The 72,089-nt window shown below is 44.0% G+C and overlaps 1 protein-coding gene and 2 pseudogenes across 1 annotated transcript; 1 reads left to right on the forward strand and 2 right to left on the reverse strand.

Moving 5' to 3' along the window:
• Positions 1 to 9,457: 9,457 nt before the first annotated feature.
• LOC148341853 (general transcription factor II-I repeat domain-containing protein 2B-like) lies at positions 9,458 to 10,591 on the reverse strand (annotated as a pseudogene).
• A 12,326-nt stretch (positions 10,592 to 22,917) lies between these two features.
• LOC148341854 (uncharacterized) lies at positions 22,918 to 25,183 on the forward strand (annotated as a pseudogene).
• LOC148341855 (uncharacterized) lies at positions 25,138 to 27,579 on the reverse strand. The gene is made up of 2 exons (XM_088288950.1): positions 26,929 to 27,579; positions 25,138 to 26,340 (listed from the first exon to the last, which is right to left on the reverse strand). Exons 1-2 carry the CDS (start codon positions 27,526 to 27,528, stop codon positions 26,008 to 26,010), a joined length of 933 nt encoding a protein of 310 aa, XP_088145076.1. The 5' UTR covers positions 27,529 to 27,579; the 3' UTR covers positions 25,138 to 26,007.
• Between the last annotated feature and the right edge of the window lie 44,510 nt (positions 27,580 to 72,089).

Consider the following 72,089-nt stretch of genomic DNA (forward strand, 5'->3'; position numbering starts at 1 on the left):
CATTTCACAAAATTTCGTCCTACGATGTAAACCTCCCTTTAGCACAGACATGTCCAAAGTCCAAATGCGGCCCGGGGTCAAACTTCATCTGGCCCGCAGCCTCTGTAATAAAATTAATAAATTCTGGCCCGCACATATACAGTGCTTAGTTCGCTCTCTTCTTAATTGCTGTTCCTAATTTACCCACTCTGCGACATCACCCCGGGTGACCTTTACCCCCAAGTTCTAAAATGGCGACAATAAACAAAAAAAGGAAAGTTGACTGAGAGCAATATCAGTGCGCAAACAAAGTACGCATTAGATATGAAGTCTTTGGCTGAAGAGTTCACACGACGCTTTCGGGATTTTGCAGCTATTGAGGAGGATATCTCTCTTTTTTCATCACCTTTCTCCGTGGACACAGACAATGTTCCAGCCCAGCTGGAGCTCATTGAGCTGCAGTGTGACGCCGAGAGCCGCAGTCGGCACCGGCAACTTTCTCTCGGCAACTTTTACCGACAGATGGATAAAGGCAGGTTTCAAGACATTCGAGAGTTTGCTAGGAAAATGCTGAGCTTGTTTGGGTCGACGTATTTGTGTGAAAAGACATTCTCAGTTATGAACTTAAATCAGAGTCGCGTGAGGACACGGCTCACAGACTCTCACCTCGCGCATCAATACCACTGCCTTTGAGCCAGACCTGGCCTTTGTGCTGCAGTCCAGATCTCAGTATCACCCGTCACATTAATGCAGGCAAGTCATTTGTCATTTAAATAACTGACTTAATTTTGTTTTGTTCAGTCACAAATTTAGACAAGTTGTCGGTTTTCATTCCAGAATATAATGTTCATTCAACATTTATATTTGATGATATGTCATGTATATCAAATTAGTCCTTGCACTTGTGGATAATCATTTCTGTAATTCAAAAATTCTGTGAACATTGAACTCCCATGATGATATAATTCATGTTCAAATATTATTTGCACTCAAGACTATAATTACTTCTGTTTAAGAAAAAAAGTTAAGCAAATATTCAATTGCATGTGATGTTCATGTTTCAAATGAACCAAAATACATGTTTGATGGTTTAAATGAAAATAAAAAAGCAAATGTGAAACACAGAATCACTTGCTAAAATGTGTTTGAATATATTGTTCTTTATGTAGTTAATGTCAGCCGAGGTCAGCCCTCCCACATTTTACAACATCAAATCCGGCCCCCTTTGCAAAAAGTTTGGACATCCCTGCTTTAGCAGCACAACTGTGATAAACGAGCAATGAAAAAGGAAGCACGCTGCGGCTGATGCCCGATTTCATTCCGGACATAGTCACAGACGTTTCTGGAAGCGAGCTGAAGTTAGCACACACAGGCTATTGTGTGCGTCTGATGGAACACCTGTTGTGGGACCCTAACATATTGATGGGGGCCACTGGGGGCCATCGCAACATAATGACATCGATAAAATAGGAATCCTTCAAGCGAAATATGTTTACAAGTATTTCATTTTGCATTTATGGATAGTTTCATCGTGGGTACTTTTTGCTTTCATGATAATCTGGATACCTAAAAAAATTAAAGGGGCCCTGGCATCAGAGTCGCTATTTATTGTATGATTTACGTTTGGGTTTTTTTTTTACCCAAAATGACATTTATCCTGCGAGTAAGTTCCGACATTACCCTTTTTATTTTTATAAAATTTCTGTTTTGAAATAAATTTTAAAACAAAATTACGTTTGAAGAGTAAAAGTTCTTACACATAAGCATTAAGCAACAACACTTTCACTCTGACTTTCATGTTGACATATTTGAATAATGACTGTATATATTAAAGTTATCCAATACATATTCAAATTAGACTAAGATACACCATAATATTATAAGAGTTCCCTGAATTATTTTGTAACTGCAATGATGCTTAACAGCCACAGGGTGTCAGTAATGAGTAACAAAGTAACACAAGACCTCCCACTGTTCTGTCATCATTGTCTTTTGCATACATTATCAAGAACTATGAGTTGCAGACGAGATGCAAACCACCTGGGCCACAGGAACTTTATTACCAGGAACTAAATATTCCTGGACTTGTTGATGGAAAAGGGGGTTGTGACGGTCCCCCTTTTTAAGCCCATAGTAAGCCAAAGATGCAGATGCATCCCTTGCAGCATGCGCTTGTTCACTGATGAGATCCGTGCAACCCTGGATGGATGCATTCAATGTATTTTAAATGTTTGGATGGGGTGAAACGATGCACACGTGCACAAAACAGTGCAGAGCCACCGGAGGTTCATTGACTCTCACCCGACGAAGCCAGTACAAAGTTAATAAATAAAAAAATAAAACCAATACGTACTTGATTTAAAAAAAAAAAGTTAATATTTTGTGTTTTATCCACTAAAATTGATCAACCGCCATTAATGTTTTTGCCGCAGTGTGCACATATTTTAGATTCAAGCAGAATTCATTCCGTAAGGAATTGGTTGAACAAGATATAAAAAACAGAAAATGTAAAATGTTAAATAATCAGTTAAAATTTTATACTGGGAAAAAAAATGGAGTTCACCCCCCACTATTGGTTATTCTTTGGCATTTATTTTCTGCACTGATTTCATTTGGCAAAAATAAATGTTCAGCAGACCTGCAAGTAAAAGGCAATATTTAAAAATAAAGCGGAAATAACCTTGGACGCATTTCCCCAAACAACTTAATGTTGTGATGCATATTTCTAACGATAGAAAGTCGTTCTTTACAAAGCAAATGAGAGTAAAACGGGTACTAACCTGCTTTGAGTGGCACAACACGAGGCTGCTTGCAACCTTCGCCCAGCAGTAGAAGATGTTGCTCGTTGTCTTCTTTTATTCCACAAAGTTCCTCTTTGTACTTGGATGTTGTTCTTTCACACATTTTCAAATGATAATTCCAAAAAATCCGCACTTGATCTCTGCTTGGCGATGAGTCATGTGCCTCTTTTCGTTAGCGGCTAGCTAGCTAACAAGCTAAGCTAACTACGCCGAAAAGCATCAACGCGCGAAGATGAGGTTATCGGGACACAAAGACTTAATGAATTATGTCGTAGTCCTTTAGAATATCAACGGACATCCTGTGAGAAAATTACAGTCAGTTCCACACTAAACCAGAAGAATTTAGCGGTGGACTGTTTTTGTTCCGATGTGGACGGGTCGGTGGATGTGGATGTCTTGCGGAAGCTGCGCGCTTGCTAATGACGTCATGCTTTAAGCGCGTATTTTTCAAATATATTTCTTTGCTTCTGTGTTTGTTTTTACACCTGGCTGTTCTATTTTGATAAATATATTTTTTACATAATATTTTATTTCGGTTGATTAAAAAAATTAACAAAATAACTAAATTCACGCCACATTGGTGAGTCATCTCTCGCGTCACTTCCGCCTATGCCCCGAGAAGCCTTTGCTGCTCCAGCAGTGGGACGTTTACGATTCTCTGACCGATGCTGCGGTTCACTCGGGCTGCAAGATTGTTTGAATATAATGTCTGCATATACTAGCAGTGCTTCTCAATTATTTCACGCCGGCCCCTACCAAGAAGAAAAAGATTCGCTCCCCCCCACCACCAATTTTTTTTCCCGTCTTTGTATCGTGATGTTTGATTGTCAATAAAATATCCCTTAACTAAGCTAAATTGATAAGAAATATAATTTTGAGAATTATTATTGTGAGGATCTCGAAACTCAGTACTCTGTTGTGCAAATATTGATGAGATGATAAATATTTACTCATACGTTTTTTGTAAAATCTTTATTCACAAAAGCAAACCAAACACATTTATGAATACCAAAATCCATGCGATGCATCTAATTTGAAGTACTTAGCACCTGCCATGTCACTCAGGATTTTTTCACGCTTGGGAATCTGATAATGTTCTCTTATATGAAACAAATCAGTGCCTACCTTCTGCCAGGGAGTTGTGGGAAGGTCAGCTACCAGTATTGGCTCTTTGACTTGTTTGTGTTGATGTTTTTGGCAAACTTGGCATTTTTGAATCATTTCTTCTATGTCTTTGTTAATGCCCGGCCAGGAGATGGCTTCTCGTGCTCTTCTCTTACATTTCTCCACTCCCAGGTGTCCTTTGTGAAGACGCTGAAGCATGTCCTTGTGCATAGCTTGTGGAACTACAATCCTGTCCGTCCTCAGCAGGAGGCCGTCCGCCATGCACAACTCCGCCCTCATAGGGTAAAACTGAGGGCAGTTCCCTTTTGACCATCCATTGTTCATACATTGTGACACTTTGTTCAAGACTGCGTCCATTGCCGTCTCTGCAACAATTTGTTGCAGCATAGCGTCAGTAGCAGGAAGTGCGGCTGTGACCATGTTGATGTGAGCCTCAGCCTCCTCCGCCGTAACGCAGTCCTTGATGTCACTGTTAGGGTGCGGCGCTCGGGATAACGCATCAGCAAGCACGATGTATTTTCCAGGCGTGTATATTAGCTCAAAATCATAGCGCTGCAATGTCATCATCATGCGTTGAATTCTGGGCGTCATGTCATTGAGATTTTTATTCCTAGTTTAAATCAGTGGCTTATGATCAGTCTCTGCTATGAACGTGGGCAGTCCATAAACATACGTGTGAAATTTGCCAAATCCAAACACTAGACCCAGTGACTCCTTTTCGATCTGAGCATAGCGTTTTTCAGTCTCTGACATTGACCTGGATGCATCGGCTACAAGTTGCCATGTGTCTCTCGCCTTTTGCAGCCGTATGGCACCTAGCACGTCTTTCGACGCATCCGTGGAAATTTTGGTTGGTTTTGACGGATCAAAGTAGGCAAGGACTGGCTCAGCTGTCACAGTTCTCTTTAGATCTTGCCATTCTTCGTCATGTTTTGTCGTCCACTCAAAGACTACGTTGTGATGCAGCAGCTCTCTAAGGGACTTTGTCCTCGACGAGAGGTTTGGAATGAACTTGCCCCGGAAGTTTATCATCCCCATTGCTCGCAGAAGTCCTTTTTTTTTCGGTTGGAGCTGGCATGTCCAGTATTGCTTGCACTTTGGTTCTGTCTGGCACCACTCCATCTGCTGTGAGCTTGTCTCCCAAGAATGTCAATTCTGTAACTCCAAACAGACATTTCTCTCGTTTTAGTTTAAGTCCATTCATTTTAACTCTTTGTAGCAGTTCCTCAAATCTCTCATTGTGTTCTTGTTCCGTGTTTCCCCAAACAACCAAATCATCAATGTACACACGGGTTCCTTCCAGACCTTCTATGATTGACTCCATAGCTCTGTGAAAGATCTCAGGCGCAGACTTTATGCCAAATGGCAGTCTGAGAAAACAGAAACGCCCAAATGGTGTGTTGAAGGTGGTGTACCTGCTGCTTTCGGTGTCCAGCTTCAGCTGCCAAAATCCATGCGATGCATCTAATTTGCTGAAGAATTTAGCACCTGCCATGTCACTCAGGATTTCTTCACGCTTGGGAATCTGATAATGTTCTCTTTTAATGTTTTCATTCAGATCTTTAGGGTCGAGGCAAACACGTAACTCTGGAGAGTTTCTCTTTTTAACACACGTGATGGAATTTACCCAGTCGGTGGGTTCTTCCACTTTCTCTATGACTCCTATTGGTGTCATTCTGTTCAGTTCCTTTTTTAATCCATCTTTGAGAGGGGCTGGAACTCTTCTCGGGGCATGTACTACAGGTTTAGCATCTTCCTTGAGATGTATTTTATAAGTGTAAGGTAGCGTCCCTTGTCCTTTGAAGACAGAAAAGTATTTGTTCACAATACTCTTACTACCTTCACTCTTCAACATTTTGTTGTTCTTATTGACATCCTTGCTGTTGATTTGGTAAATTCCTTTTACCAGTCCAAGCTCTTCAGATGTCTTGTCTCCAAGGATTGACTCCAGTCCACTTGGCACAATTGTGAACGTTAATTTGTGTTGTCTTCCCTTTGCTGTCACTTTTAGCCTACAACATCCCTTTGTTTTTATTGGCTGATTGTCGTAGGTTTTCAATTTCACGGGCTTGTCTGTGACTCTTTCCGGTTTCTCTTCAAGTGATTTCAAGTCTTTTTCGTTTATTATGTTTGCTTTTGCTCCTGTGTCAATTTTAAAAGTAACTAGTGTCCCATTGACAAGCAGTGGTGCAATCCATTTATCTTCTTTTACTGCATTAACAGCATGCTCTGGGTCTCCTATAGTTTGTTGTTGCACATCGCTTTCGTCATATGACACGATTTTTGTGATGTCCTGTGCTTTTAATGTTTGGTGGAGTCTATGACTTGTCTTGCAGGGCTTGGGCAACTTCCTGGTTCTACGCCCAGGCACGCCCCTGCAATTTCTGGCGCCGGCCCCTGTGCACCTGCAGCTCATCAGCAACAGCATAAAAGATCAGCGCAGCCAGGAGTCAGGTGCCGGATTATCCCGTTATACCCGTGGTACTTTGGCCGCAGTTGCACGACACAGATTGGCATTGTTGGCGCTGTCCTTGGTGCTCGTAATAACTCCGTTCTCTTATGTGCTTCCTCAAGCCTTCTTCCTGCCCGCCCAAGCCCGTGACACCACCGCCTTCCCGAGAAGACCAGACTGCGTCTCTCACCTCATCGCCCGACCTGCGCCCTCCGGACCCGCTGCCTGCGCTTGCTTCCCGCCGCGTCTACCGCCCCCTCGCCTGCCCTGCAGAACTCCGGACCCGCTTCCGCACAAATAAAATCCCATCTCATATCCAGGTTGCTCTTGGGTTCCTTTTCTCTCTCCATTACGGTTCCTCAACCCGTGACAGAATAATCCGGCCAATACAATGGACCCAGCGACCCCGGATCCCCTCAAAGAAGCCCTATCTATCCAAGGTAGGCAGCTCGGCCGCCACGAAAAAATGTTTCACGAGCTTATGGAATCGGTCCAAAATCTACACCATAAGATCACGCACCTCTCCACCCAGGTCCTATCTCTCTCTCCCTCCACCCATCCTCCCGTAAACACTCCCCCGGTCCCTTCTGCTTCCGCAATGCCCGCTCTTGGCAGCAAGGAACCTTTTGTTCCTACTCCCGAGCCGTTTACCGGGGATCTAGGATCATGTAGTCAGTTTCTCCTGAATTCTTCGTTAGTTTTTGACTTACAACCGCTAAGCTACCCCTCTGATCGATCCAAAATAGCCTTTATGGTTAACCTGTTACGCGGAAGAGCCGCAAAATGGGCTACGGCGCTGTGGGAGGCGTCTTCGCCAGTGATGTCCTCTTATGCAGATTTTTGCCAGGAACTAAGGAGGGTTTTCGATCACCCAGTCAAAGGACGCGAAGCGACCCGCAGATTGCTAGCCCTTCGGCAGGGAACACAATCCGTAGCGGATTACTCCATCGAGTTTCGAATCCTGGCGAACGAGTGTGGATGGAACGAGCCCGCTCTGAGAGGTATTTTTGTGAATGGTTTGACCGAACGATTAAAGGATGAGCTGGCGGTCCGTGACGAGCCCACCTCCCTCGAGGAGTTGGTCTCACTATCCATAAAAATTGACAATCGGCTGAGAGTGAGAAGCGCAGAAAAATCGCGGAGGGGGGACGGAAAAGCCGTTCCGCCTGTCTATCATTCTGAGCCGTCATCACCCGGCCAATTTCTGCCCTCTGCTCGCCAGGAGGAGCCTATGCAACTGGGAAGGACTGGTCTGGACGCTCAGGAACGCCATAGACGTTTGACTAATCGCTTGTGTATTTATTGTGGAAACCCCGGACATTATCTTGCTGCCTGTCCATCTAGGCCAAAAGACGGGGCTTGCCAATGAAGGAGAGCACATTGGTGAGCCAAATTGCATCTCTTCCCCTCGCATGTCTGTTCCCTCCAGTATCTTATGGCAAAGCAAATCCTTCTCAATCCCTGTTTTAATCGACTCCGGAGCAGATGGCAACTTCATAGATCAAGCCCTGGCTAAACAGTTGGGGGTTTCTTGGGAACCCCTTACTTCCCCTCGAAGAGTGGTGGCCCTGGATGGACATCTCATTTCCTTGGTCTCCCAGCAAACTATACCATTTACACTCATCATCTCAGGTAACCACAGAGAAACCATTCAGCTGTACCTCATCAATTCACCCCATGTTCCCCTAGTGCTGGGGTTCCCCTGGCTCCAAAAACACAACCCCTCCATCGACTGGAGAAACTGCTCCATTACCAGCTGGAGTGTTTTTTGCCTGTTGTCCGCTGACCCGGCTCCCCGATCTTCCCCTCCGGCTACGACTCCTCCGGATCTTTGCTCGGTGCCCTCCAACTATCATGACCTCTCCCGGGTGTTCAGTAAGGACCTCGCTCTCACCTTGCTTCCTCACCGCCCTTACGACTGCGCCATTGACCTTCTCCCTGGAGCTTCCCTCCCCACCAGCCGACTGTACAACATCTCCCGTCCAGAGAGGGATGCCATGGAGACGTACATTCGAGATTCCCTCGCCTCCGGTCTCATTCGGCCCTCTTCCTCACCCCTCGGGGCAGGATTTTTCTTCGTTAAGAAGAAAGATTCCTCACTCCGCCCCTGTATAGACTTCAAGGGCGTAAATGATATCACAGTTAAAAATAAGTCCTCGTTTCCACTCATCGATCCGTCATTTGAACCTCTCTGCGAGGCCCAGGTCTTCTCCAAACTGGATCTCAGAAACGCCTATCATTTGGTCCGGATTAAAGAGGGTGATGAGTGGAAAACGGCATTCAACACTCCCTTGGGTCATTTTGGCCTTTTGGCCTCACAAACGCCCCTGCGGTGTTCCAAGCCCTCATGAATGACATCCTGAGAGACATGTTGAACCGGTTTGTTTTTGTCTACCTAGATCAGGGGTGGGCAATTATTTTTTCCATGGGGCCACATAAGAAACATAAAATATTGTGGAGGGCCGGGCCAAAAGGCTGAACTCAATTCTGAATAATATTAATTGTATTTCTTTTTTAAAAAGCAGTAAATAGCACTGTTTTGACAAGCTGGCAAGAGTATATATTAAAGTTAAGCAATGAAACTAAATACCAAATAAACTGAAAAAATGAGGTTGCCTTACAAAAATTTATTCATTCAAATTTCTCAACACAATGGAAGACAAAATATTAACATTTTTTACTATTTGTGACTCATATTAGTAAACATATTCTGTCACATTCACTTCAAAACACATTTTGAGTTCCATATACTGTTGGATAGTTGTGTAAAGGTTCTGAGCATTTTAAAGAAATCACAATATTGTCTTTTTGCACCAAACATTTAGCAAGATACAACATATTGACTGTCACTGAACTGTGATTTTGAGAAAAAGTGTCCCAGTTCATTGTTATCTGGTGCCTTACAGTAACATGCCTACATTTGTGGTCTAACTGCCTCATTTCGTGTTTCAATGTTCATTTTTCTTGTTCAGTGAGAGAAATCTAATCTCTGCTGGGCTTTAACAAGTGCATCAAAGTCAGGCTGAATGTCTGAAGTGGAGATGCGAAGCACAGCTGACAGATGATCATCAGTGAGAGAGGATCTGTCCCTGGATTTTGTAAACTTCATAATTGAAAATGTTTGTTCACAAATGTCGGTAGAGCCAAAGAGAACAAACATCTTCTGAGCATGTCTCCTAATGTTTGGAAAGTTCTCCTCCTTGAGAGAAGAGTAGAAATCCAGCAGAGATCCTGACTTAAAGTACTCCATCAGACTGCAGGTCAATGAGTTCCATCTGAACATCACTGGGTGCATCATCCACACTGAAGGTAAAGGGAGAAGAAATCATGTGGATTTCATCCTCCATTGTTCTTAGATCCTCAAATCACCTTGCAAACTCACCATGCAATGCTCCTAACATGGATGAGTACCTGCAGAGGTTATCAGCTGATGGTGTGACTTCTTTCAGGGTTTGCATGTGAGTGAGAGTGTTGCTCTCCAGTTGTCTTGAAAGAAACTGTATCTTTCTCATGAAAGCCTTCACCAAGGTGTGCATTTCATGTACAAAAAGGCCCTTGCCTTGCAGCTTGGTGTTCAGTTCATTCATCAGTGCAGTCACATCAACAGCAAATGCGAAATCTGCCATCCAGACCTCATCTGCAAACTCTGGGATGGCCTTGCCTTTTGTCTCACAAAACTCCTGGATTTCTGCTTTCAGATCCCAGACTCCTTTTAACACTTTGCCCAAGCTGAGCCATCTCACAGAAGTGTGGTAGCCAATGTCACTGTGCTCACTCTCATGCTCCTCCAGAAGTGTGACAAACTGTCTGTGATTCAGTGCCCGCGCCCTGATGAAGTTAACTATTTTTGTAACAACATCGATAACATGGTTAATTTTTAGCACTGATTTGCACAACACATGTTGGTGTAAAATACAATGTAAAAATACTCATTTCTGATCAGGGTCCATTTCAGTCACTTTATCCTGCATGCGTTTTAAAAGTCCGACATTTTTCCCGGTAAGATTTGGACAACCGTCCGTGGTGACACCTGCCAGTCTGTCCCATTTCAGTCCCAACGTGTCCATACAAGCATTTACCTCAGTGAAGAGATCGCTCCCTGTCGTCGTCCCTTTTAACGACCGCATTGCTGCCAGCTCCTCCGTAATCCTGAAGTCCGGCGTTATCCCGCGGACAAATACGAGTAGCTGGGCTGTGTCGCGGACATCACAACTCTCGTCCAGAGCCAAGGAGAAAAAAATCAAAACTTGGCACTTCACGTTGCAGCTGTAGCTCCAGATTCCCCGCAATGTCCTCGACCCTTCTCGTCACGGTTCGCCTGGACAGCGGGACTTGCTCAAATGCCGCTTTTTTTTCAGGGCATATTAGTGCTGCCGAGTCTACCAAGCACTCTTTCACGAACTCCCCCTCTGAGAATGGCTTGCTGTTTTTGGCTATTTTGTGGGATATCACAAAGCTGGTCTTGGTTGCTGCATCCCTGGATGCATGAAGCCCAGTAAAAAAGCCTTGCTGCGTTTGTAGCTTAGCTAGCAAAGCTTCCGATGTCTGCGCTCTTTCAGCATCAGTTAGGTTTTTATATTTCTCTGCATGTTTCGTCTGGTAATGCTGACTCAAATTGTAGTCCTTCAACACGGCGATCTGCTCCCCGCAAACGAAACACACAGCTTTACCTCTAACTTCAGTAAATAAATACTTCGCTGTCCAATTTTTGTTGAAAATTCTACATTCGGCATCTACCTTTCTTTTTTTAGCCTGAGCGGACATTTTTGAGGGCGAACGTCGTCTTGTTGTGATTCAATCGCGCGCATGTCTTGATAGACGCATTACGTCATTATGTGCGACGCACATTGTGCGGGAATTAAGAAAAAACAATTTCAGAATAAAAGCAGTGCAGCTTTAGCCCATGAATGAGGTGAAATTAAAAAGTATGTTTATTTTGAAATTTCCAATTAACCTTACACTCGCGGTCAGAGTCAACCAAAGGTATGTGGCCCGGCCCATACAATGCCCAGGTCTGTCATACGGGCCAGTCAGTGCCACCCGGCGGGCCGGATGTGGCCCGCGGGCCGTGCAATGCCCAGGTCTGCTAAAGTTTAGATTAACAGACGTTCATTGTATTTTAATTTCTTGTCTCCTGGTGATTCTTGAGTCAAGCTAACAAAAGCAGAGCAGAGCAGGGAGGAGGAGAGAGGAAGGAGTCACGCGGAGCTGCCTGCTCGCTTCCGCTTTGTCCCACTCTTTCCCCCGCCGGCCGGTGAAAATGAACGCCATGTCTGGTTCCTCCTGGCCTCTCAACCATCTTTTTATTTCGGCTGTTACCTTTAGTATTGTTGTATTGCACAGGAGAGGGGAGCCCTCTAATCTCGTTGCACACTTGAGTACAATGACAATAAAGGGATTTCTAATTATAATTATAATTCTAATTCAGGGCATTTAAACCTGACAAAAAGACAACTGAAAAGCATAATGTTCACAAATGTTGTCCCAGGCAAAGGCAATTTTATTTATAATGTTTGATGTAAACACAAAAAAACTCATCATCACTCAGACACAATGGTTCTTTTGGCACTGATCACATTGGCTTAGTGTCAATAAAAGAGCTTAGCAAAATGAAATTTATATTTTATTCAAAATCACATTTACATCTTACCACAAAGAGTCAGTTCCTTCAGTTTTTTGTTTTATTTTTTTAAGCTTCAAGGATCGCTGCTATTCTCACCAGCACAATTGTGTCTCTCAGCATTCTGTTTAGTGGAGAATTTTTTAGCACAAACGCTGCAACTAAATGGCTTGTCTCCACTGTGTGTTCTTGTGTGGCTTCGTAAATGCGACTTTTGAGAGAAACTCTTGGCACAAACTGAGCAGGAAAAAGGTTTTTCTCCATTGTGTGTTCTTGTGTGGCTTGTTAAACTTGCCTTTATAGAAAAGCCTTCACCACAAACTGAGCAGGAAAAAGGTTTTTCACCAGTGTGTGCTCTTGTGTGCCTGACTAAATAAGACTTTCGAGAGAAGCATTTTCCACAAACTGAGCAAGAAAAAGGGTTTTCTCCACTGTGTATTCTTGTGTGACTTGTTAAATTTAACTTAAAAGAGAAGCTTTTGCCACAAACTGAGCAGGAAAAAGGTTTTTCACCACTGTGTGTTCTTGCATGACTTGTTAAATTTGACTTAAAAAAGAAGCTTTTGCCACAAACCGAGCAAGCAAAAGGTTTTTCACCACTGTGTGTTCTGGAGTGGTTTACTAAAGTAGACTTTCGAGAGAAACTTGTTCCGCAAACTGAGCAGGAAAAGGGTTTTTCTCCAGTGTGTGTTCTTGTGTGTTCTGTTAAACGCGCCTTATGAGAGAGACTCTTGCCACAAACTGAGCAGGAAAAAGGGTTTTCTCCAGTGTGTGTTCTTGTGTGCCTTTTTAAATTTGACTTTTTAACGAAACTCATGCCACAAACTGAGCAGGAAAAAGGGTTTTCTCCAGTGTGTGTTCTTGTGTGCCTTGTTAAACTTGACTTTACAGAAAAGCTTTTGCCACAAACTGAGCAGGAAAAAAGTTTTTCACCACTGTGTGTTCTGGAGTGGTTTACTAAAGTAGACTTTCTAGAGAAACTTGTTCCGCAAACTGAGCAGGAAAAGGGTTTTTCTCCAGTGTGTATTCTTGTGTGTTCTGTTAAATTTGACTTTTTAACGAAGCTCATGCCACAAACTGAGCAGGAAAAAGGTTTTTCTCCAAGATGTGTTCTTACGTGCAGTTTTAAAGAGAATTTTGAAGTTAATGATTTCCCACAGTGAGAACATACCCAACTGTCAGTGTGACATGCCCTTTCACCTTTGGCTTGCCCATCATCATCATCAGGAGAGCGTGATAATGTGTCCTCATTTTGTACTTGTGATGGCCCCCAGTGGTCTTCATCACCTTCTGTTGTCACGTGATGACTTGAACTGCTGCTTGTAGGCTCCGCCCCTCTGTTGTCCTCACTCTCATCCTTGTTTTCATCTTCAGTCTTTATAGGGACAACGTTCACTGGTGACTTGTTGATCTCCTCCTCCTCCTCCTCCTCCTTTTTGATGTGAGTCAAGTCTGGCTCCTCTTTCACAGAACAGAGATCATTTTGTCTGACGTCTGCAGGACACAAAAAGACAAACACCCATTTGGTTTGGTCAAGTCAAAGCTCAGGCGGCGACTTTGTCTTATTTTCTACAGTGCTACCTTTACTTGAGCCTGCTGCACACGGAGCAACGCGTGCGACCCCAAATTGGACCGGACCATGAGGGCATTTCACAAAATTCCATCCTACGATGTAAACCTCCCTTTTGATGCCCGATTTCATTTCTGACATAGTCACAGACATTTCTAGAAGCGAGCTGAAGTTAGTACACACAGGCTATTGTGTGCGTCTGATGGAACACCTGTTGTGGGACCCGAACATATTGATGGGGGCCACTGGGGGCCATCGCAACATAATGTCATTGATAGAATAGGAATCCTTCAAGTGAAATATGTTTACAAGTATGTCTTTTTGCATTTATGGATAGTTACATCGTGGGTATTTTTGCTTTCATGATAATCTGGATCCCTAAAAGAATTAAAGGGGCCCTGGAATCAGAGTCGTGGTTTATTGCATGATTTATGTTTGTTTTTTGTTTTGTTTTTTTTTTCCCAAAATGACATTTAGCCTGCTAGTACGTTCCAACATTCCCCTTTTTAATTTTTTTTTTGTAAAATTTCTGTTTCTAAATAAATTTTTAAACAAAATTACGTGTGAAGAATCAAAATCCCTACACATAAATTAAGCAACAACATTTCACTCTGACTTTCATGTTGACATATTTGAATAATGTATATTTAAAAGTTATCCAATATGAATTAAAATTAGACTAAGATACACCATAATATTATTAGAGTTCACTGAATTATTTTGTAACTGCAATGATGCTGAACAGCCATAGGGTGTCAATAATGAGTAACAAAGTAACACAAGACCTCGCACTGATACATCATCATTGTCATTTGCATAAATTATCAAGAACTATGAGTTGTGGGGGAGATGCAAACCACCTGGGCCACAGGAACTTTATTACCAGGAACTAAATGTTCCTGGCCTTGTTGGTAGAAAAGGGGGTTGTGACGTTCTCCCTTTTAAGCCCATAGTAAGCCAAAGATGCAGATGCATTCCTTGCAGCATGCGCTTGTTCACTGATGAGATCCGTGCAACCCTGGATGGATGCATTCAATGTATTTTAAATGTTTGGATGGGGTGAAACTACGCACCCGAGGTCCATTGACTGTCACCCGACCAATCCAGTAAAAAGTTAATAAATAAATAAGACCAATACGTACTTGTTTTTTTAAACGTAATATTTTGCGTTTTATCCACGAAAATTGATCAACCGCCATTGATGTTTTCGCCGCAGTGTGCACATTTTTTAGAGTCAGGCAGAATTCCTTCCCTAAGTCATTGCTTGAACAAGATATAAAAACCAGAAAATGTAAAATCTTAAAAAATCAGTTCGAATTTTAAACTGAGAAAAAAAACATGGAGTTCACCCCCCACTATTGGTTATTCTTTGGCATTTATTTTCTGCACTGATTTAATTTGGCATAAACAAATATTTAGCAAGCCGACAAGCAATATTTAAAAATAAAACGGCAATAACCTTGAACGCATATCCCCAAACAACTTAATGTTGTGATGCATGCAATGTCGTTCTTTACAAAGCAAATGAGAGTAAAACGTGTACAAACCTGCTTTGAGTGGCACAACACGAAGCTGGTTGCAACCTTCGTCCAGCAGTTGAAGATGTTGCTCGTTCTCTTCTTCTTTTATTCCACAAAGTTCCTCTTTGTACTTGGGCGTCGTTCTTGCACACATTTTCAAATGATAATTCCAAAAAATCCGCACTTGATCTCTGCTTGGCGATGAGTCGTGTGCCTCTTTTCGTTAGCGGCTAGCTAGCTAACAAGCTAAGCTAACTACACCGAAAAGCATCAACGCGCAAAGATGAGGTTATCGGGACACAAAGACTTAATGAATTATGTCGACGTCCTTTAGAGTAGCACTGGACATCATTTGAGAAAATTACAGTCAGTTCCACACTAAATCAGAAGAATTTAGCAGTGGGTGTTTTTGTTCCGGTGTGGACGGGTCGGTGGATGGGGTCGAGGTCCTTCGGAAGCTGCGCGCTTGCTAATGACGTCATGCTTTAAGCACGAATTTTTCAAATATATTTCTTTGCCTCTGCGTTTGTTTTTGACCCTGGCTGTTCTATTTTAATATATATTTTATATAATATTTTAATTCGGTTGATAAAAAAAAAACAAAATTAACGCCACATTTGCGCGTCAGCTCTTACGTCACTTCCGCCTATGCCCCGAGTAGCCGCTGCTGGAACAACAGTGGGACGTTTACGTTTCTCCTACCGAACTTGCAACAATGCTGTGGTTCACTCGGGCTGCAAGATTGTATGAATATAATGTCTGCATATACTAGTAGTGCTTCTCAATTATTTCACGCCCGCCCCTACCAAGAAGTAAAAGATTCGCGCCTCCCCACCACCAATTTGTTTTCTGTCTTTGTAGATTGATGTTAGATTGTCAATAAAATATCCATAACTAAGCTAAATTGACAAGAAATATAATTTTGAGAACTATTATCGTAAGGATCTCAAAACTCAGTACTCTATGGTGCAAATATTGATGAGATGATAAATATTTACTCATACGTTTTTTGTAAAAAAAAAAAAAAAAACTTTATTAACATTAACAACCAAACACAGTTATGAATTCATACATAATATAGAAAAGACAAAAAGAAGAGCCAGGGGGATTTTAAACAAAAAATCTTTGTAAATAACATAAAGCAACAGCTTTAGTATGTTTACGATACGTTTAAAAAAAAAAAAAATTATGGTGACTATCCGTTTTTTTAATGGTTACTGTAAAGTTTTGTCTTCTATCTTAAGAAGTCACGCAGGTCCAGTGATGCTGCAAGCTTGTGTCTCTTTAGTTATTGACTTGCATTCTCGTCTATGTGTGTACACACGAGTTCGTCTGGTAACCAAACACACGTCAGGCAATACTGCCAACTAGTGACGAATGATATAACTGCAATCATTACATCTCCCTTTCAAACGTTAAACAATGCCTATGACTTTTTTTATTAATTTTTTTTTAATTTTATTATTATTATAATAATTTTGTTTTGTTATCAATTATTTTCACTTCTGATCAATATCTACCCATTTTTTATGACAACAAGCAGCTCTACAACCATTTTAGCAACAATAACACAACATTAAACATTTTCAATCAGCCTGTCCGGTTGTCGTCTAACTCTTGTTGATCTTCAAAGAGGTTCAGTAATCCCAGAAATTGCTGGTGGTTGAGGTCTGTGCTCCTTCGATGTATCCGCCTGCTTTGCAGCCTCAGCCGCATCAGAAGATTTCTTGCAGACCTCGGTAGTGATGGGTAGTTGAGGCATCCTGTATCGTTTTGACACAGTGACACACTGTATTGACACTGTGTTGACACTGTGTTGCTGAATACTGACACCTGGTGGACTTGCAGGAAAATTTTGACAGGGTCATCAGACGCTGATCTGTCAAACTAATTTTATCCAATTCCATTGATTAGGCATTTCCATTCACATTATTTTTACATATACATACTTTCATAAAAAAAATCTTTGATATTCGAGACGCAGTTGATAAATTAAGTGAAAATCTGTCTAAATGCCGAAGTAAAAGTGTTGTGAATGACAATGGACTCATTGGAATTAAAGATTTTTATTAAAAAAAATTAGTTTCTCCAGCGTTTTGTTATTCAGTCTATTTATAACTTTTTTTTTAAGGCAATTTCCCCCGCCTTTGAGCAGATCCTCCCACAAGGCACTGAAGAGGCCGGTGTGCACAACGCCTGTGTGGCTACTATAAATAGGTGAGGGAACGTTGCCTTCATGGACTTCCAGTATAAGAGCGGGTCTTCCGTACGTGCAACGTGTCCTGCTGACATATAGCGCTGCACCTCTGAGTGCGCATCAACAGTGACGTCTTCCATCTTGCGGATATTTAACGCAGAGTAACGCGCCAATAACTCGATGCTTGTTTTGAGCGTCCATCCTGTTGACAGATGCGCTTCCTTATAAACACAGTTTGGTGCGCGACCGCCGTGTCGACACGATTCCGGTAGTGGTCACGTGACTTTCTTAAAGCGGTACGCGCACCGACACGGGGTTTGCCCTGGAAGCTCGGCGCGCGCATCGACGCCTCAGTGTCGCTGGAACCATCACTAGTCCCCGGGAACCTTCAAAAGACTCCTCCTGTTCCTCCTCACTCTTTGTCCATCCTTTGTTTCCACAATGTAAGATCTCGGTCCGGCTTCGATAAGGACAGTCACTTTTCTGTCCCAACAATTAGGTCCCTCGATCCTTACAGTGTCTTTCTCAGAAAGACGTTCCAGATGTTTTGTAGCTCTGTCATATGCAATTTTCTGTTTGAGTTTGAGCATTCTCTTCTTTTCAGTCCAAATGTTGTTGTCATGTCCTTGTGGTATTTGTGGAAGCGTGGTGCGAAGCTTACGGCACATGAGTAGGTCAGCAGGCGAAGAAGCTCCCCACTCCAGAGGTGCAGCTCTGTAACTCAATAGGGCAAGGTAAGGATCAGATGCATCATCCTTGGCCTTCCTTCGCAGTCTCTTGATGATTTGCACTCCCTTCTCAGCCTGGCCATTTGCCTGTCGGAAAAAGGGCTTGAAGTGAATCCATATTGCTTTGCAAACTGTTGAAATTCTCCACAGTCAAATTGCGGACCGTTGTCACTCACAACACACTGCGGAATTCCGTGTCTTGCAAAGAACCCTTTCATGTGAACAATAATGGACTGTGCAGTGGTGCTGGTGAGTTGGGCAATCTCAGGATAGTTAGAGTAATAGTCAATGTTATTAACACAAACTTGTACGTACCCACGATGCTACCAAAGGCAAAAGATGTATGCAGATTGTGCTCGATTGGACTTCATTATCATCACATTTCTCTCTTATTGGTGATCTATTATTATACTTCCTGCTTCCGCGAAATCCGATTTGATGACGTCATTTCCGGGTACGAACTACGCTGCTTCATAACAAAACTAAAGTTGCGTTGTACAAAAAACATTGAGAAAAATATTTAACGTTACACTTCACAGTAATTTGAATGCAATAACAGGATTTAAATGAACTACAAATTGAAAACAGAAAAGCAATACTTTTCTAGCCACTCAAAAGGTAAACAATTTGCACGCTAGTATTATGCAAAAACATTAACAGTAGGGACCCATATTGCTATTATTAAGGTTATTTCGTTAGAGCAGGGGTGTCAAACTCATTTTTGTGGATGGGCCACATCGTAGTTGTGGTTTCCCTCAGAGGGCCGGTATGACTGTGAACCCATATAAATTGAATGGAAAGCCAGTTTTGAAATCAGAAGCTCGTAAGTAATTGTTCAACAATTTTTCCATTTATTTTAAAAGGGGAGGACTGCTAACAAATAAATGGCAATATCTCATATCTCAGTGTTGTTAAAAGTGAAGAAAATATGCCAGAAACAGGAAGTTGATGCAGATGATTTTCCCTTTGCGGGCCACATAAAATGAGGTTGCGGGCCAGATCTGGCCCCCGGGCCTTGAGTTTGACAGATGCGTTCGAGTGAATTGTATGTACCTTGTTGCTTTTCATGTGCAGAAATTCACCGTGAGGGACATCTCTTGACCGCAAGAAACGTTCCAAGTCACCCTCTAAGATTATTGCCGCATCTGACGTACTGTCGTCTCTCGAACATCCGCGCAACAGAGGCTAGGCGAGCCAAACTGACCCGGAAAGTGCATAAACACGTATTAAAAAAATAAATAAACGAACATTCACTCAAAAAAAACAACTTTGCGTTTGCGAGGGAATGCAATCTTTGCAAGCGAAAGCAACGATTTTGCGAGGGAATGCAAAGTTGTTTTTTTTTCTTCCATGTCCCCTAATGGGCTCCGGAATTTCCGAACGCCGTCAGAGGAAAAGGAGAAATAAAAAAGGAAAATCTGGATATCAGTCTGAATCGTGGCCTTTTTGCTGGACCGGTGTGGCTCCACTCCTGCCATTCCAAAAACTTTGAGAGAAACTGAGATCATTCGCGTTTCTCTTTCTGGTTCTTTTTTTAGTTCAACTTTGAGATCTGTTTTTCACCTTTTCACACAGCGTAATGAAGGCCAGTTGAGCAAGTGGAACAAGTGATTTTATTGATGATTGTGGAAGGCAACAATTTCATAAGCACAGTTTCTTCTCACACCTTTTCCATTAAATACGATTAAAAAGACAACTGAAAAGCAAAATGTTCACAAATATTTGTTCCAGGCACAGGCAATTAATTTTATTTACATGTTTGATGTAAACACACGAAAAAATCATCATCACTCAGACACAATGGTTCTTCTGGCACTGATCACATTGGCTTAATGTCAATAAAAAAGCTTTGCAAAATTCAATTTATCATATTTTATTCAAAATCAAAATGTACATCTTACCACAAAGAGTCAGTTCCTTCAGTTTTTTGTTTTCTTTTTTTTAAGCTTCAAGGATTGCTGCTATTCTCACCAGCACAATTGTGACTCTCCGCATATTGTTTAGTGGAGAATTTTTTAGCACAAACGCTGCAACTGAATGGCTTGTCTCCACTGTGTGTTCTTGTATGGCTTGTTAAATGCGACATTTGAGAGAAACTCTTGTCACAAACTAAGCAGGAAAAAGGTTTTTCTCCACTGTGTGTTCTTCTGTTTTGTTAAAGTTGATTTTAGAGAGAATCCTTTGGCACAAACTGAGCAGGCGAAGGTTTTTTCTCCACAGTGCGGTCTTATATGTTCTGTTAAACTTGACTTTTGAGAGAAACTCTTGCCACAAACTGAGCATGAAAAATGTTTTTCTCCAGTGTGTATTTTTATGTGACTTGTTAAATTTGACTTTCCAGAAAAGCTTTTGCCACAAACTGAGCAGGAAAAAGGTTTTTCGCCACTGTGTGTTCTTGTGTGTGCTATTAAACTTGTCTTTTGAGAGAAGCATTTTCCACAAACTGAGCATGAAAAAGGTTTTTCTCCAGTGTGTAATCGTGTATGTGTTTTTAAATTTGACTTTAAAAATGAGCTCGCGTTCACGCCCATGCCATGACGTCAAACGTTTGTGGGTGTTGCTTGATAGAGCAGTACCCACAATTCAGCAAATGAGCTCCCGTTCCGTCGTATACGCGGTCGTATATCTCTCAAGGTAAATTCTATTAGATGTTATATTGATAGTACGAGAGTATAGTGTGTTCTGCGATCGCTTAAAGACTTGTAATTCCGTGATTTATGTTCACGCCCATGCCATTCCGTGAAATGTAAGTAAGGTGTACATCGCTCTAGTTCGTGACTGTTGCTTGATAGAGCAGTATTAGCAGCGAACGGCTACATTTAGCCTCCGTGTTTTCTATTCGTGCGTCACGTTTTAAACATTTTTCGCGCATTATTTCGCTCGCCACAAGTCACCCAATCATGACAACCGTCACCCTAGCCACGGTTTGATTTTATTGTCGTCTTTTTGGCGTATCAGCAGGCATCAGTGGTTTTAGTCGAGCCCTCGTCGGAGAAGTGTACAAACACTCACTAATCACCACAAGAGGAGACAAGTACGTCTCTGACATTCACTGTAAGTACATTGTCTAAAGTTACTTTTATTTCACGACAACAATTTGTTGTGTTTACTGCCGTGCTTGTCGTAAATTGCTTAATAACTCGCTTCTGGGCTATGTTGGGTTGCTAAATATGGCTGTATAATGAAACTGTGAAACGATGGAAACAATCATGCATTCTTATCTATTCATTTTGTCAGGGTGACATGACATTTTTGTAAACGTGCAGAATCATATTTTCAAAGTACAATACTGTAGTTTTACTTTGCATCTTGTCTCTTTAATTGCCTTGAGACGATGTGTAATGCAGCAGTAGTGCCATTTTACTCCTCTGTTTCAGAAGATGGACTCGAATTTTCTAAAATTTCTCCAAGACCAGCGAAAGTTAGATGATAAAGTCATTGCCACCTTTATCGAGGAGAAGGTATGTACAACAGGCAATAACATGTCATTTAACCAATGTGGGTGTTTAAGGAAAACTGCTTCGGGCATATTATATGTTGTGAGACATGGTTGATCATAAAAAGAAAATTGTAATGATTCAAATTTTTCTATTCTTAATATCAATCTCAATAATCAAGTTTAATCCACCCAAATGGATTTGCATTTCTTTGGGGCAGGTTGTAATTCTAGTATAGAAGCATTTAAGTGTAAATGAAGTACACACACATTGACAAAAGTGTTGTCTGTTCATGGAAAGAGGGAAACGACATATATAACAATCATAATACATAAAAATAAAAAGGAAAAATAACCATTCATAATCGGACATTTATTTTTTTTATTGTGGTTCATTGGAATTGTTAAAAAAAATCAAAAATTTTGAAACAGGCCTTGACAAAAATTATGGTAGAAAACACATTTTGTTGCAGAACCTTTTGAGGAAATCACGACAATCAGATTATTTATGTAATGAAATTTCAATGAGATGTGGGCAGCTCTCATTTTGTCCCTGTCTCCATATGCAAACCACGCCAGTTGTTTTACGTTTGAAGGGTCCTGTCAAATATATATATATATATATATATATATATATATATATATATATATATATATACAGTTCGAAATGGAGTAGGAAGAAGTATAAACTGTGTTCCTACCCCTTTACACCATTTCTAATTCATATTTATGAATGATGTTTAGCGTAGTTAGTACACTATTGGAGGTTCAGCCAATCATTTTTCTACGTTGCTGTTCAAAATGCGTCTTACTTTCCATGTTTTAAAATGATTGCTGGTCATGTACTTTGTGTATTTTTAAAACTTGTTTCATTACCAATGTTCTATTTTTCCTCAGATTGATTGCTATGCTGTCAATGCGATGACAGACCAGCAGCTCACAGAATATGTTCCCAAAGCTGGAGACCGAATTGCAATACGCCAATACTGCAGAAGAGAAGTAGCTGCGCTTGAAGGAACCAACACAACAATATCCAAAGCAACTGAGTCTTTGATTTAAAAAATTCAACAAAGGCGGGGTTTTGACAATGGCCGCACAGATGAGCGGGTGAAAAAAATGTCTGGCAACACTAATGCTATGAAAGAACACCGCAACTACCAAATGGGCCTATTTGAAGAGACTCAGGACCGAATTGTGCAAGTTAGAGAGAGAAGAGGAGGAGGCACAAGACATTTAAAGGCCCTGAAGAATGCAACAATGTCAGAATTAATGGAAACAGGCAAAGCACTCTTTTTTCCAAATGGAAAATCAAAACTAGGGAGGGAAAGCGATTTTGAATTTCTAATACGGGACTTCACTGAAGAGATCATTTCACCACAAACAACATTAAATGAGCAGTATGAAAAGAGAAAGGTGAAAACATTACGGCTTTATTTGTCATGCAAAAGAGTTGGTGCTGATGCCCCTGCAAAAGTGCTTGATGAGCCACATGACACCGCTTCTGTGCATTTTACTGCATTGGAGGAAACAGCCAAGGTGCCTCCATTGGACAGTGAAATGGTGGGAGCAGTAGGTGGACTGTTAGAAAATGTTATTGCTGATGAAGAAATAGTCTTCAGACATTCATTTGCTGATTATGCCACTTATGATGTCGATGACACCCTCGACGACACCATCCCCATGGAGCTGTTGGTTGAAAATCCATCCCCAGGGCAAGAATCTCATCCACTTAAAGCAAGAAAACTTAAACTGCACAGGGGAAATGTTTTCCATGAATTAAATGCAGCCTTTCAAAACGGCGCTGTAACTACTGATGAGCTGCTGGTGGAGATCGAGATGTTCCAACCCAATGGAGCAATGGAAAAGGGAGAAGATAATGGTGGTGTGTTACGTGATGCCTTAAGTGAATACTGGGAAACATTCTTCAGTAAATGCACTCATGGAAGCACAATGAAGATACCAATGACACGACACGACATGAAAGACGAATGGGTTAACATTGCCAAAGTTATGGTCCTTGGATACAACATTGTGCAATATTTTCCCATAGCATTAGCCAAGCCCTTTATTTTGTATTGTCTCGGCGTTGACCTGATGGAGAATGACCTGCTTTCGGCATTTTTAGACACAATTCCCTCTGAAGAAAAACAAGTGGCTGAACAAGCGATGATTGATTTTTTGTCTATCGCTGGATCTGAGGAGTGGATGGATTTCCTCGACACTCACGAGGTTAAAGTTATTGTCAATAAGGGGAACGTGAAGAAGACTTTAATTGAGGTGGCACATAAGGAACTGGTTCAAGATCCCGCCTATATTGCTGAGTGCTGGTCCAGTATATTGAAGGAACTGAAATTACCACTGGGAGGCCTGGATGAAGTATATGGTAGCCTTACCCCAACACCAAGAAGAGTAATCGCCATGTTACAGCATGAGGGCCTCAACATGAGAGAAATGCAGAGTTTTGAATTTCTGAAAAAATTCATCAGGAGTTGCAACGAACGTCGGCTCAAGAAATTTCTTCGATTTTGTACTGGTAATCTTTCACATCTTTACGATTAATCCTAATTCTGTCATTTGTTTTCACTTGTCAAATTTGATATATATATATATATATATGTATATGTATACATATGGATATATATATGTATATGTGTGTGTGTGTATATATGCCAAAAGAAATGTGCCCTCAGCTGACTTTGAAACACGGGGGGCAAAATTTTTGATTTGTGGGCCACAATGGGTTCTCTTGACAGAGGGGCCGGACCAGCAACACTTGGATGGAGTGTTTTGGTAACCTCACTTTATCTGAGAAAGAAAATACATATCGTATATGGAGAAAATATATGCTCTAATTTTAAATGAAAATGAATGAAAACATTGCAACAAAATATCTGTCTTAGGGTGTGTCTCCTAGTGGGGACACTTATCAGAATTACGGGGAAAATAAAACATGAACAAGGTTTATTTATTTAATTTTTTCAACTTCGGCAGGCCTGATGTAAACGTTTAATAAATACACAGCTATTGAAGGCAATGATTAGAGAGCCTTCATTTGAGGTGACAGACACGAGTGTTCTAGTATAGAGTTGGTGGTGGTATGTGGTTCTAAACTAATATTTTATTTTTGTTTTCCAAAGGTGCAGATCTTTTAGTGGCTGAGAAGATCCATGTGCGATTCTTTGAGGCTGAGAACCTATTTACACGAAGACCAATGTCCCATACATGTGGCTGTGTTCTGGAGGTGGCCAACAACTATGGGTCGTACCCTGAGTTGTCTGAGGAATTTGGGAATGTACTTGATGCCAACATGTGGGTGATGGACATAATTTAGTGTCTGTTCTGCAAAATCTATTCCCATATACTCTTAGAGGGTTTGGCGGCTGTTTTGTCTGGAATTTGTTCATAATGGTATTTTATAATGTAGTTGCATGGTCTGATTCATGGGGGCCAGATTTACTGTTTTATGCCGGTATTTCATACTCTTGGACTGCAAGTCGAGTTGTTTATATTTACTGACTATTGAGTGAGTCATTGTTTGCATAGTTGATTCTTTGCAAAATTAGGAAGCAATTTTGTTGTGGTAAGACACAATTTTGTTGACTATGGTTGTTATGCAACAGCTTTAAGACGTGTGGTTTTTTTTTTTGGTTTTTATAAAATTGCTCCACTGCTTGTATTGCAAGCAGATAGTTGTGTCGCTGGGGTCGACTACGATGTCTTGTTTTACACAAATTTTATAAAAATTAAATGTGCAACTGCTCCTATCTGAATTTTTTTCTCAGTTAAGACAGTGACATTCACTCAGCTCTCAGACAGACTGTATGTAGGAGACATTATTTGCTGAATTGAGTACCCAAATCTCAAGTCTACAGTTATCAAGTTGTCACCTTGTTGCTGTCTGATTTGACAGTGTGCATTTGTGTGAATTTGACCACTTCGCTTCACATAAATAGTTTCCACAAATACATTTAAGGATTGAATAGCAGTTTCAACTCAAGATACTTTGGCGACCTGAAAATGTAGAAGACAATCAATTTTACTTTTAGAATTTATTTGAATCACACACATGTATTTTAGCGAGCTTGAATGTGGCTTTTTAAATACCAATCAAAGATCTTTACATGTTGGCTCAATGCATGTCAATATGCGGAGGAGTTTGCAGCAATTTATTTATTTTACAAAACCATAAATCAGCAACAGTTAATTTGGGTAGAACCATCAAGCAAATTACAAAATATATGTACAGTATATATCAAATGAATTTCAACAATTCTCTGTACATTTCCCATGTATGTACAAGAATGGGTGCACACACAGTCACAATAAGTGTACAAAAAAAAATTCTAAGTAAAATTACACATGTTGTAAAACACTTGATAAAATCCATAATGAGCAGAATGCTTCAAACTTAAAACAATTTGTCATTTAGTTATGTGAGGGCTCCATATAAACAGCAGTTGAGGTGTGGCGAGGGGGCACACACACCATTAGGGGGTAAGACAGGGCACATTGATTAATGGTGTGATACGTTATGGATTGTAAAAGGACTTTGAAGCCTTTTACACCTGGACTGCATCCATTAAAGACCTAAGAGTGTTATTAGCTCCTCTCTCAAGTTGAGGTAGTTGGCCGTGGCGATATATCCATCCACTGGGACTTGGAGGTTGTTCTGTGACATTATGTGTGTACACAGAGTGAACACATCAGCATCACAAGCAACATCATTGCGGTGGATGCAGTCACCTTCACACCTCAAAAAATCCTCCTCAGTCACTTGGCACAAAAAGTCCTCTGTGCCATACAGCTCCGGGACCAAGAACATGACATCAGGCCGACCATGAGGGACACGCTCATTCTTGGATGGACGAATCAGATGGCTGTTCCACACCTCCTTGACTGCATCCAACTCATCCTGCAGGTGATACAAAAACAATTTACATAAATGTTTTAAGAAACATGTTAACTGGAAATATAAACTTTTTCGAAGACTAATCTCAGCTCATTGTGCAAACACAGATGCATTCACGTGGAAGTCACCAAAATATGAAAGTGGCATGGTGAAAGTGAAGGAAAATACTGGCATTAAGTAGTTCAAATATTATCTGATCATCCATCCATTCACTGAGGTCAAATTTATCTGTAGCGTACTTCTGTGTCTGTGTCTATATGGAGGTAGAATTAAAACAAAGTATGGTAACCATAACTGAAAAAATGCATGTTACAGTAAGGTTTGGTATGTTTGCAGTTACCACTGACCATTGGGTCCTCAACTTTTTACCAAGGTAGGCAAAACGAATGCACTGCAGTGTGAAAGCAAGGTGGACATAAATCATCTACAATGTCACGGGAAATGTCTGGATTTTTTTTTTTTTTGTAAGGTTCTGAAAACTTTAAAAGCAAAGTTGTATTCATGAGAAGAAAATATAAAAATGCATTTATAACTTGACCATGATATGGCAAAAATTATTCAATAAAGTGCTTATGAAGTGTTACTACTTGCCTGTATTAAACCAAGAAAGCAAAATAACATGAGGTTCTTGTCCAAGAAGTCACCATCAAAATGTCCTTCATCTTTAAGTCTGTGGAAGAGGTCCAGCCAGAATTCCACACACTCTCGACGGAGAAAGCCCCACCAACTCTCTATTCTTTGATTTGATGTGCTTCTTCCAACAACAAAGCTTTTGCCACCAGCATGCACATCAGTGTGGGTCCGACGAAGTAATTGCTGCATATCACGGATGGAACTGTTTTCTGTCCCCATGTCTGTTCTCACGATGCGCGCACATCCACCTAATTCATTAATAGTTTCAAGAAAGTAGCCACTGATGACTTTTGGATTACTGCTTGTGTGGTAAGCATTCAGCCACAGAATTCGCCTTGAAAATCCATCGATGGCTCCATTGATGCAAATGCCAAATGGCTTTAATTTGTCGTATGAGTCGACATGCCATACAAAATTTGGACCCTTGGCAAAGTATGCTCGCCTGTGCAGTCTTCTTCTCCTTCTAAATGTCGTGCCCTCTGGGTCCATTGCGGAAAGGAGCAGCCGTACATCTTCCTTTCGTACATGCAGTCCTCTGTCTTTACATTTGGTGTACATCCACCGGTAGCCATGCAACGCTCCAGAGCCCTGTAGCTCCTCTCTGATGAATTCCACAACTGTCTCTGGGTGATCATAATGGATTCGGCGGAACAATCCATGCTTCTTAAGAATTCGTTTGAGGGACCTCAAACTCAGAACAATCCTGTGTTTGGAGCCCAGCACACATAGTATGTGTTTGTAGCTCAGGCCCAAATGAAAATAGAACTCTATGAGCTGAAGTTGGTCCATGATCTCACGCGTGCATTCTGTAGGTGGAGCAAAATAGAATTATGTTTTGATTTCTGATTACATCGTGAAATAGATAGAATATGTGATCAAATTATTAATTAAAATATTAATTACATTTAAATATGTTTACATACGTTAAAAACAATAGTTGTAATATCATATTAACATAAACCTCTTGGCTTGGCAGCTATTAAAGCAATACTTTTAGCTAGGAAAAACACGGGAGAAAACGGCAGTAACCACAAACTATTATCATTACACAAAAATAACCGCAGAAAAGGTACTTACAGTGTTTGAAACCCTAAAGACGTAATTGTATCCTCTTGTAATGCGACCGAGTGAGTGTCTCCTTCTCCAGCGAGGACTGGATGATCACTTGCGCCGGGCGATTGCTTAAAAACGCAGCGAATGGTCAAAACATGACGCACGAAAAATGAAAAGAAACGCGCTGGCTAATTGTAGCCGTTCGCTGCTAAAACTGCTATATGAACTAGGAACTAGAGCAATATTACCATCATATAATATGAGGGAACGAAAGTGAAAGTAAATCACACCATGCCGATTCGACAGAACACTACACTACACTCTAATTGTGGTGGGTCGGGTTTAGGGGGGCTCGGGTGAGATGTTTGTTTACAGTTCTCTGCCAGTTCCAGCCAGGCACGCCTCCGGCTTGAGAGGGCGTCGGCTCCTGCGCACCTGCTGCTCATCAGCAGTAATCAACACCAGGATAAGACCCAGCCGCGCCAGGAGCCAGACGCCGGATTATCCCGTTTCCTACGTGGTATTGGCTCATGTCCCTGCACGCTGCAAGTTCGCCCGATCGTCTCGTCGCTCGTTCCCGTCTGACTTCTGTGTCGTCTTGTTCTCCCTCCAGCCGTCCAGTGCCCGTCCGAACCCGAGCTGCCCGTGCCCATCTCCGCGTTCCTGATCAGCGTTCGCCTCGCCTGCTCTCCCCCCACCACGCCACTCGCCTGCCTCTTCCGCGCCGCTCCCGCTGCTTCTCCGCCAGCCCGCCTCCCGCTTCCAGCGCTCGCCGTCTCCCCGCCTGCCAGCCAATCGCCGTTCCCGCGGTCGCTCCCGACCCGCCGCGTCGCTCCACTCCCAGCTCTCCGGTGCCGGCTCCCGATCGTGCTGCTCCCTCACATCCTCATTCAATAAATCCTATTCACATCACCCCGATCGCTCTTGGGTCCTTTTTCCCCAGCTCACGGTTCCCCGAACCGCAACAGAATAATCCGGCCACTCCAATGGACCCAGCGACCCCGGATCCCCTCAAGGAGGTGCTCGCCCGCCAAGAGGAACAGCTTGGGCGCCATGAGAGGATGTTCCAGGAGTTTACGGACTCTTTACAGGCACTCCACCGCCAATTTACGCACCTCTTCACCCAGGTGGGTTCACTCGCTCCCTCCTCCTGCCCCCCCGGGGCTTCGTCCCCGGCTCCCCCCGCTTTCGTGACGTCACTCCCGGTCAGCAGGGAACCTCATGTTCCCCCGCCAGAACCCTACTCCGGGGATTTAGGCTCTTGCAGCCAATTCCTGCTTAGCACCTCGCTTGTCTTCGACCTGCAGCCCCTTAGTTATTCCTCCGACCGGGCTAAGATCGCCTACATGGTCAACCTGCTCCGCGGTCGCGCCGCCAAATGGGCTACGGCATTGTGGGAGGCTTCATCGCCGGCAATGTCATCTTACCCCGAATTCTGCCAAGAGCTGCGGCGCGTGTTTGACCACCCCGTAAAAGGACGCGAAGCGTCCCGGAGGTTGCTTCTTCTCCGACAAGGCTCCCGTTCGGCAGCCGAGTTCTCCGTCGATTTTCGCATTCTGGCTCACGAAAGTGGGTGGAACGAGCCCGCTCTCCGTGAGGTCTTCCTTAACGGGCTGACCGACTCCCTCAGGGACGAACTGGCTGTCCGCGACGAGACCTCCTCCATGGAGGAACTAATCGTCCTAGCCATTCACGTCGACAACCGTTTACGGGACCGGCAGGCCGACCGGTCGCGGCGCCCGACCAGGCCAGTCGCACGTCCTGCCGCGCCCTGCGCCGAGGCCAGCCCTCCCGGTCCGGTCCAGCCCCCCGCGGGCCCGGTGGAACCCATGCAGTTGGGGAGGACCCTTCTGGACCCACAGGAGCGTCAGCGCCGCCTGGCCCAGCAGCTGTGCCTTTACTGTGGCAACTCCGGACACTTCCTCGCCACTTGCCCCGCCAAGCCAAAAGATCAGGCTCGTCGTTGACCGAGAGCCCAACGGCGAGCCTTCTCGCATCAGCTACGGGCTCTTCCCCCCGGATGTCGGTTCCTGCACGAATCCTTTGGCGACACCAATCCTTCCCTGTCCCGGTTCTGGTCGACTCGGGAGCCGATGGGAGTTTCCTGGATCTTGCCTTGGCGCGGCAATTAGGAGTCTCCATCGAACCTCTCGCTTCCTCCCGGCGGGTGGTGGCGCTGGATGGGCACCTGATCGCCCAGGTCTCCCAGCAGACCACCCCCCTGACCCTCATCGTGTCCGGCAACCACCGAGAGTCCATCCAGCTCTTCATCATTAACTCACCCCAGGTCCCCTTGGTGCTGGGGTTCCCGTGGCTCCAAACACACAACCCGGCCATAGACTGGAGGAGGTGTTCCATCACCGGATGGAGCGAATTCTGCCACTCTCATTGCTTGCGTTCCGCGGACCCGGCTCCTTCATCTCCGTCTCCCGCTCCTACCCCTCCCGACGTCTCTTCCGTGCCCTCCGACTACCACGACCTCGCCCAGGTTTTCAGCAAGGACCTCGCCCGTACCCTTCCTCCCCATCGGCCCTACGACTGCGCCATCGACCTTCTCCCTGGGGCCCCTCTTCCCAACAGCCGCCTGTACAATATCTCCAGACCGGAGAAGGAGGCTATGGAGACCTATATCCGTGACTCGCTGGCCGCCGGGCTTATTCGGCCCTCCTCATCCCCCCTGGGAGCTGGGTTCTTCTTCGTAAAGAAGAAGGACTCCTCGCTTCGCCCCTGCATAGACTTCAAGCCCCTCAACCAAATAACCATAAAAAATAAGACCTCGCTTCCCCTCATCGACCCCTCGTTCGAGCCCCTATGCGAGGCCCAGATCTTTTCCAAGCTGGACCTCCGCAACGCCTACCACCTGGTACGTATCCGAGAGGGCGATGAGTGGAAGACGGCGTTCAACACTCCCCTGGGGCACTTTGAGTACCTTGTTATGCCTTTCGGGCTCACCAACGCACCAGCAGTTTTCCAAGCCCTGATGACAGATGTGTTTCGCGACATGCTGAATCGTTTTGTGTTCATTTACCTGGATGACATCCTAATTTTTTCCCGCTCTCTCCCAGATCACCACCGACACGTCCGTCTAGTTCTCCAGCGCCTCCTAGAGAACCGCCTGTTTGTAAAACCCGAGAAGTGTGAGTTCCATGTTCCTTCGGTGCACTTCCTGGGGTACATCATCGCCCAGGGACAACTCCAGCCTGACCCCGCCAAGATCCAAGCGGTGGTAGATTGGCCCACGCCCGCCACCCGCAAGGAGCTGCAGCGTTTTCTGGGGTTTGCCAATTTTTACCGCCGCTTTATCCGTAATTACAGCAAAGTGGCCAGTCCTCTAACCGCGCTCACCTCCACGTCCACCCCGTTCCAATGGACTCCGGCGGCGTCTCACGCTTTCGCCCTTCTCAAGGAGGCCTTCACCAGTGCTCCGGTGCTCAAACACCCCGATCCCTCCCAGCAGTTCATCATCGAGGTGGACGCTTCCGACACCGGAGCAGGAGCCGTCCTCTCCCAACGGGATCCCGTTTCCCAGAAGGTTCACCCCTGTGCCTTCTTTTCCAGGCGCCTGTCTCCTGCCGAGAGAAACTACGACGTCGGGAATCGCGAACTGCTGGCGGTGGTGTGGGCTCTCCAAGAGTGGCGACACTGGTTAGAGGGCACCACGATCCCCTTCCTTGTGTGGACAGATCACAAGAACCTGGCCTACCTGCAGTCCGCCAAAAGGTTGAACCCTCGCCAGGCTCGTTGGTCCCTTTTTCTAAGCCGTTTCAATTTCACCCTCTCGTTCCGACCCGGTTCCAACAACGGCAAGGCCGATGCTCTCTCCCGCCTGTTCGCGCCTCCCGCCAGCCCTGAGACGCCCGAACCCATCCTGCCCGCCTCCTGCCTCCTGGGTGCGGCCGCCTGGGAGATAGAGCAGACCGTGAGGGACGCCCAGCAGCAGCAACCCGACCCTCGGCCTGACCCCTCCGACCGCCTGTACGTACCCGACGCCGTGCGGTCTCAGGTTCTCCAATGGGGGCACTCGTCCTCACTCACCTGCCATCCGGGCGTTACCCGCACCCTCCGGTTCCTACAACAGCATTTCTGGTGGCCCAGCATGGCCAAAGACACCCGCGAATTCGTGTTGGCTTGCTCGGTCTGTGCCCGAGGTAAGGCCTCTCACTCGGCTCCGGCCGGCCTCCTCCGTCCCCTGCCCATCCCAAGCCGTCCATGGTCCCACATCGCTGTGGACTTTGTCACCGGGCTTCCCCCCTCCAACGGGCACACCCTCATCCTAACCATCATCGACCGTTTCTCCAAGTGCGTACACTACCTTCCCCTTCCCAAATTGCCCTCAGCCTTGGAGACGGCCAAACTTCTTACCCAGCACGTTTTTCGACTCCATGGTATCCCGGTAGACATCGTCTCCGACCGTGGTCCCCAGTTCTCGTCACAAGTCTGGCGAGAGTTCTGCAAGGCGGTGGGTGCCACGGCTAGCCTCTCCTCCGGCTACCACCCACAGACAAACGGGCAGACCGAGCGAGCCAACCAAGACCTGGAGGCGGCGTTGCGGTGCGTGGTGGCCCGTAACCCCGGGTCATGGAGCGAGGCCTTGCCCTGGATTGAGTACGCCCACAACTCCCTCTCCTGCGCCGCTACAGGTATGTCCCCATTCATGGCCTGTCTTGGTTACCAACCCCCTCTGTTCAGAGAACAGGAGCACGCCGTGGCTGTCCCCTCCGTCGAGGAACATCTCCGTCGGGTCAGAGGAGTCTGGGCCGAGGTAAAAGCTTCGCTCACTCGTGCGGCGCAGAGGAACAAGCGCCTGGCCGACCGCCATCGGTCCCCGGCCCCAGACTACAGCCCCGGCCAGATGGTTTGGCTCTCGTCCCGCGACCTTCCGCTGCAGACCGAATCACGTAAGCTGTCGCCTCGGTTCATCGGTCCCTTCCCCATCGATAAGATTATCAACCCGTGCTCCGTCAGGCTCAAGCTTCCCGACTCCCTGAAAATCCATCCCACTTTTCACGTCTCCCTGCTCAAACCTGTCTCTTCCAGCCCTCTAAGCCCTCCGACCATCTCCCCTCCACCCCCCCTGATTATCGACGATCACCCGGCATTTACGGTCTCCAAGGTGCTGGATGTGAGGCGCCGAGGGAGGGGGTTCCAGTATTTGGTGGACTGGGAGGGTTATGGCCCAGAAGAGCGCTCCTGGATCCCTCGCAAGCTCTTCTTGAGTGATTCCCCGATCCGGGACTTCTATGCCTTACACCCGGATAGACCGGGTAGGACGCCAGGAGGCGTCCGTTGAGGGGGGGGTACTGTGGTGGGTCGGGTTTAGGGGGGCTCGGGTGAGATGTTTGTTTACAGTTCTCTGCCAGTTCCAGCCAGGCACGCCTCCGGCTTGAGAGGGCGTCGGCTCCTGCGCACCTGCTGCTCATCAGCAGTAATCAACACCAGGATAAGACCCAGCCGCGCCAGGAGCCAGACGCCGGATTATCCCGTTTCCTACGTGGTATTGGCTCATGTCCCTGCACGCTGCAAGTTCGCCCGATCGTCTCGTCGCTCGTTCCCGTCTGACTTCTGTGTCGTCTTGTTCTCCCTCCAGCCGTCCAGTGCCCGTCCGAACCCGAGCTGCCCGTGCCCATCTCCGCGTTCCTGATCAGCGTTCGCCTCGCCTGCTCTCCCCCCACCACGCCACTCGCCTGCCTCTTCCGCGCCGCTCCCGCTGCTTCTCCGCCAGCCCGCCTCCCGCTTCCAGCGCTCACCGTCTCCCCGCCTGCCAGCCAATCGCCGTTCCCGCGGTCGCTCCCGACCCGCCGCGTCGCTCCACTCCCAGCTCTCCGGTGCCGGCTCCCGATCGTGCTGCTCCCTCACATCCTCATTCAATAAATCCTATTCACATCACCCCGATCGCTCTTGGGTCCTTTTTCCCCAGCTCACGGTTCCCCGAACCGCAACACTAATACTATCAATAAAAAAAAAAATTGAATTTACCTCGACGTGTATACGACGGAACGTGAGCTCATTTGCTGAATTGTGGGTACTGCTCTATCAAGCAACACCCACAAACGTTTGACGTCATGGCATGGGCGTGAACGCTAGCTCATTAGCTAAACTGTGGGTACAGATTAGCTAAACTGTGGGTACAGATTAGCTAAACTGTGGGTACAGTTTCGTAAACTGTGGGTACAGTTTCGTAAACTGTGGGTACAGTTTCGTAAACTGTGGGTACAGTTTCGTAAACTGTGGGTACAGATTACTAAACTGTGGGTACAGATTACTAAACTGTGGGTACAGATTAGTAGATTGTGGGTACAGATTAGTAGACTGTGGGTACAGATTACTAAACTGTGGGTACAGATTAGCAAAAAATATTTTTTCTCATACTGTGGCACCTGAGGGGCTCCGTAGTGGAGCAAAGTATATGGGGGCGTAACGTAAATGTTGCGCCAAGCGGCCTTGGCTCCATGGAAACGAAGACCAATTCCAAGGCTGGATTCGAAGGTCGCACGTGACAGCCGTGAATTTAGACACCACGCGCGGTCGTGTCGCGCCGAAAGTGACGTCATGCGGCCGAAAAAGCAGCCTTCGGAGGTCGCAGCCTGTTAATTTGGACACGGCCTCAGAGTGTCATTGAGTGGGTGGGCTGGGTTGTTCAGCATTGATGACAGTTTCGCCGTTATCCTCCTGCCCCCCACTGAGTCCACAGAGTCCAGGGAGCAGCCCAGGACAGAGCTGGCCCTCCTCACTAGTTTGTCCAGTCTCTTTTTGTCCCGGCCCGAGATGCCTCCTGCCCAGGAGACCACTCCATAGAAGATGACTGATGAAACCACAGAGTCATAGAAGTTCCTGAGGAGTGTTCCCCGAACGTCAAAGGACCTCAGCCTCCTGAGTAGGAAGAGTCTGCTCTGACCCTTCCTAAAGAGAGCGTCTGTGTTGTCGCTCCAGTCCAGTTTATTGTTCAGATGAACACCCAGGTACTTGTAAGTTGAGACCCTCTCAACGTCTGTTCCCTGGATATTCACTGGTGCAGGTGGAGAGTGCCAACGCTTGCGGAAATCCACCACCAGCTCTTTGGATTTCCCAGCGTTGATTTGGAGGCGGTTCTGCTGACACCAGTCCACGAACCCCTGCGTAACCCCTCTGTACTCCCGATCGTCATTGTCAGTGATGAGGCCGACAATCGCAGAGTCATCAGAGAACTTCTGCAGGTGACAGGTTGTGGAATTGTATTTGTAGTCCGAGGTGTAGAGGGTGAACAGGAAGGGAGCCAGCACAGTTCCCTGCGGCGCTCCCGTGCTGCAGAGGAGCACGTCAGACACACAGTCCTGTGTTCTCACGTACTGTGGCCGGTTTGTGAGGTAGTCGTGAATCCATGTGATGAGGTGGTGGGCCACTCCCGCCTGCTCCAGCTTGTCTCCCAATAAGGCGGGCTGGATGGTGTTGAAAGCACTTGAGAAATCAAAGAACATGATCCTCACCGTGCCCCCCTGCCTTCTCCAGGTGGAAGAGTGAAGTGTGGAGCAGGTAGATGATGGCATCATCCACACTGATGCCAGGCTGGTATGCAAACTGGAGTGGGTCCATTGAGGAGCTGACCAGGGGGCGCAGATGGACGAGGACCAGTCTCTCCAGGGTCTTCATCAGATGAGACGTCAGCGCCACTGGTCTGAAGTTGTTGAGCTCCTTCGGATGGGGTGTCTTTGGAACCGGAACCAGGCAGGATGTTTTCCACAGCTGGGGGACTCTGCCCAGCTTCAGGCTCAGGTTGAACATGTGCTGGACGATTCCACACAGCTGGTCTGCGCAGGATTTGAGGAGCTGGGAGCTAATCCCATCTGGGCCTGCTGCCTTCCTCGCCTTCATCTTCCTCATCTGGTTCTTCACCTGAGATGTTGTGAGGAACAAGGCTGAGCAGGAGGAAGTGGTGGTTGTCTGATGAGGCTGGGAACTGGAGCCTGTGGAGAGAGAGAGGGGCGAGAGAGGAGGAGAGAGAGTCTTGTTCGCAGTGGCAGGAGGGGTTGGTGGGGGCTGCATCAGGGAAGCCTGAGCGGGGTCAGGCATTTGATCAAACCTATTGAAAAATAGGTTCAACTCATTTGCCCACTGAAGCCCCCCCGCCCTTCTGGGTCTTACCTGGTTGTCCGTGGCCTGAGATGGTCTTCAGGCCCCTCCAGACATCCCTGGCATTGTTCCGCTGTAGTTGTTCTTCCATCCGCATCCTGTAGGACTTTTTCCCCTCTCAGATCCTCCTTCTCAGCTGACGCTGCACTCTCTTCAGCGCGTCCTTGTCGCCTGACGCAAAAGCCCTCTTTTTGTCCTTCAGGAGAGCTTTAATGTCCGGTGTGATCCAGGGTTTGTTGTTGGAGAAACATCTTACAGTCCTGGTGAGAATGGTGTTCTCCATGCAGAAGTTAATGTAGTCTGTCTTAACTGTTATTTCGGTATTTATTTAAGTACTTTAATATTTCATTATTCGTTTCAGTATTCATTAAACTACAATAATTCACTATTAATTTCAAGATTCATTTAACTGTTTTAGGAATAATTTAGTATTCTATGTTTAATTGTTACAGAATTTACTTTTTAAATTTTATTTTAACTATTTTGTTCAATCTTAATCTTATGGAAAATTATTTAGCAAGCACCAACACAAGGTTTTTAAAGATAAAGATAAAGATGTCCTTCAATCGTCCCACAATGGGGAAATTTGCAGTGTTACGACGGCAAAGATATGGATCACACCGAGGCGGCGGTGCAATGTGGCCGTTAATGTATAACATTAGCAGCAGACATTCAGAAAAAGCAAACCTATGCGAATATACACAGTATATACGTAAACACACAAATCCCCATGTGTATATACACACTTACATCCCACAACATATACAAGTGTAAGGAAACTCTCCGAATGTCTGTATATGGTACAGAGGGAAAATTAATAAAATGCTGCAATGATAGAAAATACTGCTGTCATAACCCGTGTCGGTCATGTCAGTGTTTTTGTTATTATTTTCTTCACCTTCCTGCCATGTGCTCATTCTGTTTATTTAGTCAGCTGAGTGGGGCGTTCCCTCCAGCCCTCGTTCCCCACCAGCCACGCACCTGTTCCCCGTTACCCTCACACACCTGATGCCCATCTGCTCCCCTAATTACTGGACTATTTGAACACCTCACTCCGACAACTCATTGGCGGTGCATTCCTCCGTTACGGACTGTCACGACGGCTCTCTGCTCTTGTCCGCGCCCCCGCTCTCGCCCCCGCTCTCGCCCCCGCTCTCGCCCCCGCTCTCGCCCCCGCTCTCGCCCCCGCTCTCGCCCCCTAGCATTTGTCCCTGTCCTTGCTCCTTAGCCACGTTAAGTTCGCCTTTCTTATTTTGCACCCTGCCCCGTTGTCTGTCATTATTTTGGTCCCCTAATAAATTGCTTAAGTTACACCTTCTCCAGCTTCCTCGCATTCTGGGTCCATCTCCTCCTCGCCGACCGGCGACCCTGACAACTGCAATGATAAGACGACTGCAATAAATGAAGGATTGTATTATGATTGCTGGCATTATTCTAAACACTTACAGGACAGAAGGTCAATTATTTAATTTAGCAGGTTCATATTTACGGAATATGTTAAACATTGATGAAACAAAAAGCATTTATCAAATGGAACTAGAAGCACGGGTCACAAGAATAACTGGGATTGTAGTCCTGATGTTTTCTGATTTATTATATTTTTCTCATATGCTAAATGTATAGTACTTAGTTTAAATGTGTGAAATTTATTGAAATTTTGGGTAGTGAGAACAAATTTGCACACATAGCATTTCCATGACCTGCACTCACACTGACAGCACTTCATGGACAAAGACGACGCTCATTTTCCACATTGGCTGGAGAGATGCAAACATACCAAATTTGGCACTAGAACTGTAACATAGACACTATCGCAAAAAATACATTCCGAAAGACATAACAATTGGAGATCGGAGCACATGCACATACGCATGCATACACACAGACACGGACTTACACTTGCACAAACACGTGCACATACACACGCACACGTGCACACCGACAAGATTACAGAAGAATGCCAGCGGAGAGAAACGGAGGGACGGCCCGCCGGAGAAGGCCAGCCTTGGCGTGCCAGTCTTGGGGACCAGACGGGAATCAACTATCCAGACGATGACTAACCTGGGGAGGACCTTCCCTTGGACGTGGACCCGTGCCGTGGGAGGGAGCGGGGACGACCGCTTCAACCGATTCAACCTACATTCCCCTTGACATAAAAAAAACTCCTCTAAAAACTTAAGCTGGGCTGAAAGATGGCGCGCATTTTTCGACTGTGCTCGCCCGAGTGCAGTTTTCTCGTGAGATTAAGAAAAAGCTGCCCAGATATCTGTCTTTGTACTATTTCCTGAACTCCAGAAATGAAAGAAACTAAATATCGGAACTCTAATCAGTTGTTGAGTCTTTATTTGACCCTTTTCTTCTTGAGTACAAAAACCGAACACGCATTGGCGTAAATTTGGCTTTTAAAAGTTGATTTACTAAATACTTCTCATTTCCACGGTGACTCTACTCCAACAATACTAAAGCTGTTGCTTTGTTATTCATATAGAATTTTTGTTTAAAATCCCCCTAGCTCTTCTTTTTGTCTTTTCTATATTATGTACGTATTAATAACTGTTAAGGTTAATAAAGTTTTTGACAAAAAACGTATTCGTAAATATTTATCATGTCACTGATGGTGGAGTGGTACACTCGCCTGAGTTGTGTGCAGGCAACGTGGGTTCAGTTCCCACTCAGTGACGGTGTCTATGTCTGCCCTGTGACTGGCTGGCGACCAGTTCAGGGTGTTGTGCGCCTTTCGCCCGAAGTCAGCTGGAATTGGCTCCAGCACTCTCCCGCGACCCTGTTCAGGATAAGCCGTGTGGATAATGACATGACATGACAAATATTTGTCATCTCATCAATATTTGCACAACAGAGTACTGAGTTTCGAGATCCTCACTATAATAGTTCTCAAAATTATATTTCTTATCAATTTAGGTTAGTTAAGGGATATTTTATTGACAATCTAATATAAATCTACAAAGACAGAAAAACAATTGGTGGTGGGGGGGCGCGAATCTTTTTCTTCTTGGTAGGGGCGGGCGTGAAATAATTGAGAGGCACTGCGAGTATATGCCGACATTATATTCATACAATCTTGCAGCCCGAGTGAACCACAGCATTGTTGCAAGTTCGGTCGGAGAAACTTAAACGTCCCACTGCTGTTCCAGCAGCGGCTTCTCGGGGCATAGGCGGAAGTGACGCGAGAGATGACTCGCCAATGTTGCGTTAATTTAGTTATTTTGTTAATTTTTTTTATCAACCGAATTAAAATATTATATAAAATAAATATTAAAATAGAACAGCCAGGTGTAAAAAAACCCACTGAGGCAAATAAATATATTTGGAAAATACGCGCTTAAAGCATGACGTCATAAGCAAGCGCGCAGCTTCCGAAGGACCTCGACCACATCCACCGACCCGTCCACACCGGAACAAAAGCAGTCCACCGCTAAATTCTTCTAATTTAGTGTGGAACTGACTGTAATTTTCTCAAAGGATGTCCAGTGCTACTCTAAAGGACTACGACATAATTCATTAAGTCTTTGTGTCCCGATAACCTCATATTCGCGCGTTGATGCTTTTCGGCGTAGTTAGCTTAGCTTGCTAGCTAGCTAGCCGCTAACGAAAAGAGGCACATGACTCATCGCCAAGCAGAGATCAAGTGCGGATTTTTTGGAATTATCATTTGAATATGTGTGAAAGAACGACACACAGGTACAAAGAGGAACTTTGTGGAATAAAAGAAGAGAACGAGCAACATCATCAACTGCTGGACGAAGTTTGCAACCAGCCTCGTGTTGTGCCACTCAAAGCAGGTTTGTACACTCTCATTTGCTTTGTATAGAACGACTTTCTTTCATTAGAAATATGCATCACAACATTAAGTTGTTTGGGGAAATCGTTCAAGGTTATTGCCGTTTTATTTTTAAATATTGCCTTTTACTTGCATTTCTGCTGAGCAATTGTTTATGTCAAATGTAATCAGTGCAGAAAATATATGCCAAAGAATAACCAATAGTGGGGGGTGAACTCCATGTTTTTCCCAGTATAAAATTTACATTTAAAATAACAAAATAACATTTCCTGGTTTTTATATTTTGTTCAAGCAATTCCTTACGGAAGGAATTCCGCCTGACTCTAAAAATGTGCACACTGCCGCGAAAACGTCAATGGCGGTTGATCAATTTTAGTGAATAAAACACAAAATATATATATATATTTTTTTAAATCAAGTACGGATTGGTCTTATTTATTTATGAACTTTTTACTGGCTTGGTCGGGTGAGAGTCAATGAACCTCGGGTGGCCCTGCACTGTTTTGTGCACGTGTGCATCGTTTCACCCCATCCAAACATTTAAAATACATTGAATGCATCCACCCAGGGTTGCACGGATCTCATCAGTGAACAAGCGCATGCTGCAAGGAATGCATCTTCATCTTTGGCTTACTATGGGCTTAAAAAGGGAGTACGCCACAACCCCCTTTTCTACCAACAAGGCCAGGAACATTAAGTTCCTGGTAATAAAGTTCCTGTGGCCCAGGTGGTTTGCATCACCCCCACAACTCATAGTTCCTGGTATTTTATCCAAATGACAATGATGATGTATCAGTGGGAGGTCTTGTGTTACTTTGTTACTCATTACTGACACCCTATGGCTGTTAAGCATCATTGCAGTTCCAAAATAATTCAGTGAACTCTTAAAATATTATGGTGTATCTTAGTTGAATTCGAATACATATTCCAGAAACGTCTGTGACTATGTCAGGAATGAAATCGTGCATCAGCCGCAACGTGCTTCCTTTTTAAATGCTCGTTTATCACAGTTGTGCTGCTAAAGGGAGGTTTACATCGTAGGACGTAATTTTGTGAAATGCCCCCATGGTCCGGTCCAAGTTGGGGTCCACGCATTGCTCCGTATGCGGCAGGCACAAGTCAAGGTAGCACGGTAGAAAATAAGACAAAGTCGCCGCCTGAGGTTTGACTTGACCAAACCAAATTTGTCTTTCTGTGTCCTTCAGATGTCAGTGAAAACGATCTCCTTTATGTAAAAGAGGAGCCAGACTTGACTCGCATGAAAAAGGAGGAGGAGGAGGAGGAGATCAACAAGTCACCAGTGAACGTTCTCCCTATAAAGACTGAAGATGAAAACAAGGATGAGAGTGAGGACAACAGAGGGGCGGAGCCTACACGCAGCAGCTCAAGTCATTACGTGACAACAGAAGGTGATGAAGACCACTGGGGACCATCACAAGTACATAATGAGGACACATTATCAGACGCTCATGACGATGATGATGATGATGATGGGCAAGCCAAAGGTGAAAGGGCATGTCACACTGACTCATTCACTTCAAAGCTGTCTTTAAAAAGTCGCAGAAAAACACACAGTGGTGAAAAACCTTTTTCCTGCTCGGTTTGTGGCAAAAACCTCTCTCGAAAGTCTCATTTAGTAAGGCACACAAGAACGCACAGTGGAGAAAAACCTTTTTCTTGCTCAGTTTGTGCCAAAAGCTTCTATCAAAAGTTTGATTTAACAATCCACACAAGAATGCACAGTGGAGAAAAACCTTTTTCTTGCTCAGTTTGTGGCAAAAGCTTCTATCAAAAGTTTGATTTAACAATTCACACAAGAATGCACAGTGGAGAAAAACCTTTTTCTTGCTCACTTTGTGGCAAAAGCTTCTCTCGAAAGGGACAATTAACAAGGCATGCAAGAATGCACAGTGGAGAAAAACCTTTTTCTTGCTCAGTTTGTGGCAAAAGCTTCTCTCAAAAGGCACAATTAACAAGGCACGCAAGAACACACAGTGGAGAGAAGCCTTTTTCATGCTCAGTTTGTGGCAAAGGATTCTCTGAAAAGGGAAATTTAACAGCACACACAAGAACACACAGTGGAGAAAAACCTTTTTCTTGCTCAGCTTGTGGAAAATGCTTCTCTCAAAAGTCAAGTTTAACAGAACACACAAGAACACACAGTGGAGAAAAACATTTTTCTTGCTCAGTTTGTGGAAAATGCTACTCTCAAAAGTCAAGTTTAACAAAACACACAAGAACACACAGTGGAGAAAAACCTTTTTCCTGCTCAGTTTGTGGTAGACGCTTCTCTGTAAAGTCATATTTAACTTGCCACACAAGAACACACACTGGAGAAAAACCTTTTTCTTGCTCAGTTTGTGGCAAAAGCTTCTCTCAAAAGTTTGATTTAACACTCCACACAAGAACGCACAGTGGAGAAAAACCTTTTTCCTGCTCAGTTTGTGCCAGGAGTTTCTCTCTAAAGTCGCATTTACGAAGCCACACAAGAACGCACAATGGAGAAAAGCCATTCAGTTGCAGCGTTTGTGCTAAAAAATTCTTCACTCAACGTATTGCTGAGAGACACGATTGTGCTGGTGAGAATTGCAGCGATCCTTGAAGCTTAAAAAAAAGAAAACAAAAAAACTGAAGGAACTGACTCTTTGTGGTAAGATGTAAATGTGATTTTGAATAAAATATGAAAAATTTACTTTTGCAAAGCTCTTTTATCGACATTAAGCCAATGGGATCAGCGCCAGAATAACCAATGTGTCTGAGTGATGATTTTTTTTTTGTGTGTTTACATAAAATTAATTGCCTTTGCCTGGAACAACATTTGTTAACGTTATGCTTTTTAGTTGTCTTTTTAATCGTACCTAATGGAAAAGGTGTGAGAAGAAACTGTGCTTATGAAATCGTTGCCTTCCCCAATCATCAATAAAAACACTTGTTCCACTTGCTCAACTGGCCTTCATTACGCTGTGAAAAAGTGAAAAACAGAACTTGAAGTTGAACTATAAAAAGAACCAGAAAGAGAAACGCAAATAGTCTCAGTTTCTCTCAAAGGTTTTGGTATGTCAGGAGTTGGCAACTTGATGGCGACTGGAGTCAGCGCTGGTTTTCTCGCTGTGTTTGGCTGGCTCGTATATGTATGGTCCATTGAACAAAACTCAAACTCTTCAAATATCCCCTCACATACATTTAATATTACACTTTATGAATAAATTTCTGACTGGCTAAATACACTTTCTAGGTTGAGCTCTATCAATCGTTTGGGGTTTGTTGCTAAGCAGAATCTCACTCATTTTGTCAAATATACCAAATATTTTTTTTCATGCTATATTGTATTTTTTATACATTGGATTATTTATATATTGAAATGGGAAAATATTAAAATTTAAAATTGGAAACCACATACTGCCTTACTTCAATTAATAATAATAGAAACATTTTATAAATATTGAACTAATTGAGAAGAGTCCTGATCTTGAAATAAATATTGAATTATAAAAAATACTAAAAAAATAATACAATAACCCGACCCTGAATGAGCGGCAGAAAATGGCTGGATGGATGGAATAATTTAAATTGCACACATATTCAAAAGAACAAATATGTTAAGAAATATTCAAGTGTGAAATAAAAAGGTTTAAATTGTTGAGAATTTTACACACTAAAATAATTGAATAAGTATTGTATTATTACATAAGAAAGCTTAAATATACATTGAAATAAATGAAAAAAAAAGTTGTGTATTTTTAAACGGCCTAATTTAGATCTGGGAAGTAATTCTCTTTATGAAACTATGAAGGGACTGGAGCTCAAAGAAGTGACCAGTCTTCGTTCTGAAGTTCCGATGTAACCAGATACTGCCCTGAGAGAAAATAGGCCTGAGCAATGTTTATGGTGGGGGCAATTCTCTCGCCAGGTCAGTGACTTTCCAGGATATGGAAGTAATTTAAGGTGGTCACGAGAAGACTGGTCGTATCAACGGGGAGACGCATCTGCTCTCCCTCTGGGGGACTTTTGGAGGGAAATCCCGAAGACTAGCGGGGTGGGAATGCATATGCAACAAGGGAAAATTAGATATTCATGTCCTATTTGGGCATTCCCTATAAGAAGGGAATGTCTGAGAGGGGGCTTGCACGTTTTTGGGGAGACTTCTTTTGACATCAGCATGTGACGAGAATAAAATCTTTCTTCTTTCTTTTGTTCTTTTCCATCACCAATCCAGCCTTGTTCGGCTGCCTCTCAGAAGGCAGCAAGGACCCACACTTCAAAGACAAAATATACGACATATTGAAAGAAAAATAATACTCAAATATTGAAATAAGTATAGAATTGAATGAATAAACAACAAAGAAATAAATACCTCCTGGAAAATATCGTTATTTTCAACATTTGTCAACATTTTTCTTTCTTGCACATTCTTAAACAATCGTAATTTTTTTTTACTTTTTCTTCAGTTACTTCAGTGCATTTCACACCTGTGCCTTCAGGGAATTCCGACTTCGTCCTACTTGAATGAATCCCCATCAAAATACCATGACACCACGACTGGACAAATAATATCCAGAAACACACTTATGCACCACTGAGTGAGTGTTGGATGATATAGCTTGTTGGAATTTAGCTTTATAACAATGTTAGAATTTAATTTTAAACCAATGTAAACTCAAATTAGTAATCTGACTCCAATTTGCGACCTTACCCAACTCTCACTCATCCAACCATATGCGCGCTCGTTCTGCAATAGAAAGGTATCAGGAAGCCGGCATTTTCACGCACAAAGTGGATTTATTCCCAATACAGATTTTCTACATGGCACCTGGGTCTCGGGTCCCTCTCAATACAACTCTACACCTCTCTTGCCACCAGCGAATGTGTTCTCCGAGTTGCCCAGTAATGATTCATACTATACAACATGCAAATGGGACAGAGACAAAGGCATCCTGGCATGATTCTATTGGCTATGTGTATCCTGCAGTTAACTTTAGCTCGCTCTCATTGGTCTTTCTTCTCCCGCCGAATCCCGTGGCTCCTCCTGCGTGTGATCTTTTGATGGCTGCTCCTTCATCCACTGCCCCCCCGAGTCATCTTGTCTCTCTCCCTCCTTGCGGCTATCACCATCTGTCCTGAAACATTCCATTCTCGCACCCCACACACCGTTCCGCTCCACCAGTCACACGCTCAGCACTTTACAGTTTCACACTTTCATACACTGGATGCAGCAACATCTAATGAACTATGTTAAGCTCAAACTCTTATATTCCTTTCATAGTCAAATGTATGAAATCCTTTAAGTGTAACCGAAGTTTGGACCATGCTAATGACCAAACCCTCAGGATTGGAATGCAGGAAGATTGGATCACGGCTGCAACACAGGAGGTGTGAACGAGACCCCTCTGAAACAATGGACTTTCATGCCGGGACAACAAAAGTCATGCTGGTGGCTCCTAGCAGTCTACCCTTTGCTCTGTGTTTAGCTCATGACTGCCATGATTACATTATCCTTTCGAGGTAATTTACCCCTTCTTGCTTGCAAGTGCCACTCCTCCAGTTCGCTCCACAGGTTTGAGGTGACATGTGACCTGTGTGACCAGAAGGCCGGAGAACGCTTTAAATAGCGTCTCATCACGCCCATCCCGGAGTTTCACCTCAACAAGGAGGGAGAAATAAGATATTCTAAGTTAGGTTCCATGAAAACAGATTAAGATATAGTTGTTGCTTTAGCCTGCTCATGTGCTCCGCAGGTTTTATTATTATTCACATTGGGTGCGCGACTAGATAACACACACCCAGTACAGGATAGGGCAAGATTTTGTTGTATTGTTGAGACTTTTCCATAATATACGGCACCACAGCTGTGACACTTGAGGTTAATTTCAGTTAAGGGGGCGGTGGCGCTGTTTTTCTGAAAATTACTCACTTAACGCAAGGGTAGGTTCTTCGTAGAGGGGATTACAGAGTTACATGCGGGACAAAATGTACTTGTCAGGAACTGTCCTTGCTTGAGGCCGAGGCCAGACCTGCTGACCACCATGATGGTCACCGGCTGAATGGGGACACCTCAGGTGAGATTGGCCGTGCCGTGCATCAGATATTTCTGGCCCCGTTGGGGCCGATGTTGCTGTGTCTTTCAGGTGGGGAAGGGGGAGACAGGCCTGGTCTATGTGGCCAGGGCGAGACGTGAATGGAGTGAGACTTCCGGCAGTGACCCATCCAATAATGTCGTCATTCCGCAGCTGTTCCAGTTGGCCGTCCTTAGGGCGTGTCCTTCCGGTTACGGACATCATGTGAAACAGTCCATCAATGAAAAAATGCTAATGAGTCTCAGGAGAACACATTTTTTTTTACATCATTTTGCACGACATCAGAAAAGGAAAACGTGGGATTGGATTAAGGAGCGTTACTAAAAATTGTTGTACTTGCAGGTTCAGGTGGCCAAGAGGGCTAATAATGATAAAATAAAAAAAAATTAAAAAAAGGGGTGGGGCAGCTAATGCATGCAGCTGCCATTGCACCTGCGCCTTCCGCTTCTGCTGCTCCTAGGCAAGGTTCGGTTGACGCGGCACCACAGCAGACTGGCTGTCCGTACCCGGCCGGTCAACGAGGTCGGGATTGCGGTAACAGAGGTAGGGGTGGTTATAGACGGGGGTTGTGAGTGGGGTGTGCTCTTGCTGCGGGGTCACTGGGTGATGAGCAGTCCATACCGAGCCACTTTCTGGAATGTGCCATCCTCTGGTCCGGTGCCATTCCTGTCGCCCAGAGCTCAACCAGCGCAGGGGGCGCCACCGTTACCCACTCCCAACGCACACTTGACACCAACCCGCTGGTACCCCATTCCATGACAGGGGGCCGTGGAGCATATGTGGTGCTCTCCTCCATTCCACTGGCTGAACTGAAACATCTGAGGGCAGCTCTGAAACCTGGTTCTCCATCCTCCCGCGGTGGGTATGCCCTGTTCCTGATCCAACCTCCACCCATTCAACAATTGACCCAGTACATTGTACACTGTACATATGATCGCACACATGATTTGGTTTCTCAAAATGCATTCATTCAAATTTAGTCAGGAGTTCATCTTGCATTAGGATTATATATGTGTTATGTCTACCGGCGTTGCCTCGCATGCGTGCCTTGTCCCTGAGCAGCAGAAATGGTATGAATTGTTTACTTTCGCCAAGCCACAAATCGCATTGACTATTGATGCGCGTCTTCATACTAAAGATCTAGGCCCCATGGTAAAGCGGGGTGTCGAGGCGGTTGGCTGGGTTCAGACGTCTATTATGAATGTTGAATACTCCGCGTCACTAACAGGGTATCATACTTCAGCACCCACTACAAATTCTTCGGTTTTGGGAACGTGACTAAATTTCAAAATTTCACGAAGCGGGTCACTCGGGAGAGGTAGCTCTGTGTGCGTCTCTGCCGGAGGGTTTGTGGACACGGGGCCCGACTGATTTTGGGCTCTGCTCCACAGCTCCCCCAATTGTTTTACTGTCTCTACACCCTCGCCCAGTTGACAGAATCAGAGTTGGCACAGCCTGGAGGTGGAGGGAGGCATTCGGGAGACAATAGGAGGTGAAGACTGCAGCGGTTCTTGGAGCTGTCTACGTCTTGGAGAGCACCTATTCTTCCCGTAAAAAATGGTTTAATTTGGTATCTGTGTAATTCTAGTTTTGGGATTTTTATTTTATTTTTTTTTTTATCATAAATGGTTACTATTTCATTTGGTTTGCTTTAAAGGTTTGCCAAAAAACTGTCAAAATTGGAGCGTTAGCTCAGGGCTTAATTTATAATCTCTAAACAGTTAGATATTTGAATTCAGTGAACTAAATTTTCTTTAATTCAGGAATAATTTGCCCATCTTGCAAAGCCAAATTCTAACATTGTGCCATATTAGCTGGATATCATTAGGACATTAATGCGAACCAACACTGCTGGATTGTGGTGATTACCGGCAAAACTAAATGTATACGTTGGAAAATTGTTTCTGGGGGCAATGCCTGTGAGGATGCCACTGTCTAGATTATATACAAAGAAAGCTTTTACAACAGTCTGGGAATTGAAATAGATATAGATATAAAATTTGGTGGGTCTACGTTAATTACAGTATCTTATTCAAGTGACTGATACAAGCTTCACAAACAAGTTTAAAAAGGTGATTGAGTGCAATTAATGGTTACCAGACAAACAAGTGTGTCTGCACATAGACGAGAATGCAAGTCAGTAAATAAAGAGAAACAAGCTTGCAGCATCACGTTACCTGCGTGACTTCTTAAGATAGAAGACAGAACATTACATGGTACCAGGTCGCGGGTCAAGAAAAGGACTGACGCGAGATGGACTCCGTAAGGCCACCAGAAGCGCTGAAAATGACGGTAAATGTGGACGCGAGTTCAAGCAACAATTCCTGCTCTACCTTGCCGCCGTGGGAGTCGGAAACAGAGCGGACGAAAGAAAAATAGCCCTTTTGCGAACCAATGCCGGAATCGAGGCCATCGAGGTATTCAACACCTTTGTTTATGATGAACCCGAAGATAAAGACAAGTTTGAATAGGTCCAGTGGATTTAATTGCAGATACACTTGCAAAGACATTTTCAAGTCGGACCTTTCAAGAGAAGCTATATCGTCCAACACTCACTCAGTGGTGCGTAAGTGTGTTTCTGGATATTATTTGTCCAGCCCTGGTGTCATAAATGATGGTATTTTGATGGGGATTTATTCAAGTAGGACAAAGTAGGACTTCACTGAAGGCTCAGGTGTGAAATGCACTGAAGTAACTTAAAAATTAAAAGTAAAAAACTTACGATTGCTTAAGAATGTGCAAGAGAGAAAAATGTTGACAAATGTTGAAAAATAATGATATTTTCCAGGAGGTATTTATTTCTTTGTTGTTTATTCATTCAATTCTATACTTATTTCAATATTTGAGTATTATTTTTCTTTCAATATGTAGTATATTTTGTCTTTGAAGTGTGGGTCCTTGCTGCCTTCAGGACAGGCAGCCGAGCAAGGCTGGATTGGTGATGGAAAAGAACAAAAGAAAGAAGAAAGATTTTATTCTCGTCACATGCTGATGTCAAAAGAAGTCTCCCCAAAAACGTGTGCGTGTGTGCGCTACGCACACGTGCGAGCCCCCTCTCAGACATTCCCTTCTTATAGGGAATGCCCAAATAGGACATGAATATCTAATTTTCCCTTGTTGCATATGCATTCCCATCCCGCTAGTCTTCGGGATTTCCCTCCAAAAGTCCCCCAGAGGGAGAGCAGATGCGTCTCCCCGTTGATACGACCAGTCTACTCGTGACCACCTTAAATTACTCTCATACCCTGGAAGGTCACTGACCTGGCGAGAGAATTGCCCCCACCATAAACAATGCTCAGGCCTATTTTCTCTCTGGGCAGTATCTGGTTACATCGGAACTTCAGAACCAAGACTGGTCACTTCTGTGAGCTCCAGTCCCTTCATCGTTTCATAAAGAGAATTACTTCCCATATCTAGATTAGGCCATTTAAAAAACAACTTATTTTTTCATTTATTTCAATTTATATTTAAGCTTTCTTATGTAATAATACAATATTTATTCAATTATTTTAATATGTAAAATTCTCAACAATTTAAACCTTTTTATTTCACACTTGAATATTTCTTAACAAATTTGTTCTTTTGAATATGTGTGCAATTTAAATTATTCCATCCATCCAGCCATTTTCTGCCACTCATCCAGGGTCGGGTTATTGAATTAATTTTTTAGTATTTTTTATAATTCAATATTTATTTCAAGATCAGGACTCTTCTCAATGAGTTCAATATTTATAAAATGTTTCTATATTTGTTATTAATTGAATTAAGTCTGTATGTGATTTCCAATTTAACATTTTAATATTTCCCTTTTTCACTATATAAATAATCCAATGTATAAAAAATATAATAAAGCATGAAAAAAAATATTTGGTATATTTTTCCAAAGTGAGATTCTGCTTAGCAACAAACGCCAAACGCTTGATGGAGCTCAACCTAGAAAGTGTATTTAGCTAGTCAGAAATGTATTCAGAAAGCGAAATATTAAATGTATGTGAGGGGATATTTGAAGAGTTTGAGTTCTGTTCAATGGACCATACATATACGAGCCAGCCAAACACAGCGAGAAAACCAGCGCTGACTCCGGTCGCCATCAAGTTGCCAACTCCTGACATTCCAAGACCTTTGAGAGAAACTGAGACTATTTGCGTTTCTCTTTCTTGTTCTTTTTATAGTTCAACTTCTAGTTACGTTTTTCACCTTTTCACACAGCGTAATGAAAGCCAGTTGAGCAAGTGGAACGAGTGATTTAATTGATGATTGTGGAAGGCAACGATTTCATAAGCACAGTTTCTTCTCACACCTTTTCCATTAAGTACGTTTAAAAAGACAACTGAAAAGCATAATGTTAACAAATGTTCCAGGCAAAGGCAATTAATTTCATTAATAATGTTTGATATGAAACCAAAAAAAAGATCATCATCACTCAGGGACAACGGATGCAAATTAGCCATTGGCTATAATTTGGCATATTTACAGGAAACTGTTTGATTAATATGCACTGTCCCTGTATACTTTCAAAAATAAAAACAAATACAAATACAAATACTCAGACACAATGGTTCTTCTGGCACGGATCACACGCTTAATGTCAATAAAAAAGCTTTGCAAAATTCAATATATCGTATTTTATTCAAAATCACATTTACATCTTACCACAAAGAGTCAGTTCCTTCAGTTTTTTGTTTTCTTTTTTTTAAGCTTCAAGGATCGCTGCTTTTCTCACCAGCACAATTGTGACTCTCCGCATGCTGTTTAGTGGAGAATTTTTTAGCACAAACGCTGCAACTGAATGTCTTGTCTTCACTGTGTGTTCTTGTGTGGCGTCGTAAATACGACTTTTGAGACAAACTCTTGGCACAAACTGAGCAGGAAAAATGTTTTTCTCCAGTGTGTGTTCTTGTGTGATCTGTTAAACTTGACTTTACAGAGAAGCTTTTGCCACAAACTGAGCAGGAAAATGGTTTTTCACCACTGTGTGTTCTTGTATGTTGTGTTAAATGTGCCTTTTGAGAGAAGCATTTTCCACAAACTGAGCAGGAAAAAGGTTTTTCTCCACTGTGCATTCTTGTGTGTTCTGTTAAATGTGCCTTTTGAGAGAAGCATTTTCCACAAACTGAGCAAGAAAAAGGTTTTTCTCCACTGTGTGTTCTTGTGTGTTCTGTTAAACTTGACTTTTGAGAGAAGCTTTTGCCACAAACTGAGCAGGAAAAAGGTTTTTCTCCAGTGTGTGTTCTTGTGTGATTTATCAAATGAGACTTTCGAGAGAAACTCTTGCCACAAACTGAGCAGGAAAAAGGGTTTTCTCCAGTGTGTGTTCTTGTGTGCCTTTTTAAATTTGACTTATAAGAAAAGCTTTTGCCACAAACTGAGCAGGAAAAGGGTTTTTCTCCACTGTGAGTTCTTGTGTGGCTTGTTAAATTTGCCTTATGAAAGAAACATTTTCCACAAATTGAGCAGGAAAAAGGGTTTTCTCCACTGTGTGTTCTTGTGTGGCTTGTTAAATTTGCCTTATGAAAGAAGCATTTTCCACAAACTGAGCAGGAAAAAGATTTTTCACCACTGTGTGTTCTTGTGTGACTTGTTAAATTTGATTTTTGAGAAAAGCTTTTACCACAAACCAAGCAGGAAAATGGTTTTTCTCCAGTGTGTGTTCTTGTGTGACAAGTTAAATTTGGCTTATAAGCAAAGCTTTTGCCACAAACTGAGCAGGAAAAAGGTTTATCTCCACTGTGTTTTCTTGTGTGAATTATTAAATGCGACTTTTGAGAGAAACTCTTGCCACAAACTGAGCAGGAAAAAGGTTTTTCTCCAGTGTGTGTTCTTGTGTGACAAGTTAAATTTGACTTTACAGAGAAGCGTCTCCCACAAACTGAGCAGGAAAAAGGTTTTTCTCCACTGTGCATTCTTTTGTGTGCTATTAACCTTGCCTTTTGAGAGAAACCTTTTCCGCAAACTGAGCAGGAAAAATGTTTTTCTCCACTGTGCGTTCTTGTGTGCCTTACAAAATGAGACTTTCGAGAGAAGCTTTTGCCACAAACCGAGCAGGAAAAAGGTTTTTCACCACTGTGTGTTTTTCTGTGCCCTTTTAAAGACAGTTTTGAAGTGAATGAGTCAGAGTGACATGCCCTTTCACCTTTGGCTTGCCCATCATCATCATCATCATTGTCATGAGCGTCTGATAATGTGTCCTCATTATGTGTTTGTGATGGCCCCCAGTGGTCTTCATCACCTTCTGTTGTCACGTGATGACTTGAACTGCTGCTTGTAGGCTCCGCCCCTCTGTTGTCCTCACTCACATCCTTGTTTTCATCTTCAGTCTTTATAGGGACAACGTTCACTGGTGACTTGTTGATCTCCGCCTCCTCCTCCTCCTTTTTGATGTGAGTCAAATCTGGCTCCCCTTTCACAGAACAGAGATCATTTTGTCTGACGTCTGCAGGACACAAAAAGACAAATTTGGTTTGGTCAAGACAAACCTCAGGCGGCGACTTCGACTTATATTGTTTCTACCATGCTACCTTGACTTGTGCTCGCCGCACACGGAGCAATGCGTGCGACCCCGATTTGGACCGGACCATGGGGGCATTTCACAAAATTACGTCCTACGATGTAAACCTCCCTTTAGCAGCACAACAGTGATAAACGAGCATTTAAAAAGGATGCACGTTGCGGCCGATGCCCTATTTCATTCCTGACATAGTCACAGACGTTTCTGGAAGCGAGCTGAAGTTAGCACACACAGGCTATTGTGTGCGTCTGATGGAACGCCTGTTGTGGGACCCTAACATATAATTGGGGGCCACTGGGGGCCATCGCAACATAATGTCATTGATAAAATAGGAATCCTTCAAGTGAAATATGTTTACAAGTATTTCTGTTAGGTTCGCCGGTCGGCGAGGAGGGGGTGGACCCAAAATGCGAGGAAGCCGGGATTAGGGTAACCTAAAGGGAATTTATTCAACAAAACGAAACCAAAAGGCAACAAGGTACTAGGGACAAAATAACAAAACAATGAGGACGAACAAGGGCGCAACAGGACAGAACTGAACTAGACTGTGAAACGGGGACAATAACAAGTGACTACGAGCTATGATCAGGAATGACAGCAAAGAGTAACGGTGGCATGAGGAAAGGGCAAAGCAATGGGAGTGCTGTCCGCAAATGGGGCAATGCACCGACGCTGAGCTGTCGGCACGGGGTGGTTAAGTAGTCCTTTGATTAGGGGAGCAGATGGGAGTCAGGTGTGCGGGGCTAACGGGGAACAGGTGCGTGGCTGGTGGGAACGGAGAGCTGAGGGGAAACGCCCCTACTCAGCCTACCGGGGTAAACAAAAACAAGGACAAGGCATGGGACGTGAAAAATGACAACAAAGCCCTGCCATGACCGACACGGATCATGACAATTTATTTTTGCATTTAGAGATAGAACTAAATGTTCCTGGGCTTGTTGGTAGAAAAGGGGGTTGTGGCGTACTCCCTTTTTAAGCCCATAGTAAGCCAAAGATGCAGATGCATTCCTTGCAGCATGCGCTTGTTCACTGATCGAGATCCGTGCAACCCTGGGTGGATGCATTAAATGTATTTTAAATGTTTGGATGAGGTGAAACTATGCACACGAGCACAAAACAGTGCAGAGCCACCGGAGGTTCATTGACCGAGCCAGTAAAATTTTCATAAATAAGACCAATACGTACTTGATTTTTAAAAGAAAAAATAATCCTTTGTGCTTTATCCACTAAAATTCATCAACCGCCATTGATCTTTTTGCCGCAGTGTGCACAGTTTTTGTCAAAAACGAGACAAGTGTGCACAAATGAATCACCCAGCCAAGATTGTCTTTGTCACTCGCGAGGAGCAGTCCGCCAAAGAGAAAAGCTTTCCCGCTCCTGTGCGGCATTTTATTGAAGCGCAGCAAAGCAATTTGTAAATGTCAACTCATAAAGAATGGAAAAACATGAACACTTTGACTTTATCACACTTCTGTTCAATGCGAGCTAAACGGTTTTCTGTCAAACACGGTTCAAGACGTGCATCTGTTTTTGTGGCTTCCTGCTAAACTGCCAGCATAGACACAACTCTGTTACCACTGAACTCATGTTTAAGAGGTCCATGTTTTTGTGACCTTCTATTAACCCGTAAGCATAGTTTTGAAACATGATGACATGACAAACTTAATTTCTTTCACAATAATATAAAAACTTTCGCAGATATTGCAAAAACAAATTGGAGAAGCTGTGGAGCAGAGCACAACATCAGTCAGACCCCGGGTCCACCATAGTGTCGAAATTCTGAAAATGTTCCATAACAGAGGAATTCGCAATGGGTGCTGAAACACCACACCCTGCAAGTCACATGGAGTATTCTACATCTGAAATTAACTCTGCCAACCGTCTTCACCAATGGGCCTAAATCTTTAGTATGATGATGCGCACCGATAGTGAATGTGATTTGTGGCTCAGCGAACAGAGACAATTCAGAGACCAGAGCAGGAACAGGACGTACCACCCGCGGGAGGATGGAGACCCTGGTCTCAGAGCTGCCCAGTCTACTGGAACGGAGGACAACATATGCTTCCCCCGGCGGAAGCGCACAGTCATATTCAGTCCCTTCTGGAAATTCAGTCCCACTCGAATTCCAGTGTTTGTTTCACAGGTGCGGGTTCGGTCCATGGCAGTGACTCGGCCAATCTCAAGAGTCCCACAAGCGTGACAGTGTTGTTGCTCATTGGGATATGCAGAAGGAGCTTGCAAAGCGTGGAATATCTTGTTCCACCATCAAAAACTGTTGTCCATCAATCGTCACCGGAATGCCAAGACTTGCCGGTCCTTGAATGCTGAGGCTCCGCGGGCACCCCTATCGTGGAATGTGGTCCCAATCGGGTTGAGGCGTCAAGTGTGCGTTTGGAAGCCATAGAAGCGTTGTCGGAGGAGGGGGTAGCGATGGCGCCCCAGTGCTAGTGGACCTCTTTGTGACTGGCATGGCGCTGGACCACAGGATGGCACATTTCAGGAAGTGGCTCGGTTTGGACCACTCATCACCCAGTGACCCCACAGCAAAAGAACGTCCCACTCACAACCCATGTCTAAAACCACCCCTACTTCTGTTACGTGACCTTGTTGACCGGCCGGTGCGGACAACAAGCCTGCGGTGGCAGCGGAAACGGAAAGAGCAGACGCAATGGGAGCTGCATGCGTCGGCTGCTGCATTAACTGCTTCCCCCTGTTTTATTTTATTTATTTTTCCCATATTCTTTTTTCCTTTCCCAGTGAATTAGCACTCTTGGCCCTCTGAACCCGCAGGTGTAACAATTCTTTTTCTCCATCCAATCCAATATTTTCTTTCATCGATGCAAAAACGGGGGTTCTACTCATACTGATGAGCAGTTTCTCATTGACGGACTGTTTCGCATGATGTCAGTAACTGGGAGGCGCACGCCCTCGAGGACGGCCACCCGGCACAGCTGTGTGGTGGTGACACTATTGGACGGGTCACTGGCGGAAGCTTCAATCCATTCGCGTCTCGCCCCGTCTCCCATAAGAGCTCACCAACTTAATCCCTCATCATATTTTACAAATGCCAATGCCAATTGGTTTTGTCTTCTGTTTATGATTCATATTCAATCCCCATGAACACGTCAACTATTCGTTTAGCTATAGGACTTGTTGTTATAATCCCCCCAAAAAAATCAGCACTTCTGGTGTTTTAGAGTGGGGGAAAAAGAAGCAACTCAATTTGACCTGCATGAGGACCAGAGGCTTCACTGGGGTCATCAGGTGGGTCCCCTCCTTCATCGGTGTTTCGTTGATAAACCCACAACACCTCAGGATGGGTTCAACAGCGACATCTGTGCGCCTCAGGTGTGCCCCCCTCTGCCTCTGCTCCTCCTGCCTATTGTCAAAATTGGGAAGGGAGAAGAGTCCTTTACTAGGTCTTTGAAGTCTTATGAGGGTGTTCCTCCTCCACTTTTCCTCACATTTGGCATCGAACAGCCCAAGTGGGGTCCTTCCTCTTCATCCAGAGCCAATTGCTGCCTCTCTCCGCAGCCTCCGACAGCAATTTCACAGCTTGTCGTTGGGCCTGGCCTCGGATCCCCATGCTTCTCAGGAGCCTTGTTGTTGATGTGGCTACAAATCCTCTACACCCGACCTCCACAGGGAGCACCTGTGTACGCCAGCCACGCTGCTCTGCCTCTGCTGCTCTGCCTCTGCTGCGATGTCCATGTATTTCAAGCTTTTGTGATTATAGGCTTCATCCACTGCAGACTCCCATGGGACTGTTAGTTCCACGATGTACAGGAGTTTCTGTGAGGTTGACCACAAGATCAGGTCTGGCCTGAGATTAGTTGTAATGATCTCCGGTGGAAAGATGATTTTCTGATCCAGGTCAACTTTCATTTTCCAGTCTCGGGCTGTGTCCAGGAGGGTTGTTTCCACTCTTACAGATGGTCTCCCTGGAAGTTGTCCTGCTTTCACAAAGGCGATTGTGCTTGGGAGTCCAGGCGCGTGGGGAGGGAGGGCATTGTTGGTCGTTCTCCTTTTCTCCAGTATGATCGCCAGTTGCCGTAGGACCTGATTGTGCCTCCAGGTAGCGGGGGGGCGCAAATTTATTTTCTTCTTGGTAGGGGGGGCGTGACAGGAAATAATTGAGAACCACTGAACTAATATAACCCCGTTTTCCTCAACCAATGAGTCAGTATTCTTTGAAGTGGATTATGTGCAGACTAAAAAATTGTAATTTAATTTAAATCAATTTACTGTATATCAAAAGTCCCCCATAACATGATAATTCATATTCCTGTCATTTCCATTTCAAAATGTCAATCCATGAATAGAATTACCGTCGTACATCCGTCGCCAAACTGAAGTATGGAACATTAGATGTTTATTTTTTTCCGTTTTACATAACCTTTAACCTTGCATGTCCTGTTTCAACAAAATTGTATCTTTTTTCAGTGTTAACGTTTTCATCACTCAGGGTTTTTCCGTGTTGACAAATCACATTCCACTGAACATGCATTCATTCTTTTATGATCTTATATTTCTGTATTTAATTCACCGCTTCTTGCAATGAAGATTAATTTCATCCCAATTATTATGTAGCCAATTATCTTACTCGTTTTAATTTTGCTTTAGTTATTATCCAAATTTTTAAACATTTTTTATGCTGCAAATTTCAATGTATACTAGGACGCACACGCGTTAGTTGAACTGATAAAACGGAATATTAATGCAATAACATTTGGGTTTTAGAAGGGGCAATTCTTTCTACAAAGGAGGGACTGGCACTGGTTTATAACTATCACCCCTTATCTCCTGCGTGGGGGCTGCCTGACTTCTTGGTCCCACAGTAGATGGTAGCCAGGTTTTTGATTTTGCGTGGCCTTGACCAGAACACGAGTAATCACAGGGTACGTATCTGAACAGCGGAGTCGAACCGGCCCAGACTTAATGCATTACTCTTGCTACGTACCAGCGAAACCGTCGGGCCCTCCACACAACGGTACGCCTCGATCCTTACTGTGTTCCATGCCACAAAGTGCCCAATACGATACGTGGAAGCGCGCTTCTCTTCATTATTTCTATTTTCAGCTCATCATTTTCCTGCTAAAATTTACACCATGGCCAGGGTCTGTGCTCAAACTGAGCTTATTCACGACTATGTTGTCTATAGCGATAGTTTTACACTTCTTATTTCTCATCTCTTTAACCACTAGACCTTTCTTTTCTTTATCTTCTGCACATTTCTCCCACACTAGTCCCCATTTACTTAGTTCCTATCATCATTTTTTTTCATTTATTTATTTATTTTTTTATACATTTTCTAATGTTCTTTCATAGTGCGGTTACTTTGACATCTTTTAATGTCTTAATCATTATAGAGGCCTCTTGTTTAAACAATAATTGAAACTAACACAGGGACATTTTCCATGACCAATCAGCCAGCAGACCCACACGCACAAGCTTTCTTTAACGACCCCAAAAGCCCCGACCGCTTGGACACAGGCGCACAACACCCATTGTGAGTAAAAGCATCTCACCTAAAGTTCAGCCGGCCAGCTGTTGAACGCCTGCGCCCCCGCACCCTGAGACCCTCAATGGAGCAAAATGCCAAAAATGTGGTATATTTTGTTGTTGATGTGTGGGTCTGGCTCTGCTTCCCTCCGGACAGGTCGCGGAGCATGACAGAATTGGTGATGGAAAAAAATTCTCTGACACAGCCATTTTGGTTGGAAAGAGGTTTTATTCTCGTCACATGCTGATGTCAAAAGAAGTCTCCCCAAAATGCAAAAAGGGAAAGGTGTCCCCTCTCTCCGGCCTTCCCTTCTTATAGGGAATGGCCACACCGGACATGAATATTGAAGGTTTGTATTACGATTGCTGGCATTATTTTAAACACTTACGGGACAGAAGGTCAATTATTTAATTGAGCAGGTTCATATTTACTGAATATGTTCGACATTGATAAACAAAAATCATTTATCAAATGAATGTAGAAGTACAGTGCATCGATAAGATTGACTGGGATTGTAGTCATGGTGTTTACTGATGCATTCATATGCTAAATTTATATGACTTAGTTTAAATGTAAGACCTCAAACTTGCACACATAGAATTTTATGACCCACACTCTCATTCAGAACAAACAGATTCAGTCTGCTCAGGTCAAACTGATGACAAACCAGATCGCACTTCATGGACAAATACGACAAAACACATTCTCCACATAGGCCATAGAAGATACAAACATATCAAGTTGAAGGACGTCACACCAAAAACATAACAATTTCATCTGTGAAAACATAGACCACACAATCTGTACACTGACAAGATTAGAGGGGAATGTGAGCAGGAGAGACGGAGAGACTGCCGCCTGCCTGAGAAGGTCAGCCTTGGACGTTTAACGTGGACCAGGGGAGGGAGCAAGGACGACCGATTCAACCTACATGACCCTTGACATAGAAAACCTATAAAATGTGAGGCTGGGCTGAGATCAGCGTAAAATTTTTCGATTGTTCTCGTCTGATTATAGTTTCTCGTCAGATTAAGAAAAAGCCGCCCAGATATCTGTCTTTGTACTATTCCCTGAACTCCAGAAATCGAAGAAACTAAAATATCGCAACCCTAATCAGCTGTTGTTGAGTCTTTATTTGGCCCTTTTCTTCTTGAGTACAAAAAACGAACACGCATTGGAGTAAGTTTGGCTTTGAAGATTCATTTACTAAATGTTTCTCATTTTCTCGGTGGCTCAACTCCAACAGTGGATATAAAAATACACTTCATCTGTCAGCATAGTTTTGAAACATGATGACATGACAAACTTAATTTCTTTCACACCATTTAAAAACCGGAATATGTAAAATGTTAAATAATCAGTTCAAATTTTATACTAGGGAAAAAACACGGAGTTTACCCCCCACTATTGTTTTTTCTTTGGCATTTATTTTCTGCACTGATTTCATTTGGCATAAACAAATGTTCAGCAAACTGGCAAGTAAAATGCAACATTTAAAAATAAAACGGCAATAACCTTGAACACATTTCCCCAAACAACTTAATGTTGTGATGCATATTTTTAACGATGGAAAGTCGTTCTTTACCAAGCAAATGAGAGTAAGACGTGTACAAACCTGCTTCGTGTGGCACAACACGAGACTGGTTGCAAACTCCGTCCAGCAGTTGATGATGTTGCTCGTTCTCTTCTTTTATTCCACAAAGTTCCTCTTTGTACTTGGGTGTCGTTCTTTCACACATTTTCAAACGCCAATCTCAACAAATCCGCACTTGGTCTTTGCTTGGCGATAACTCGTGAGCTTCTCTTTGTTCGACGAGACGAATGAAAGATGGCGTCGTTTTTTTCCTTCGAGAAAATGGCAGTCTGTTCGTCACTAAAGCGGAAGAACAGGACACACCCCGCTGTGATATGATTGGCTGCTGGCTGTGTGGAGCACTGTCACCAACTCACCGACAGATGTCGTCATTTGCGATGCAAATCATTGTTATCTTCTTCTAAACATAGAGAAAAACCCAAGATGCACATGAACAAACGTTTTAATTCCCAAATATGAAGTTGAGAGATGTATTGAATTTTACTTTTGTTGCTGGTTTTGTTTTCACATCTGACACCATAGTGTTGGTTGGACAGTATTCCAAATGTATTTCTCTATTATTAACAGTTGACATGATAAAGTGATACTTTATGTCAACATATTTGCCTTTTTACAGGGTTTTTCGCCAGCGACGTGGTTGCGAATTTTAAATTAAAATACATCACTGTTTTATTCTCTAAATGTTAGAGTCTTAAAAAATTATTTCAGTGTTTATAACTTAACTAACTTAAATATTTCATTATTCGTTTCAGTATTCATTAAACTACAGTGATTCATTATTTATTTCAAGATTCATTGAACTGTTTTAGTAATAATTTAGTATTCAATGATTAATCGTGACTGTATTTACTTTTTCAATATTTGTGTCACTATTTTGTTCAATCTTAATATTATGGAAAATTATTTTGCAAGTCAGGTTTTTGTTATTTATTGTGGCCACCTGCTTTTGAAGAAAGTGCCTTTCGCTTCTTGTACGAGAGGATTCTTTGTGAAGCCAAAACAACACGACCTTGACTGATAAGTGGGCTCAATGCAGAAAAAGTATCTTTTTGTTTTAAGATTACACAGTTCCTGTCAAATAAATCTTCATCTTCCTGTGTGCATCAGTATCTTCCCAGCACTTCTCCCACTGAGATTACTCTGCAGACTGACTCAAAAGACTATTTATGTTCCAGACTATCTCATTGATCTTCCCTAACTGCTGAAAATTCCACAACAATCTGGGGTCAGACGTGGGGTAGCTGAATATCCGCCGGTGAAATTCAGGGATGCTGGCAGGTGACCTCCAGTGTTCAATTAAGACAGCAGCAGCAACGAACAGCGTGATGTGAATCATCTTGTCCGTGGTGACAACCAGCGTTGACTCCAGTCGCCATCAAGTTGCCAACTCCTGACATTCCAAAACCTTTGAGAGAAACTGAGACGATTTAAGTTCAACTTCTAGTTCAGTTTTTCACCTTTTCACACAGCGTAATGAAGGCCAGTTGAACAAGTGGAACAAGTGATTTTATTGATGATTGTGGAAGGCACCGATTTCATACGCACCGTTTCTTCTCACACCTTTTCCATTAGGTACGATTTAAAAGACAACTGAAAAGCATAACGTTAACAAATGTTGTTCCAGGCAAAGGCAATTAATTTCATTTAAATGTTTGAACACAAAAAAAATCATCATCACTCAGACACAATGCACTGATCACATTGGCCTTGTGTCAATAAAAGAGCTTTGAAAATTCAATATATCACATTTTCTAAATCACATTTACATCTTACCACGAAGAGTCAGTTCCTTCAGGTTTTTTTTTTGTCGTTTTTTAAGCTTCAAGGATCGCTGCTATTCTCGTAGGGCTGGGTAATAAACCGAAAATTTACCGTGACCGAAATTTAATAAAATCTTTTTGCCCATGTCGGTTAATTCGGTGTTTAAAAAAAAAAAGAAGTCCTTTTCGTCTGCAGCTATGTTCATGCCCCTGTAAGACGGCTTGAGCGGCTGTAGTCACGTGACTCCACCCAGCTGAACAAGAAAGAAAACTGACGACGCGGTCGTAGCTGTCGATTCAAATCCAGAAGCAGCTGACACGGCTGAAGACGACGTAATGTTCGTTGAAATTGTTCCTGACTCGCTTGTCCCGAAAAGAAATTCCGACATCTGTCGTTAAGAAATGTTTTGGGTTCCAAAAAGACGATGTTTGAGCAAAAGAACACGAACTACAAAGTGCGTCGTAAGCACCTGAAACAGCGCGTCCAACCTTTTCTTTTTCACCACCCACAACACAACCACGCTGTTGACTTGGAGCTTGTGCTAAAAGTTCAAAGTGAGAAGCAAGGTTGGACCATAACGGAGGCGACACCATACGAGAGAACGTCTAAGAGGTGGACGCGATAGCCTAGCACAGTGTTTTTCAACCACTGTGCCGCGGCACACCAGTGTGCCGTGAGATATTGTCAGGTGTGCCGTGGGAAATGATTCAATTTGTGTACCTGTGCGGTCTAGCGCCTGCAGAGTTGAGTAGTAAAATGTAGTACTCTTCCAAACCAGTAGGCGGCGGCAGCAGGTAGTGAATTGCCTTGTGCTTAGAGACAAGCGAGAAGTGGATAGCAGAATAAAAAAAGTGGATAACAGAACGACGGTGAAAGTAATGGATATGTTTTTGAAGAGAAAAAAATGCTGACTCTGAACTGGGACCCTGGACAAAACCAAGACATAGATGAAGGCCCTAGTATGAGTGGAGGTAAAAAAAAAAAAAAGCAAAGATGACCTGCAAAGTTTCTGCCGTGAGGCAATACAGCGAAAGCTATCTTTCATTTGGATTTACTTTTACCGGAGATGCAACGACACCGACTCCGTTGTGCTTGGTATGTGGTGAAAAGCTCTCCAACGGCGCTCTGGTCCCAAGCACGCTTAAACGCCATCTCCAAACGAAACGCCCTTTACTTCAAAACAAAAATGTGGCGTATTTTGTTCGCCTGAGTGAACACACGGAGAAACAAGCAACTTTCATGAGAAAAACCGCAAAGGTAAGCAAGAGAGCCCTTAAAGCTAGCTACCACGTCGCTGAACTTGTGGCTAAATCAAAAAAAAGTCTCACTCGTGGCAGAGGAATTAATACTTTGATTCCTGCCAATATATCAGCTCTGTGTTCATCCAAACAGGCACAGGTTTCACACTGAGTATAAATGTGAAAGATTTTACGATACTTTATTCTTTGTTTATTTGATTCATATTCAAGACTTTTAATAGGTCATTTTTCAATGTTAAAAAAACACTTTTTTTCACATTTTCAGCTGGTAGTGTGCCGCGGGATTTTTTTCAATGAAAGAAATGTGCCTTGGCTCAAAAAGGTTGAAAAACACTGGCCTAGCACATTGCTAAAGATGTAGCTCCTCGAGCGACAGTGGAGCGCACAAGATTTAAACGCCTCATAAAAGTAGTCGACAAGAGGTCCGAAAATATTTGTTGCAAACCGTACTTCCCGATATGGACAACATCGGGACGGGAGCGGAGACATGTCAAGCGTTTTGCATCCACATCCGACTTGTGGTCGAGACGCGACATGGACCCCTGTTTGAGCCTGACTGTGCATGACATTGACGACAAGTGGCGACCGCGCACCAGAGTACTCGAGACCGCACATTTTCCTGATGAAGTACACTTGTTTATTTGGCATTGGCATTCCATTGACATTTTTTTTCATTTTATTTAGCATTTTGTTGACAGGCGACTAGCGCCTTTGCACATGGCATTACAGCATCTTGGCACAATCTATTTGCAGAGAAGATTTTGCGAGAAGTACCCTTTTTCTCCTGTTCTTTGTGACATTGTTCAAGTCATGCAAAGTAAGATATTTGGAAGGCTTCTACACATGATTTTTGTACTTTTATTTTCCATTGAAAGTAATGTGTACCACTTGGTCAATAAAGAAAACAGTTATGTATTTCCTGCATTTATTTTGATTTTGGTCCGCGGACTGAAATTTATTGTGATTCATCGTTATTGAGGTAAAATTGCTCATTTTATTGCGATATTGATTTTAGGTCATATTGCCCAGCCCTATATTCTCTCCATCACAATCGTGTCTCTCAGCCTGCTGTTTAGTGGTGAATTTTTTAGCACAAACGCTGCAACTGAATGGCTTGTCTCCACTGTGTGTTCTTGTGTGGTATCGTAAATGTGACTTTTCAGAGAAGCATTTTCCACATACTGAGCAGGAAAAAGGTTTTTCTCCACTGTGTGTTCTTGTGTGTCTTGTTAACGTTGACTTTTCAGAGAAGCATTTTCCACAAACTGAGCAGGAAAAAGGTTTTTCTCCACTGTGAGTTCTTGTGTGTCTTGTTAAACTTGCCTTTTGAGAGAAACTTTTTCCGCAAACTGAGCAAGAAAAAGGATTTTCACCACTGTGTGTTCTTGTGTGTTCTGTTAAATGTGACTTATGGGAGAAGATTTTACCACAAAATGAGCAAGAAAGAGGTTCTTCAGTGTGTGTTCTTGCATGCTCTGTTAATCGGAACTTTAGAGAAAAGCTTTTGCCACAAACTGAGCAGGAAAAAGGTTTTTCACCACTGTGTGTTCTTGTGTGTTCTGTTAAATTTCCCTTTTGAGAGAAGCATTTTCCACAAACTGAGCAGGAAAAAGGTTTTTCTCCAGTGTGTGTTCTTGTGTGGATTGTAAACGTTGACTTATGCAGGAAGCTTTTGCCACAAACCGAGCAAGAAAATGGTTTTCCTCCACAGTGTATTCTTTTGTGTGCTATGAACCTTGCCTTTTGAGAGAAACCTTTTCCGCAAACTGAGCAGGAAAAATGTTTTTCTCTACTGTGCGTTCTTGTGTGCCTTGTTAAATGTGACTTTACAGAGAACCTTTTGCCACAAACCGAGCAGGAAAAAGGTTTTTCTCCACTGTGCATTCTTGTGTGGATTGTTAAATCAAACTTTCGAGAGAAGCATTTCCCACAAACTGAACAAGAAAAAGGTTTTTCACCACTGTGTGTTTTTCTGTGCCCTTTTAAAGACAGCTTTGAAGTGAATGAGTCAGTGTGACATGCCCTTTCACCTTTAGCTTGCCCATCATCATCATCATCATCATCATTAGCATCATCATCGTCATGAGCATCTGATAATGTGTCCTCATTTTGTGCTTGTGATGGCCCCCAGTGGTCTTCATCACCTTCTGTTGCCACGTGACGACTTGAACTGCTGCTTGTAGGCTCCGCCCCTCTGTTGTCCTCACTCTCATCCTTTTTTTTATCTTCAGTCTTTATAGGGAGAATGTTCACTGGTGACTTGTTGATCTCCTCTTCCTCCTTTTTGATGTGAGTCAAGTCTGGCCCCTCTTTCACAGAACGGAGATCGTTTTCACTGGCGTCTGCAGGACACAAAAAGACAAACACACATTTGGTTTGGTCAAGTCAAAGCTCATGCGGCGACTTTGTCTTATATTGTTTTTACCGTGCTACCTTGACTTGTGCCTGCCGCACACGGAGCAATGCGTGCGACCCCGATTTGGACCGGACCATGGGGACATTTCACAAAATTACGTCCTACGATGTAAGCCTCCCGTTAGCCGCACAACAGTGATAAACGAGCATCTAAAAAGGAAGCATGTTGCGGCTGATGCCCGATTTCATTCCGGACATAGTCACAGACGTTTCTGGAAGCGAACTGAAGTTAGCACACACAGGCTATTGTGTGCGTCTGATGGAACACCTGTTGTGGGACCCGAACATAATGATGCAGACCACTGGGGGCCATCGCAACATTATGTCATTGATAAAATAGGAATCCTTCAAGTGAAATATGTTTACAAGTATTTCTTTTTGCATTTAGAGATAGAATTAAATAATCCTGGGCTTGTTGGTAGAAAAGGGGGTTGTGGCGTACTCTCTTTTTAAGCCCATAGTAAGCCAAAGATGCAGATGCATTTCTTGCAGCATGTGCTTGTTCACTGATGAGATCCGTGCAACCCTGGATGGATGCATTCAATGTATTTTAAATGATTGGATGAGGTGAAACTATGCACACGTGCACAAAACAGTGCAGGGCCACCCGAGGTTCATTGACTCTCACCCGACCAAGCCAGTACAAAGTTCATAAATAAGACCAATACGTACTTGATTTTTAAAAAACTTAATATTTTGTGTTTTATCCACTAAAATTGATTAACCACCATTGATGTTTTCGCCGCAGTGTGCACATTTTTTAGAGTCAGGCAGAATTCCTTCAGTAAGGAATTGCTTGAACAAGATACGTCAGAGTTTTTGCCAAAAACGAGACAAGCCTGCACAAATGAATCACCCAGCCAAGATTGTCTTTGTCACTTGCGAGGAGCAGTCCGCCAAAGAGAAAAGCGTTCCCGCTCCTGTGCGGCGTTTTATTGAAGCACAGCAAAGTAATTTGTATATGCAAACTCATAAAGAATGGAAAAACATGAACACTTTGACTTTATCACACCCGTCCACACTCTTCCTGTTGTTCGAACGGTTTCAGCTTACAAGAGATGTTTGGGTCACACTTCTGTTCAATGCGAGCTAAACGGTTTCCTGTCAAACACGGTTAAAAACGTGCATCTGTTTTTGTGGCTTCCTGCTAAACTGCCAGCATAGACACAACTCTGTTACCACTGAACTCACGTTTTCCTGTTTAAGAGGTCCATGTTTTTGTGACCTTTTATTAACCTGTAAGCATCGTTTTGAAACATGAGGTGTCAGGTTGAAATGCCCTGAGGCCTTTGGGAGAGCTTAATTTGCTGCTGACTGAAATAGCTTAGTGCACCAGATAAAGGTGACTGACCGCAGGGAAAAAGCAGGCATTGTTGTTCATTTTTACAGCCGTCCTGCTTCCTTCAGCTCTGTGCACCCTCTCGCTGCTAGCCCCCCCCCCAATATTAAAAAATAAAACGGCAATAACCTTGAACGATTTCCCCAAACAACCTAATATTGTGATGCATATTTTTAACGATAGAAAGTCGTTCTTTACAAAGCAAATGAGAGTAAGACGGGTACAAACCTGCTTTGAGTGGCACAACACGAGGCTGGTTGCAACCTTCGCCCAGCAGTTGAAGATGTTGCTCGTTCTCTTCTTTTATTCCACAAAGTTCCTCTTTGTACTTGGGTGTCGTTTTTTCACACATTTTCAAACGCCAATCCCAACAAATCCGCACTTGATCTCTGCTTGGCGATAACTCGTGTGCTTCTCTTTGTTCGACGAGACGAATGAAAGATGGCGTCGTTTTTCAAAGTTGCATTGAAAGGATTTCCTTCGAGAAAACCGCAGTCTGCTCTGCACGCATGCGGAAGAATAGGACACACCCCGCTGTGATATGATTGGCTCCTGGCTGTGTGGAGCACTGTCATTGTAAATTATGGCAACGAGGCTGTTGTCTTGTAACGCGTTTTAATGGCGTTACCACTCCCCACAACTCCCCACTTGCATGAACAATCTCGCGAGACCCCTGCGAGACAATTGTGACACTCACTTACCGTAAAGATGCAACACAGTCGCAAAGACAAATTTAGCACCATTACATGACATCTCCCCTCATTTGTGTTATTTTCAATAACATCAAACAAGCACACATTTTCCCCAACTGGGCTGCAAAATGCAAAAAAGTAAAGATGCCTCTCAGAAATCAAGTTAACCTGAAATATGCATCAATCAAACAAATCCCAACAGCATGAGAATTTTTTTCTTTTTCCATTTTTCCCATTTTTTTTCTTTTCCTTTTCTCCCCAAAGACCATGAGTCTCAGTCTCACAGGTCAAGCCTGTCGACTGGTTTGCACACCCGCCCAGAACGGGTCACCACCCGAGTAGGTGGGGAAGTCGAGCATGTCGACTCGCTCCGGCATACAGAACCGGTGTCGTCTATGCCGGTGTTGACAGGATGGACATCCGTCGGCTTGTAGTCTTCGGATGCCACTGGGACTGGCTGGGGAACTGGCCCAGGTTTGAGGTGACGGCGGTTCCGCCTCAGTTCTGCTCCTTGTGGCGTCCGGATGATGAAGGACCTAGGTGTTGTACTCTCTCATGAAACCGCAGCTGGCAAACACCATGACTTCTCGTGATCCAATATGGAAAACACTTGGTCACCTGGACGTAAAGAAGGCAAAGTTCTGGCTCCATGGCGACGGTTGAAGTAGTGAGTCTGTTTAGCCTTTTCCTTCTTATCTGTCTCCTCCACATCTGTCCTGCTGGGCCACTTAGGTTTGAGGTTCTCCTCCAGCGTTGGAAGTGTCGTTCTAATTTTTCTCCCCATCAACAGCTCAGCTGGGCTGTAGCCTGTCATGGAACAGGGAGTAGCTCGATGACACATGAGCGCCATGACAGGGTCCTCCTGCTTCAGGATCCTCTTAGCTGTCTGCACTGCTCTTTCTGCATGTCCATTTCCTTTTGGATGATGAGGGCTGGACGTGTAGTGTTGGAAGCCGAGCTGTTTAGCGAACTGCTGGAATTCAGCACTTGTAAACTGGGGACCATTGTCGCTCACTATCTCACTTGGAATGCCGAATCTAGCGAAAACGGTTTTCAAACTTTTTATTATTTGTGCACTCGTTGTAGATGGCAGGTGTAATGTTTCAATAAACCTTGAGTAGTAATCCGAGATTACAAGGTAGTTATGTTGTTTAAATTCACAGATGTCCATGGCTACTCTCTTCCAAGGTCGCTCCGGAAGCGGTGTGGATAGGAGTGGCTCCTTTTGTTGAGTTCTTCTCCTTTCGTAGCACACTTGACATGATGCCACGAGCTTGCATATTTCCGATGAAAGTCCGGGCCACCACACGGATGAACCCGCTCTCTGTCTACATTTGATGAGGCCTTGATGTCCCTCATGAACTTTCTGAAGTACTTCCCCTCTCATTGATCGTGGCACAACAATCCTACACCCTCTCAGAATTAGGCAATCGTGCACTGACAGCTCTGATTTAACTTGAACATATGCTCTAGCAACTACTGGCACTTTACTGATGTGCTCAGGCCATCCTCTCTCGATTAGTCCTGCAACACATTGAAGTTCGGGGTCAGCGGCTGTCGCTACCCTAATTTCATCCAACTTGCCTGTAGATGCCGGGATCCCTTTAAAGGAATGTAAGAGTTGGAGCCTGGCATAGTTCATGGTATGTTGCTGCATCCTTTGTGTGGGGGGTGTGAGACTGTGGAATGCTGGGCGTGTGACTGGTGGAGCGGAACAGAGTAGGGGGTGCGAGAAGGTGCAAGAATGGAATGTTTCAGGACAGATGGTGATAGCCGCAAGGAGGGGGCGAAGACGAGATGAAACAAGCACAACTAGGAGGAGCCACCACGTGATTCTTCAGGGGAGAAAGAACAATGAGAGCAAGCTAAAGTTAACTGCAGGATACACATAGCCAATAGAATCATGCCAGGATGCCTTTGTCTCTGTGCCATTTGCATATTGTATAGTATGAATCATTACTGGGCAACTCGGATGAGGAGTACGTCTGCTGGTGGCAACAGAGGCGTACAGAGTTGTATTGAGAGGGACCCGAGACCCAGGTGCATGTAGTAGTTTTGTGTATTAGGAATAAATCCACTCGTGCGTGAAAATGCCGGCTTCCTGATACCTTTCTATTGCAGAACGAGCGCGCATATTGTTGGATGAGTGAGAGTTGGGTAAGGTCACAAATTGGAGTCAGATTGCTAATTTGAGTTTATATTGGTTTAAAATTAAATTGTAATATTGATTTAAAACTAAATTCCAACCCCTTCCACCACACTAGCCACATAACAGGCGACATCGCTATGCGTTTCGTTTACAATGTTGACGTTAAGTAGCGGGCTGCGTGACAGCGCGTCCGCAACAATCAGGGTTTTCCCAGGACCATATTCTGCGATAGGGTTAAATCTCATTAGTCTCATGAGAAGACGCTGGCAACGCAAGGGTACATTATCCAAGCTTCGATTGTTGATGAGAGGTACAAGCGGCTTGTGATCAGTTACCAACTTGAACTGTTCCAGTCCGTTAAGGTATCTGTCAAACTTCTCGCACGCCCAGACACCAGCCAATGCTTCCTTTTCTATCTGTGCGTAGCGAGATTCTGCATCGCTTAGCCTTCGGGAGCAATAAGCTACGGGTTTCCAGTGATCTCCATGGAGTTGCAGTAACACACCACCCAGTCCATAACTGCTCGCATCAGCCGACACAGCAGTTGGCATCCCCACATTGTAGTAGGCAAGCACCGGTGCAGTTGTTAGCAATTCCTTAATGTTCTCAAAAGCTGCTTGTTGAGCGTGACTCCAAGTCCAGACGGCATCATTCCTCAGGAGCTCATGCATTGGCTGACCCACCGTTGAGAGGTTTGGAATATACCTTCCCAGGTAATTGACCATTCCCAATATCCTCTTCAGCTCTTTCAAATCACCTGGTGGCGACAACTGCCGTATAGCTTCCACCTTCTCTGGGTCTGGCTGGATGCCAGACCTGTCGATGAGGTGTCCAAGGAATCGCACCTGGCTCTGTTGAATTGAACACTTATCTTTGTTGAGCTTCAGGTCAGCAGTCTGGATGCGTTGCATCACCTTCTCCAAGTTGTCGTCGTGCTCCTTCTCAGTAGCCCCGTACACCAGGATGTCATCCATGAAGACCTCAACCCCTTCAAGGCCCTGTAGAGTCTCCATCATCTTCCTCTGGAAGATCTCTGGTGTACTTGTAATTCCAAACGGGAGTCGTTTAAAGTTGAAGCGGCCAAAGGGAGTGATGAATGTAGTGAGCCTACAGCAGTCTGGATGGAGGGGTATCTGGAAGAACCCGCTGGCTGCATCCAAGGAAGAAAAGACTGTAGCTCCGCTTAGTTTCGCTATGATGTCATCAGCTGTGGGCAAAATGTACCGTTCTCGTTTAACAGCCTCATTCAGCCTTTTGAGGTCGACACAGATGCGGGCTTTTCCTGTGCTTTTCTTCAGGACTGGCACCATGGGTGCACACCAGTCAGTGGGCTGCGTAACCCTCTCTATTATGCCATTTTGTTCCATCCTCTGTAACTCTTCTTTCACCTTTTGCAGCATGGACAGAGGAACACGTCGCGCTGTGTGTACGGCATATGGTTGAGCATTGTCTTTTAATTGTATTCGCACCGGTTCAGTCTTTAAAGTCCCATGTTCACCGTATGCTTGTATGTGGCCTCTGTTGGTCACCAACTCATCTATTCTCCTCACCAGGTTCATTTTCACAGACATTGGCCGGCTGAGGAGGTTATTCACCGTGCGACCACGAATAACATAAACTGCGAGAGGGTAGGTGTTGCCTTCATAGGTAACTGTGCTTTGGATCAGACCTAAGCACTGCAATTCACCACCTCGACTATCAAGCGGAATGTCAGCAGGCTGCAATTGTGTTTTGGGGATGAGCGAGCGATAGATCTGTTCGCAGATGACGTTCACATCTCCCCCTGTGTCAATTTTAAATTCTGCTGGGGTAGATCCCAGCAACAACTTCACGGCCCATTGCTGTGAAGTCCCATTTGCTTTTCTCACTGACCCAAGGAAATACGGTTGCTGTTTTATTCCTACAAACTCTGCTCCAATGTCACACTTTGTTGCACGAGTTACATGTAGATTTCTTAGCAGGAAACATTTCATCCTTATTATGCTTGGCTTTCCCACATTTTGCACATTGTCCATAACAGCTCTCCCTCTGCTTGAAGTGTTGCTTGGTACGCTTTTTAAATTTATTGGTCACCTCATGTACCATCCCAGCTGCTTCTCCTTGCATGCTAATTTGGGACGTTACCTCCTCACACTGCCTGACCGTCTCAATCGTCCGCGCCAGCGTTAGGTCGTTTATCAGCTGCAGTTAACGTGAAACCTCCTTGTCCAATATTCCCACGACGATCCTGTCGCGAATGTTCTCCTCTCGGGTCGCGCCGAAGTAACAATGTTCGGAGAGCTCGTACAACACCCGAATGAAAGTCTCCGCCTTCTCGCCCGGCCGCTGTGCGCGCTGGTGGAAGCATGCGCGTTCATGTATCACATTCCGTCGTGGCACGAAATAGTCGTCGAACTTGCCAAGTACTCGTTCAAAGTCATTTCTGTGTCCATCTTCGGCGAATGTAAACGTCTTGTAGATGTCCTCGGACTCGCTACCCATGGCGTATATCAGGCTGCTCACCTGCACCGCACCCTCTTCTCTGTCGAGTTTCGTGGCGGTCCTGAATCTCACAAATCGCTGCTTCCAGTCCGGCCACTCTCGTGGCTTATCAAAGGGGAAACCCGTCGGGGGATTAAACTTGGCCATTGTTTCGAGTTCACTTCTGACACCATGTAAATGATGGCAACGAGGCTCTTGTCTTGTAACACGTTTTAATGGCGATACCACTCCAACAACTCCCCACTTGCATGAACAATCTCGCGAGACCCCTGCGAGACAATTGTGACACTCAGTTACCGTAAAGGTGCAACATAGTTGCAAATATAAATTTAGCACCATTACATGACACGCGCCTGCCTGAGAAGGTCAGCCTTGGACGTGGAACG

The sequence above is a fragment of the Idiotropiscis lumnitzeri genome, chromosome 2, assembly GCF_059441095.1.
Source record: "Idiotropiscis lumnitzeri isolate Australia: NSW breed Sydney's pygmy pipehorse chromosome 2, RoL_Ilum_1.0, whole genome shotgun sequence".
NCBI classification, from domain to species: domain Eukaryota; kingdom Metazoa; phylum Chordata; class Actinopteri; order Syngnathiformes; family Syngnathidae; genus Idiotropiscis; species Idiotropiscis lumnitzeri.

Coding starts and splice junctions, on each gene's coding strand:
- LOC148341855 (XM_088288950.1), bottom strand. CDS start 27,528: ATGTACACCAAATGTAAAGACAGAGGACTGCATGTACGAAAGGAAGAT. Junction 26,341..26,928: donor GCTTTCTTGGTTTAATACAG/GCAAGTAGTAAC, acceptor TATCACCTGCAG/GATGAGTTGGATGCAGTCAA.